This window comes from Aegilops tauschii, chromosome 7 (assembly GCF_002575655.3).
Source record: "Aegilops tauschii subsp. strangulata cultivar AL8/78 chromosome 7, Aet v6.0, whole genome shotgun sequence".
Lineage (NCBI taxonomy): Eukaryota > Viridiplantae > Streptophyta > Magnoliopsida > Poales > Poaceae > Aegilops > Aegilops tauschii.
In genome coordinates this window covers 598580839-598652234 of record NC_053041.3, presented here as the reverse complement: position 1 = coordinate 598652234, position 71396 = coordinate 598580839, and the positions used below count along the sequence as shown (strand labels likewise).

The following is a 71396-nucleotide window of genomic DNA, read 5'->3' as shown; positions in this document are numbered from 1 at the left end:
TTGAACTTCTTCAAAACTTTGTCAAGGTATGTGCTTTGTGAAAGTCCAATTAAGCGTCTTGATCTATCTCTATAGATCTTGATGCCCAATATATACGCAGCTTCACCGAGGTCTTTCATTGAAAAACTCTTATTCAAGTATCCCTTTATGCTATCCAGAAATTCTATATCATTTCCAATCAGCAATATGTCATCCACATATAATATCAGAAATGCTACAGAGCTCCCACTCACTTTCTTGTAAATACAGGCTTCTCCAAAAGTCTGTACAAAACCAAATGCTTTGATCACACTATCAAAGCGTTTATTCCAACTCCGAGAGGCTTGCACCAGTCCATAAATAGATCGCTGGAGCTTGCACACTTTGTTAGCTCCCTTTGGATCGACAAAACCTTCCGGTTGCATCATATACAATTCTTCTTCCAGAAATCCATTCAGGAATGCAGTTTTGACATCCATTTGCCAAATTTCATAATCATAAAATGCGGCAATTGCTAACATGATTCGGACAGACTTAAGCATCGCTACGGGTGAGAAGGTCTCATCGTAGTCAATCCCTTGAACTTGTCGAAAACCTTTCGCAACAAGTCGAGCTTTATAGACAGTAACATTACCGTCAGCGTCAGTCTTCTTCCTGAAGATCCATTTATTTTCAATGGCTTGCCGATCATCGGGCAAGTCAACCAAAGTCCATACTTTGTTCTCGTTCATGGATCCCATCTCGGATTTCATGGCCTCAAGCCATTTTGCGGAATCTGGGCTCACCGTCGCTTCTTCATAGTTTGTAAGTTCGTCATGGTCTAGTAACATAACCTCCAGAACAGGATTACCGTACCACTCTGGTGCGGATCTTACTCTGGTTGACCTACGAGGTTCAGTAATAACTTGATCTGAAGTTTCATGATCATCATCATTAACTTCCTCACTAATTGGTGTAGGCGTCGCAGAAACCGGTTTCTGTGATGAACTACTTTCCAATAAGGGAGCAGGTACAGTTACCTCATCAAGTTCTACTTTCCTTCCACTCACTTCTTTCGAGAGAAACTCCTTCTCCAGAAAAATTCCGAATTTAGCAACAAAAGTTTTTCCTTCGGATCTGTGATAGAAGGTGTACCCAACAGTTTCCTTTGGGTATCCTATGAAGACACATTTCTCCGATTTGGGTTCGAGCTTATCAGGTTGAAGTTTTTTCACATAAGCATCGCAGCCCCAAACTTTAAGAAACGACAACTTTGGTTTCTTGCCAAACCACAGTTCATAAGGCGTCGTCTCAACGGATTTTGATGGTGCCCTATTTAACGTGAATGCAGCCGTCTCTAAAGCATAACCCCAAAACGATAGCGGTAAATCAGTAAGAGACATCATAGATCGCACCATATCTAGTAAAGTACGATTACGACGTTCGAACACACCATTACGCTGTGGTGTTCCGGGTGGCGTGAGTTGCGAAACTATTCCGCATTGTTTCAAATGAAGACCAAACTCATAACTCAAATATTCTCCTCCACGATCAGATCGTAGAAATTTTATTTTCTTGTTACGATGATTTTCAACTTCACTCTGAAATTCTTTGAACTTTTCAAATGTTTCAGACTTATGTTTCATTAAGTAGATATACCCATATCTGCTCAAATCATCTGTGAAGGTGAGAAAATAACGATATCCGCCACGAGCCTCAATATTCATCGGACCACATACATCTGTATGTATGATTTCCAACAAATCTGTTGCTCTCTCCATAGTTCCGGAGAACGGTGTTTTAGTCATCTTGCCCATGAGGCACGGTTCGCAAGTACCAAGTGATTCATAATCAAGTGGTTCCAAAAGTCCATCAGTATGGAGATTCTTCATGCGCTTTACACCGATATGACCTAAATGGCAGTGCCACAAATAAGTTGCACTATCATTATCAACTCTGCATCTTTTGGCTTCAATATTATGAATATGTGTATCACTACTATCGAGATTCAACAAAAATAGACCACTCTTCAAGGGTGCATGACCATAAAAGATATTACTCATATAAATAGAACAACCATTATTCTCTGATTTAAATGAATAACCGTCTCGCATCAAACAAGATCCAGATATAATGTTCATGCTTAACGCTGGCACCAAATAACAATTATTTAGGTCTAAAAATAATCCCGAAGGTAGATGTAGAGCTAGCGTGCCGACCGCGATCACATCGACTTTGGAACCATTTCCCACTCACATCGTCACCTCGTCCTTAGCCAATCTTCGCTTAATCTGTAGCCCCTGTTTCGAGTTGCAAATATTAGCAACAGAACCAGTATCAAATACCCAGGTGCTACTGCGAGCATTAGTAAGGTGCACATCAATAACATGTATATCACATATACCTTTGTTCAGCTTGCCATCCTTCTTATCCGCCAAATATTTGGGGCAGTTCCACTTCCAGTGACCAGTCTGCTTGCAGTAAAAGCACTCAGTCTCAGGCTTAGGTCCAGACTTGGGTTTCTTCTCCTGAACAACAACTTGCTTGCTGTTTTTCTTGAAGTTCCCCTTCTTCTTCCCTTTGCCCTTTTTCTTGAAACTAGTGGTCTTATTGACCATCAACACTTGATGCTCCTTTTTGATTTCTACCTCCGCAGCCTTTAGCATTGCGAAGAGCTCGGGAATCGTCTTATCCATCCCTTGCATGTTATAGTTCATCACGAAGCTCTTGTAGCTTGGTGGCAGTGATTGAAGAATTATGTCAATGACGCTGTCATCCGGAAGATTAACTCCCAGTTGAATCAAGTGATTATTATACCCAGACATTTTGAGTATATGCTCACTGACAGAACTATTCTCTTCCATCTTGCAGCTATAGAACTTATTGGAGACTTCATATCTCTCAATCCGGGCATTTGCTTGAAATATTAACTTCAACTCCTGGAACATCTCATATGCTCCATGACGTTCAAAACATCGTTGAAGACCCGGTTCTAAGCCGTAAAGCATGGCACACTGAACAATCGAGTAGTCATCAGCTTTGCTCTGCCAGACGTTCATAACATCTGGTGTTACTCCTGCAGCAGGCCTGGCACCCAGCGGTGCTTCCAGGACGTAATTCTTCTATGCAGCAATGAGGATAATCCTCAAGTTACGGACCCAGTCCGTGTAATTGCTACCATCATCTTTCAACTTTGCTTTCTCAAGGAACGCATTAAAATTCAATGGAACAACAGCACGGGCCATCTATCTACAATTAACATAGACAAGCAAGATACTATCAGGTACTAAGTGCATGATAAATTCAAGTTCAATTAATCATATTACTTAAAAACTCCCACTTAGATAGACATCCCTCTAATCCTCTAAGTGATCACGTGATCCATATCAACTAAACCATGTCCGATCATCATGTGAGATGGAGTAGTTTCAACGGTGAACATCACTATGTTGATCATATCTACTATATGATTCACGCTCGACCTTTCGGTCTCCGTGTTCCGAGGCCATATCTGTTATATGCTAGGCTCGTCAAGTTTAACCTGAGTATTCCGCGTGTGCAACTGTTTTGCACCCGTTGTATTTGAACGTAGAGCCTATCACACCCGATCATCACGTGGTGTCTCAGCACGAAGAACTTTCGCAACGGTGCATACTCAGGGAGAACACTTATACTTTGATAATTTAGTGAGGGATCATCTTATAATGCTACCGTCAATCAAAGCAAGATAAGATGCATAAAAGATAAACATCACATGCAATCAATATAAGTGATATGATATGGCCATCATCATCTTGTGCTTGTGATCTCCATCTCCGAAGCACCGTCATGATCACCATCGTCACCGGCGCGACACCTTGATCTCCATCGTAGCATCATTGTCGTCTCGCCAATCTTATGCTTCTACGACTATCGCTACCGCTTAGTGATAAAGTAAAGCATTACAGGGCGATTGCATTGCATACAATAAAGCGACAACCATATGGCTCCTGCCAGTTGCCGATAACTCGGTTACAAAACATGATCATCTCATACAATAAATTTAGCATCATGCTTTGACCATATCACATCATAACATGCCCTGCAAAAACAAGTTAGGCGTCCTCTACTTTGTTGTTGCAAGTTTTACGTGGCTGCTACGGGCTTAGCAAGAACCGTTCTTACCTACGCATCAAAACCACAACGATAGTTTGTCAAGTTTGTGCTATTTTAACCTTCGCAAGGACCGGGCGTAGCCACACTCGGTTCAACTAAAGTTGGAGAAACTGACACCCGCCAGCCACCTCTATGCAAAGCACGTCGGAAGAACCAGTCTCGCGTAAGCGTACGCGTAATGTCTACGCATAAAACCAAAGTATGACATGCTGGTAAGCAGTATGACTTATATCGCCCACAACTCACTTGTGTTCTACTCGTGCATATGACATCTACGCATAAAACCAGGCTCGGATGCCACTGTTGGGGAACGTAGTAATTTCAAAAATTTCCTACGCACACGCAAGATCATGGTGATGCATAGCAACGAGAGGGGAGAGTGTTGTCCACGTACCCTCGTAGACCGAAAGCGGAAGCGTTAACACAACGCGGTTGATGTAGTCGTACGTCTTCACGATCCGACCGATCAAGTACCGAACGCACGGCACCTCCGAGTTCAGCACACGTTCAGCTCGATGACGTCCCTCGAACTCCGATCCAGCCGAGTGTTGAGGGAGAGTTTCGTCAGCACAACGGCGTGGTGACGATGATGATGTTCTACCGACGCAGGGCTTTGCCTAAGCACCGCTACGATATTATCGAGGTGTAATATGGTGGAGGGGGGCACCGCACACGGCTAAGAGATCAATAGATCAATTGTTGTGTCTATGGGGTGCCCCCCTACCCCCGTATATAAAGGAGCAAGGGGGAGGCGGCCGGCCTAGGAGGAGGGCGCGCCAAGGGGGGAGTCCTACTCCCACCGGGAGTAGGACTCCTCCTTTCCTTGTTGGAGTAGGAGAAGGGAAGGGAGAAGGAGAAGGAAGGAAGGGGGTGCCCCCCCTCCCTAGTCCAATTCGGACTAGTCCATGGGGAGGGGTGCGGCCACCCTTTGGGGCCTTTCTCTCCTTTCCCGTATGGCCCATAAAGGCCCAATACGAATTCCCGTAACTCTCCGGTACTCCGAAAAATACCCGAATCACTCGAAACCTTTCCGATGTCCGAATATAGTCGTCCAATATATCGATCTTTACGTCTCGACCATTTCGAGACTCCTCTTCATGTCCCCGATCTCATCCGGGACTCCGAACTCCTTCGGTACATCAAAACTCATAAACTCATAATAAAACTGTCATCGTAACGTTAAGCGTGCGGACCCTACGGGTTCGAGAACTATGTAGACATGATCGAGACACGTCTCCGGTCAATAACCAATAGTGGGACCTGGATGCCCATATTGGCTCCCACATATTCTACGAAGATCTTTATCGGTCAAACCGCATAACAACATATGTTGTTCCCTTTGTCATCGGTATGTTACTTGCCCGAGATTCGATCGTCGGTATCTTAATACCTAGTTCAATCTTGTTACCGGCAAGTCTCTTTACTCGTTCCGTAATACATCATCTCGCAACAAACTCATTAGTTGCAATGCTTGCAAGGCTTAAGTGATGTGCATTACCGAGAGGGCCCAGAGATACCTCTCCGACAATCGGAGTGACAAATCCTAATCTCGAAATACGCCAACCCAACAAGTACCTTCGGAGACACCTGTAGAGAACCTTTATAATCACCCAGTTACGTTGTGACGTTTGGTAGCACACAAAGTGTTCCTCCGGTAAACGGGAATTGCATAATCTCATAGTCATAGGAACATGTATAAGTCATGAAGAAAGCAATAGCAACATACTAAACGATCGAGTGCTAAGCTAACGGAATGGGTCAAGTCAATCACATCATTCTCCTAATGGTGTGATCCCGTTAATCAAATGACAACTCATGTCTATGGCTAGGAAATATAACCATCTTTGATCAACGAGCTAGTCAAGTAGAGGCATACTAGTGACACTCTGTTTGTCTATGTATTCACACATGTATCATGTTTCCGGTTAATATAATTCTAGCATGAATAATAAACATTTATCATGATATAAGGAAATAAATAATAACTTTATTATTGCCTCTAGGGCATATTTCCTTCAGATATGCAGTGTCAACTCCCTGATGATACACGAAGAGTGAAGCATCGGAGCGAGTGGACCGAAATCCGAGAGACTGCAGGAAGGCTGCGATACGCTGGTACCATGCCCGAGGCGCCTGCTTCAACCCGTAAAGAGAACGGGAGAGCAAGCACACGAAGTCAGGGTGCTCGGCGTCGATGAAACCAGTGGGCTGCTCACAGAACACCTGCTCGGTGAGATGGCCGTGCAAGAAGGCGTTGGAGACATCCAACTGGTGCACATGCCAGGCGCGCGAGACCGCCAGCTGAAGCACGGCATGAATCGTGCCCGGTTTCACAACCAGGGCAAAGGTGTCGGTGAAGTCCACGCCCGCGCGCTGCCGAAAACCACGAACCACCCACCGAGCCTTGTAGCGCTCGAGAGAACCGTCCGGGCGAGTCTTGTGGCGAAACACCCACTTGCCAGAGATGATGTTGGCACGAGGGGGTCGCGGAACAAGCTGCCACGTGCGGTTGCGCTGTAAGGCGTCAAACTCCTCCTGCATCGCAGCTAGCCAGTGGGCATCCCGAAGGGCAGCACGAGCGGAGGTGGGAACGGGTGATGGCGTCGACGTCGAGGCGGCGCACAGATACTCGTCGGTGGAGTAGCGCGTGCTGGGCCGAAGCACTCCTGCTCGGGCACGGGTAGTCACGCCAAGTGACGGGGCAGCAGGGCCGGCGGGTGCCGCGGCGGCAGGGGCCGGGGCGGCGGGGGCACCCGGTGCAGCAGCGGCAGCCGATCCGGTGGCGAAAGAGGCGACGGGCGAGGGTGACGTCGAGCCCGTCGCAGGGGTGGCGGGCGGGGTGCCGGGCTCAACCTCGTATGAGGGAGACGGGGACCCGGGGGCCCGCTCGGACTCGACCACGGGGGAGGGAGTCACGAAGCCAGGTGGTGACGGCAAAAGACGTCGTGCCGGGGGGGCGCCGGGGGCTGCCGCCGTGCATCGCTCCACGAAGGGGGCGCGGGGCCGGCGCCGAAGGGGCCGAAGCCGGAGGAACCTGAAAAAAAGGGAACACCATCTCGACAAAGTACACATGCCTCGAGGTGTACACATGATGAGTGACAGGATCATAGCACCGGTAACCTTTGGTGTTAGGAGGGTAGCCAAGGAAGACGCATGGGACGGATCGTGGTGCGAGCTTGTGTAGCGTGGTGGACGCGGTGCTAGGATAACAGAGACACCCGAAGATGCGGAGACCATCATAGGACGGTGGTGTGCCGAAGAGAAGGTGGTGAGGGGCGTAGTTCCACCGAGGGCGACACGGACGAATGTTAACTAAGAGAGTGACGGTAGCGAGGGCATCGGGCCAAAACCGAGCGGGCACGTTAGAGTGAAAGAGTAACATGCGAACGCAGACATTAAGAGTGCGGAGAATGCGCTCGGCGCGGCCGTTCTGCTGGGAAGTGTAGGGGCAAGTCAAACGGAAGGTGGTGCCGTGAGAGGCGAGAAGTGTGCGAAGAGCGACGTTGTCAAACTCTTTTCCGTTATCAGTTTGGAGTGCGAGTATGGGGCGACCGAACTGGGTGGTGACATAGGAGTAAAAGGCGATGAGTGTGGCTAAAGCATCGGATTTACGACGAAGGGGAAAAGTCCACACATAATGAGAGTAATCATCTAAAATCACCAAGTAGTCAAGATAGCCCGTGTTACTCGCAACAAGAGATGTCCAAACATCACTATGAAGTAATTGAAACGGAAAAGTGGAAACTGAAGAAGACGCACTAAAGGGAAGACGAACGTGCTTGCCTAAACGACAAGCCTCACAAGAGTGCTCATCGAGCTTATCACATGAGAAAGAGAAACTCCTAAGAATTTGACGTAAGACGGTGTGGTTGGGGTGACCCAAGCGAGCGTGCCAAAGGTCAACGTCGACGGCAAGGGCAACGGGTGTGGGGGTGGAGGCGCCGGCGTGCATTGGGTAGAGCTCATCGGGACTGTCACATCGGTGAAGGACCATCCGGGTACGGGCGTCTTTCACAGAAAAGCCAGCACCGTCAAATTCAACAGTAAGTGGGTTCTCACAAGTAAGACAACGAACGGAAACTAGGTTCGTGACTAAATCAGGTGAAACAAGAACATTAGACATAGTGATGGGTGTGGAAGTGGAGGGAAAGCTAGTGCTACCGATATGAGTAATAGGTAAGGAGTGCCGACAGTGATACGAGTGGGTGTGTGAACGGAAGTGGAGGAGGTTAGGTTACCGGGATGAGCTGCCATGTGCGCAGTAGCACCTGAATCCATGTACCAGTCGCCTCCATCGACAGAGCTACTCGGCAATGGCGCGGAGTGCTGGGCGGTGAGGAGGGTGGGGTCCCATGGCACAGGTATCGGCGGCGGCGGAAGGCCCCCATAGGGCGGTGCCGGGACGAGCGGGCCATAACCACCGAGGGGCGGCGGCGCAAGGAGGGCGCCGTAGCCGGCGCCAGTCGGCTGGAAGGGCGCGCCGATGAACACCTGGTGTCCAGCGGGGAGAGCCTGCTGATAGTGCGGCACCCCCACCGGTGTCCTGGGCCCGCTGCTTCTGCAGGCGACGGCGACCGCCGACACGCCGGTTGCGTCGGCCCACTCCCCCTTGCGGGTGCTGCGGGGGAGGCACTGGTGACGACAACGGGTAACACCCGGCGGGTGCGGGAGGACGCGACTGGATCGGCGCGGCCGGTGGAGCGGTTCCACCGCAGATGGTGAAGCAGCCCGGAGAGTCCATGGAAGGCATCAGAAGTGGCCGGAAGAGGAAGGGGGCGGTGGCGGCGGCACGCGGGAGCGCGCGGCGGTGGCGCGTCGCGTTAGGGTTGCGGCGCGACGGGGCGGCCGCGGCGCGGCAGGGAGCGCGTGGCGGCGGCAGCAAGTCGGCGCAACGGGTGGGAGCGGAAGCGGCGCGGCGGCACGGGGCGGCGGCGGCGTCAGAGGGGACGCGGCGGCGGCGGCACGCGCGGTGGGGAGAGGCGGCGGCGGCGGGCGCGAGGAGGCGCGGCGCGGCGGCGGCGGCGGCTTGCCCTAGGTCGGGACCTTCAAGATGATACCATGTAGACGGAAAAGTTTGCAATACAATAGACGTTGTATTGATGGGTGCTGGTGCACGTATATATAATACAAGGGAAGGCCTCTACCTTAATTATACAAGACTAGGAGGTGGGCCACAACTTCAATACACGTGCAATACAAAATACATACTCAACACTGGATACTCGGATGTGGCAATAGTCTCACTGATATCAGGTAATTAATCAACCGTATCCAATTACCTGCACCTCGACGTGCTGCTTTGATGTTTTGATCTGGAACAAATGATACACAAGGACGTACATGCATGCATACTTCAGGATTCAGGTTAGTTCCCATGAATGGATGCCGGCTGGAGCTGTCCACCGGGTGCAGATTGTCAAGAATGCTTCAGCCATACACCGCGTCAGCACATCGTCATTGACATGTCAACCGGGTGCAGATTGTCAAGAATATGCTTCAGCCATACCACCACTGCGTCGGCACATCGTCATTGACACATTCTGTAAGCTTGCCGCACCCGCATGGTCTTCAATTAGATATTAAAACACCCTGTGATGTTTTACACATGATTCCTTCATGATTAAGATGTTGCAGTGGAGACAGTGGAAGTGCGGAACATCTGAACATGTTTTCCCGGGACCAATTGTCTTGCCGCAGCACGACGGGCCATTATCCGTCGATCCAGGTATGACTACAGGAACATGAATTTTTGGTGCATTGAAAAGCTTCACCGGTGCTAGCACGTCCACTTCTATATGAAACAAAATATTTCAGCTTTAGCATGCTAGATATCACTTGGTCCAGATCGGTGTGCAACGACAGCGATCCATGTGAGTTTCGTCGAAATTTGTTAATGTACAGCAACCTCAGTTCTTATGTGAAGCTACATGTCCTTGCTAAATTTTTTTAAATAATACATTTTTTAATTAATTTGTATAAATATTACGCCTATATTTTTATTTTCAAAAATAATACACCATCGGCCAATTAGTCCCAGTCGGCTTGCTGCGGGCCGACCGGAAGCCAATCGGCCTGTGGTGGGCCGACTAGGTGCATGTGGCCATTTTTCCTTTTCTGTTTTTGGTTTTAGTTGTTGTTTTCTATTTATTCTAGCTATCAAATGAATCTGGTTTGTGTTGAAACATTTTGCATAAATTACTAGCAATATTAACATGCCACATATAAATTTTCAGAATTTTTGGAAAACCACATATTTACATTTGTATTTGATAGCTCCTGGTGAATATAGATAGGGTTTAAATTTATTTATCCAAATTGGATTTTTTTTATTTTTATAAATATCAAAATATTGAGTAGAATGGTTTAAACATTTTTGTGAAACAATTTGAGGAATTTTTTTGGCTTATGAAACAATATGAAACAATTTTTGTGAAACAATTTGAGGAACATAAGCCAAAAAAGTATTCTCAAATTGTTTCATAAGCCAAAAAATAATTTTCCTCAAATTGTTTCATAAGCCAAAAAAATATTCTAAAATTGTTTCTAAAAAATTTAAACTATTCTCCTCGATATTTTAACATCTATAAAATAAATAAAAATCAATTTGGATGGATAAATTTAAACCCTATCTATATTCAGCAGGAGCTATCTAATACAATTGTAAATATGTGGTTTTCCAAAAATTATGAAAATTTATATGTGGCTTGTTAATATTGCTAGAAATTAGTGCAAAAAGTTTCAACACAAACCAGATTCATTTGATAGATAGAATAAATAGAAAACAACAACTAAAACCAAAAACAGAAAAAGAAAAATGGCCACATGCACCTAGTCGGCCCGCAGCAAGCCGACTGGAACTAATTGGTTCGCAGCAAGCCAATTAGTCCCAGTCGGCTTGCTGCGGGCCGACTAGGCCCAGACAGCCTGCAGCAGGCCGATGGTGTATTATTTTTAAAAATAAAAATATCGGCGTAATATTTATGCAAATTAATTAAAAAATATTATTTAAAAAATTAGCCATGTCCTTGGCGAATATATAGATGATGTGAGACATGAAAAACCTACTAGCGTGGTATAAATATATGATTTATATGCATGACTGGGATATCATGTGGTCAATCTATGATGCTCTTATTAAACAAGGTAAGCATGTAATGAATTTGGACCATAAATTACTTCATCATTTTAATGCAATGTGCCATAGGCAGCAGAAAAAAAACTAGTGCTAGCTTCCAATTATAATTCTACAACTCCATGTTTCTAAACAAAAAGTACAACTGCACAAGTGTATTATTTAATATCCCCTTCCTAATTATTTTGTGGTTTGCTAATTGTTTCCTTTTCAACTCCAACCAATTATTTTGGGAGGCTTACTTTAAGTTATGTTTAATTTTCTTGCAAAAGAATTATCAAACTATCTTAATCATCGAGCACACATGAACAAATCCTGATTTATCTCCTTAGTTACCCTATTTGATTGTTAATTCTCAATCTTATGATATTCATATCTAGGCATTATCGCCATACAAAGGAACTAGGCCAGAATTATCTCTTCATTGCTACTTATAAGTACCGCACGTTCTTCACAAAATTCCAAATTAGATATGTATTTACATATGTCCTATAGTAGTTCAGTTGTTAATGGATAAATTAGATCATAACTCTGATCTTTTGTGTAATTTTCCCATGCCCAATGTCTACATTGTGGACATCAAAGCACAATCATTTGTGCAACTTTTATTTTAAAAGGTAGAGCCGATCAATTATATTGACACTCACTACCACCCGAGATGCTCCCAAAAATGCTAAAAAAATATACTCTCATATTGTACATACACTAGTGCAGAACAGGCCTTTATCACCGGTTCGTAAGGGCCTTTAGTGCCGGTTCTGCAACCGGCACTATGGGGTGGAGACTAAAGCCCCCCCCCCTTTAGTACCGGTTTGGCACGAACCGGCGCTAACGTGCCACCACGTGGCATGAGCCAGGCCCGGGTGCGTGTAGGACATTAGTACCGGTTGGTAACACCAACCGGTACTAAATGTTTGGGTGTGTTTTGGTTTTAATTTTTATTTTTCCTTTAGTTTTGTGTTTTCAATTTAATTTAGTGATTGTTTTACATTATAATGAGTTGTTAAATCATTAGGTGAAAGTACCGCAGATTAGTTTCGACTGGATGCATGTGGATCCTAGCTAAGTGATCAAGTATATGCCATATCCATATTACTTGATCACTTAGTGATCTAAGTAATATGGATATGGCATATACTTGATCACTTAGCTAGGATCCATCCAGTTGAAACTAATATGCGGTTTCTTTCATAAATGATATAATAACTCATCATCATCATCATATTAATATAAAAACTCTTGCATCATATCATCACCAACAACAGTATATACTAGCTAGCAAAGATATCATCGAGTTCAACATGGTCATGATATTATAAGCATTCATAACACCACAAAAGCAAATCACTCTTTGATATTAAGTTCAGGACGAAGAACACGGACACGCATGAGAGGACAACAAGTACTAAGAGCAAGATAACTAGCTAAATCACTCCTGCTGCTCTCTCTCAGGTAAAATAGCATAGAACATGTATAGCTCTCCTGATTCATCATATTGGAGCATGCAGATGAACCTGTCTCCTAATCGTGGGTTGTGCTTCTGATTGCTGCCCCCTAGTACTTCTCTGCGATCGTTAACAATTTTGCTCCAATCTTTCACTATTAAGCATTCATCGCTTTCAGAAATCCTGAATGCACTCATGTGCACTGTAGGATATCTTGGTCGTAAGCTAACAATTGACATGCGACCTTTAGTCTCGATCCACTGAGGCACAACTGTCATCGGGAGTCCCTGTTGAAGAACATCGTATAGTAATTAATATACTTAGCAATGAAAGTTTAGCTTGAAAAATAATGTATGCAAAAGATGCACTGAGGACTAATAGTAAAAATCTTACCATCTTTCCTAAATACATGTGACCGTAGTTCAATACGATCACTATTGGTCGCACGTTTTGAGTACTAAGATTTTCAAATTCAGGAAAATGATTTCTCTTAACAGCATCAAGATCCTCAAGCCATGAAACATAATGACTTATCTCCTCGCAGTTTATTTCAGCTCCGGGACAGTAGTAGGTCCTGTCTACTAAGCGCCGGACATGTTTGCTTGAATGGAAATAAGCTGTCAATAGAAATTAGTTGTCAACTATTTTTGAATAAACAATATCAAAGACATAAATATGGTTGAGAAACTCACATAATGGTAGAACTGGAGGCGTCTGCACATCGACCCAGATGTTCCTAGTACCTTCAATATCATCTTCCGGACGAATATCGAAGGTGATAACCATATCAGGCTCAAATGCAAAAGCCTTGCATAGTGCTTGCCAAGTTTTGCATTCAAAATAAGTGTACGTGTCTGCATTGTATAATTTGACGTTGAAAGTATAACCAGCATGCTCGGTCTTCAGGTAAACTCTCTTTACCTCCATAGTTTCTATAGCACTGAAACCTATCTTATTCAAGACAAAAATTCTTGCATGGCAGGGGATGCGCTAGTAGAATAGTGAAAATTTAAAATTATAAGTTGAAGCAAATGAAGCATATATAAGTCATGCTTAATTTTCTTACTAAAAATAAACTTGTTCTATTAATTTTCATACTAAAAATAAACTAGTTATATTAATTCAACTAGTTCAAATCTCATATATATACCTAATTAATATCTAGCTAATTCATCTAAAATTGACATTAATATTTAACATATTTTCCATATAATTCATCTAACATTAACATTCTAACATTCTTATCTACGTAATTTATCTAACATTAATCTAAACAACAGAAAACAGAAAATAAGTAAAAACAATGTGTGTGTCTGTGTGTCTGTGTGTGTGTGTACGTATGTGTGTGTGTGTGTACGAGCGGGGGGCGGCGGCATACGGGCGGCGGCGCGAGACGGCGATGCGACGGGGACGGCGCGACGACGAGCGGCAGGCCGGGGGCGACGGCGCGATGGAGACGGCGACGTGGTACGGGGCGGCGGCGACGGGCGGCGGGGGCGACGGCGGTGAGGGCGACGACGGGCGGTGAGGGCGACGGCGGTGACGGCGACGACAGGCGGTGAGGGCGACGGCGGTGACGGCGACGACGGGCGGCGGGGGTGACGGCGCGCGGCGGGGGCGGCGAGGGCTGCGGCGATGTCGCGCGAAGTAGTTGGAGAAGAAGTGGTGGTCGATGAAACTGAATTTTTCGTAAGTGCCATATATATAGGGGGGGCCTTTAGTACCGGTTGGAGCCACGAACCGGTACTAAAGATGTGCGCTGGCGCAGGAGCGGTGCGGGCAAGTTTAGTCCCACCTCGCTAGCCGAGGGGCGCCCGCACCAGTTCAAAAGCTCCGGCGCGGCTGCTGTCTCGAACTCCTCTCTATAGCAGGCTTCTGGGCCTAACTTTGGCGCGCTGCCCGTTGAGCCTCCTAGCCCTTCTGGGCCTGTATTTGCAAACCCTAGGGTTGGCAGGCCCAGCGGGCAGCACCCCAACAATTTTTTATATAATTTTCTTCTATTTATTTCTGAGTAATTTTTTTTGCTGTATTTAGTTTCTTTGTGAATATAAAAAAAATTATGTAGTTTTTTTTCTTTTCTGCATTATTTATTTTCTGCTATTCATTTTGTAGTAATTTTCAATTTCACCATCATTTAGCTCTCTAAACAAATCGGTAAATGACTGAAAAACAGCAAATGATGTCAGAACGTGTTGAAAATTGATGACATCGTTTGAATGATGCATACTGAACGCAAAAATAGGCTGGAGTTCAAATAAGTTTAAAAAACATTGAAGTGCCCGTGTAACAGATGAGTTCTCGTCCGAAACCCTGATACTCCGAAAGAGATTGTCCAGTTTGTACACGAGGTGCGTCCAGTTTTCGCCGTGACCCACTCTACTCTTTTGCACATGCTATGCGGGAGAAATGATGATACCATGCCAAGTTCCAACATTTTCAGAGTTCATTTTGTAGTGATTTTCAATTTCACCGTCATTTAGCTCTCTAAACAAATCGGTAAATGACTGAAAAACAGCAAATGATGTCAGAACGTGTTGGAAATTGATGACGTCGCTTTGAATGATGCATACTGAACGCAAAAATAGGCTGGAGTTCAAATAAGTTTAAAAAACATTGAAGTGCCCGTGTAACAGATGAGTTCTCGTCCGAAACCCTGATACTCCGAAAGAGATTGTCCAGTTTGTACACGAGATGCGTCCAGTTTTCGCCGTAACACAAGAAGTCCGGAGTTGTAATAAGTTATTAAAGATAAAAAAGAGGCACAATGCTCGTTAATTAGCTTCAAGCCTTTCGGAAAAGAGGCACGTCGCTTTGAATGATGCATACTGAATACAAAAATAGGCTGGAGTTCAAATGACTGAAAAACAGCAAATGATGTCAGAACGTGTTGAAAATTGATGACGTCGCTTTGAATGGTGTGTACGGAACGCAAAAAAGTCTGGAGTTGTAATAAGTTGAAAAAAATGAAGTGCCCATGTAACAGATGAGTTCTCGTCAGAAACCCTTGAAAGATCGTGGATGTCGCCTAGAGGGGGGGTGAATAGGCGCTTTAAAATAATTACGGTTTTGGCTTGAACAAATGCGGAATAAACCTAGCGGTTAATTTGACAAGCACAAAACCTACAACAACTAGGCTCACCTATGTGCACCAACAACTTATGCTAAGCAAGATAAACAACTAAGTGATAGCAAGATATATGACAAGAAACAATAAGGCTATCACAAAGTAAAGTGCATAAGTAAAGGATTCGGGTAAGAGATAACCGAGGCACGCGGAGACGACGATGTATCCCGAAGTTCACACCCTTGCGGATGCTAATCTCCATTTGGAGCGGTGTGGAGGCACAATGCTCCCCAAGAAGCCACTAGGGCCACCGTAATCTCCTCACGCCCTTGCACAATGCAAGATGCCGTGATTCCACTAAGGGACCCTTGAGGGTGGTCACCGAACCCGTACACTTTGGCAACCCTTGGGGCGGTCACCGGAACCGGTCAAATTGCTCGGGGCGATCTCCACAACCTAATTGAAGACCCCGACGCTTGCCCGGAGCTTTACACCACAATGATTGAGCTCCGAACACCACCAACCGTCTAGGGCGCCCAAGCACCCAAGAGGAACAAGCTCAAGGGTACCAAGCACCCAAGAGTAATAAGCTTCTCAACTTGTAACTTCCACGTATCACCGTGGAGAACTCAAACCGATGCACCAAATGCAATGGCAAGGGCACACGGAGTGCCCAAGTCCTTCTCTCTCAAATCCCACCGAAGCAACTAATGCTAGGGAGGAAAATGAGAGAAAGAACAAGAAGAAGAACACCAAGAACTCCAAGATCTAGATCCAAGGGGTTCCCCTCACATAGAGGAGAAAGTGATTGGTGGAAATGTGGATCTAGATCTCCTCTCTCTTTTCCCTCAAAAACTAGCAAGAATCCATGAAGGGATTGAGAGTTAGCAAGCTCGAAGAAGGTCAACAATGGGGGAAGAACACGAGCTCAAGAGATAAGGTTCATTGGGGAAGAAGACCCCCTTTTATAAAGGGGAAAAATCCAACCGTTATGTGCTCAGCCCGCACACGAGCGGTACTACCGCTCCACGAGCGGTACTACCGCTCTGGCGGAAGAAGCAGGGAAAAGGAGCAACCAAACATGAACCTTGGGGTGGTAGTACCGCTTATAAGCGGTACTACCGCGCACCCCAGCGGTACTACCGTTGGAGGAGCAGAACACGGGACCAAAAATGCAGTAGCGGTACTACCGCCCGACCGGAGCGGTACTACCGCTTATAGGCGGTACTACCGCCCATCGGGGCGGTACTACCGCTTATAGGCGGAACTGCCGTGCCTTACTGCCGTGCAACTACTGCAAAACTCGACACGAAAAATGCAAGACCCAAAATCGAGGCGGTACCAGCGCGGAACCGTAGCCGTACTACCGCTTATGGCCATAGGCGGTACTACCGCTTTGGACAGCGGTACTACCGCTTGGGGCGATAAGCGGTACTGCCGCTCTGGCCGCGGTACTACCGCAGGGAGAAAACCAGAACTGCCATAACTTCTTCATATGAGCTCCGAATTGAGCAAACTCAAGCTTGTTGGATACAAGACGATGAGTAGCATCAAAACAGCCAACAAATAGTAAGAAGAGGCAGGGGAGGTATGCCAACAAATAGAGGAGTGAAACCTCCAACCGAGAAGAACCGGCATAACCTCCAACATCGAAAACATCATAGAAGATGCGAGTGAACTCCGTTTTCGATGAACTCGAGCTTGTCATCAAGATGACCATAAGCTCCAAAACTCACAAAGAGAAGAACCAAACAAGAACCAACAAAGATGATGCAAGGATGCACTGGTTTGAGCTCTCTATGAACGATACGATCAAGCTACTCATCGAGAGCCCCCCTTGATAGTACGGCAATCGATCCTATAACCCGGTCTCCCAACTACCATCATGAGACCGGTAAAATAGAAAACCTATCAAGAGCAAACCTTTGCCTTGCACATGGTCCACTTGAGCTAGAGGATGACGATCTTGACTCCCTCAAGTTGGACCACCTTTCTTGGTTGTGTTGGCTTGATGAAGACTAGTTGATTGCTCCCCCATATTTCACTATGGGTGAGCCACTCTTCCGCACATCTTCACAAGTCCATTGTCACCACAATGGACGGCAAGCTTCAAGCATTTGATCTCTTCATGATGCTTCACTTGAACTTGCACACCGCAACATCTTCACAAGTCCATTGTCGCCACAATGGACGGCAAGCTTCAAGCATTTGATCTCTTCATGATGCTTCAATTGAACTTGCACACCGCAACCTAACCCCACAAAGAACTCTCACGAAGATCATGGGTTAGTACACAAAGCGTAATTGACCATGCTTACCACACCATGGGATCGCTTGATCCCTCTCGGTACATCTTGTGCGCTTTGTGTGTTGATCAACTTGATTCACTCTTGACTTAGTCTTGATCAACCTTGACTCTTTCCAACTCTCTTCATTTGGATGATGTCTTGAAGGTAAACATGAATGATCACACAATCTTCTTCTTCAAGACATGCTTGCAATAAGCTCTACTCTCACATGACCAATCTTTGGATAATTCCTTAATAACACCTTGGTCACCACATAAACTCCTTGAAACCAACACATGGACTTCAAGAAAAGCCTATGGACAAATCCTTCAAATATAACTCAAGGCAACCATTAGTCCATAGAGATTGTCATCAATTACCAAAACCAAACATGGGGGCACCGCATGTTCTTTCAACCCTGATACTTCGAAAGAGATTGTTTAGTTTGTACACGAAGTGCGTCCAGTTTTTGCCGTAACACAAGAAGTCCGGAGTTGTAATAAGTTATTAAAGATAAAAAAGAGGCACAATGCTCGTTAATTAGCTTCAAGCCTTTCGGAATAGTGCAAACTGCACTGCACATAGCTCCGTGCAGTCTACACTATTCCTCAAGGCTTAAAGCTAAGCAACATGCAGATGAGCATTGCGCCTCTCCTTCATCGTCTCTGCACTCAGAGCTTATAAACCGCTCCTAGTGCCTCTCTCTTCGCGAGGTGGGACTAAAAAACAACTTACTAAGAAACTATAGTACCGGTTCATGGCACGAACCGGTACTAAAGGTGCCCGTGGGGCCACAGCCTGACGCAGCATCATTAGTACCGGTTCGTGACACGAACCGGTACAAAAGGTTGCTCACGAACCGGTACTAATGATCTCCGCCCGCCTAGCCGTTGGAACCGACACTAATGAACACATTAGTGCCGGCTCAAAATCAAACCGGCACTAATGTGCTTCACATTTGACCCTTTTTCTACTAGTGATATTTGTAAGGGATTATTGCTTGATTGCTTATACTCCTACTCTAAATGCTTCAAAGGTCTTTCTTAGTCCCTCAGCTTATTCACAAAAGATAAGCCAACATTAATCCCCTCTAATACGTATTAACGGCATAACTTGAATAGAAAACATGACTTTCGTGTTTATAGAAGCATTATTCAGTATGAAAATATAACTATTAGGCATATAGGGCATGTTAAAATGCTAGCCCGTGCAGGCGCACGGGTTAACGACTAGTATATGAAACTATGGTTCTAAGCAATTATATAGACAAAGTGGCTTAGCCTTACATCCAGATGCCTTTATTATACAAAAAAAAAAGTGGCTTACCATTAGAAAATAGTACTATTTTTGTCCGGGTGCAATTTCCCTGATTCTAGGCCTATTTGATTGACTAGCACATAGCACATAGAGAAAATTATTCGGTTATATGCAAGCACAACTTCTTGTAGCGAATTCGACACGATAAAAATGCTAGTTGTCCCGTCCACCAAAGCAACAAATAGTGAAACATCCTGATGAGTGTGCATGCCAAAGTCTGGAAAAAAACGCATATGCACCTGACATTGTTCACATATGCTCGTGCATTGCACGAAAGAGAAAATTGTCGGTTATGTGAAAGTACAACGCCCAGTAGTGAATTTGTTGCGAAAAATTTGCATGTTGTCCGATCCGCTTTGATTGCAGGGTAAGCAACTCGAGCACGAATATCATCAAGTTCTGGCGATACACTTTTTTTCCAGCCCACAAATTTTCCCTATATCTTCCCTTTTACACCAGCCCACACAATAATTCCTTTAATTATGCACTTTTTCTCTAGACCACAAATATTTATTAAATTAATTTACTCCAACCCATAATCCTTCCTCTTTAATTATGCTCTTTTTTTCTAGCCCCGCTATCTTCTCTTCTACTCCAGCCACACAATACTTTCTTTAATTATGCACCTTTTCTCTAGCCCACAAATATTTATTAAATTAATTTATTCCAGCCCATAATCATTCCTCGTTAATTATGCACTTTTCTTCCACCCCACATAAATCCTCTCCCACCTTTTATAGCGGTGTCATGGGCTGCAAAGCCTCTCCCACCATTTTATTTGAGAGATCCAGCCTCTCCTACCTTTTTCTTTGAGGGATCCGTTTAGTTAGCTCACAGCAGACAACGATGTTGAACGTATAGAAATTGGTGAGAATCGGTTTTCTGTAGCAAGGTGGGACTATTCAACATAAAATATGCAACGTTTTTGTCCGTTGACGATGTTTGTGTGTTGTGATTCAGCTTTTTTTTTAGGCAATCACACAAAGCTTTATTCATCCGTCATAATGTTTACAGGGACGAAGTTAAGATCACCGGGCTGACCTAACCAAGCATGGCGGCCAGCCCCAAGAGAAAGTGCGTGCTTTGCTAGATTGTGTGCTTCGGTATTCGAAGTTCTATTTTCGTGCTTAAAGGTAGCATGTAAAAAGGCCGAAGAGCGTTCCTTCATCTCATGTAGAATGGCGCTGTAGACTGAAGACGATCCCTTGTTGATGGCTTCCACTACTTCCAAACAATCAGAAGCAACTGAAATCTTTTGAAGGTAGAGATCCTCCGCCAAGGCAAGGGCTTCTCTGGTAGCAAGCGCCTCGAGGGTGGCAGGATCTCTAATATTGTTGAAATGTACTGCCGAAGCTCCTTGAAAAGGGCCATCTCCACTCCTGCAGATAGCTGCAACTGCTCCATACCTGCCATGCCGCGACACTGCTGCATCAACATTGATTTTGAACATCCCATCCGGTGGAGAGATCCAGTGTCGTGGACTTGGAGCCGATCTTGGGGGCTTGATTGCACTAGTAGGTTGAAGTACCTTAATCTCCGAGAGATAGGAGGAAACAAACCCATGGATGGAGTATGGACTTTGGAATATGGATTCGTGTATCGCCTTCCTCCGAGCACTATGCGGTTCAAGGCCCATTACAGCCGTGTGCCCTATGCGGTTCCTTGAACACATATAAACATAATGCAATTTTTCAATTCATAAGCGTACCATTGGCTAGTTGGTTAGGACAGATAGAACGGTGTGTGAGATTTGGAGATCGATTCCCACGTGTGGGTATATTTTTTCATTGAATTATTCCTATATACTCCATGGGCCGGCCAGGCCCAAGTTAGCGATGCACAAATGCATTGCACTGAAACCGTTTTTGCATGTATGAATCGTTCGCTCGCAATCTATCTATATCTATATCTATACCTACTATTAAAGGGAATAGGTATTCTTGATTTGGTTTCGTCCTGTTTTAAATAATTTTACATACACTATGTCTCTACTCCTAATGGAGCAGTTGGTAGTCTCCGTTCCGGGTTTATTTTCGTCCCATCATTTTCGTCCGGTTTTTTTTCGTCCTCACTCCCACCTCTGACTTATCCACCAGACCGAAAAAACCTCCTCCTGAGGCCCCAACCCGCACCCATCCACGTACCCAAAAAATAGACCTACGAAGGTTAACCAACGAAAAAAGACCTACCAAGATTAACCAGCGAAAAAAAACCTAATGGAGGAGTTGGTAGTCCGGTACGGTTTATTTTCAACACTTTCCTAATGATAAAAGATCACGGTTCTAACTTTCCTAGCTTAGCCAAATCAACGAATCTCTTTCATAAATGCAATTTGCTTTAGGAAACAAATAATAGATTCTTTCCTACCTTAGCCAAATCAACGGATCTCTTCCATTAATGCAATTTGCTTTAGGAAACAAATAATAGATTCTTTCCTACCTTAACCAAATCAGTGAATTTCTCTCATTAATGCAATTTGCTTTAGGAAATAAATAATAGATTTTCAGGAAACAAATAATGGATTTAATACGGTTTATTTTCAACACTTTCCTAATGACAAAAGATCACGGATCTAACTTTCCTAGCTTAGCCAAATCAACGAATCTCTTTCATAAATGCAATTTGCTTTAGGAAACAAATGATAGATTCTTTCCTACCTTAGCCAAATCAACGGATCTCTTCTATTAATGCAATTTGCTTTAGGAAACAAATAATAGATTCTTTTCTACCTTAACCAAATCAACGGATCTCTTCCATTAATGCAATTTGCTTTAGGAAACAAATAATAGATTCTTTCCTACCTTAACCAAATCAATGAATTTCTCTCATTAATGCAATTTGCTTTAGGAAATAAATAATAGATTTTCAGGAAACAAATAATGGATTTAATACGGTTTATTTTCAACACTTTCGTAATGACAAAAGATCACGGATCTAACTTTCCTAGCTTAGCCAAATCAACGAATCTCTTCCATTAATGCAATTTGCTTTAGGAAACAAATAATAGATTCTTTCCTACCTTAACCAAATCAGTGAATTTCTCTCATTAATGCAATTTGCTTTAGGAAATAAATAATAGATTTTCAGGAAACAAATAATGGATTTAATACGGTTTATTTTCAACACTTTCCTAATGACAAAAGATCACGGATCTAACTTTCCTAGCTTAGCCAAATCAACGAATCTCTTTCATAAATGCAATTTGCTTTAGGAAACAAATGATAGATTCTTTCCTACCTTAGCCAAATCAACGGATCTCTTCTATTAATGCAATTTGCTTTAGGAAACAAATAATAGATTCTTTTCTACCTTAACCAAATCAACGGATCTCTTCCATTAATGCAATTTGCTTTAGGAAACAAATAATAGATTCTTTCCTACCTTAACCAAATCAATGAATTTCTCTCATTAATGCAATTTGCTTTAGGAAATAAATAATAGATTTTCAGGAAACAAATAATGGATTTAATACGGTTTATTTTCAACACTTTCGTAATGACAAAAGATCACGGATCTAACTTTCCTAGCTTAGCCAAATCAACGAATCTCTTTCATAAATGCAATTTGCTTTAGGAAACAAATGATAGATTCTTTCCTACCTTAGCCAAATCAACGGATCTCTTCCATTAATGCAATTTGCTTTAGGAAACAAATAATAGATTCTTTCCTACCTTAACCAAATCAGTGAATTTCTCTCATTAATGCAATTTGCTTTAGGAAATAAATAATAGATTTTGAGGAAACAAATAATGGATTTAAAGAAATTCATAGGTAAACCATCTCTACTACTTATTAAAGAAGAAAACATGTACATCGCTAAGTGTACCCAGCCTAACGTACACATAACAACATAGCTCAATTATAACCACACGATCAGAATCACTTAATTTAATCTAATCCAGAGCCAAAAACGCGCTTAGCAATTTACCTGGGCGGACGAAAACTCTGCCGTACCAAACGTTCCGCGCGCCCCGCGTCGACCCCGGTACATCGTTTCCTAATCCAAGGAAAGGAAAACACAATCCGATATCGAAAGATCCCTGAATGCAGGTGAGCGACACGGTCAACGCGGGGAGGCGGCGGCATCTCGAGGGAACGGTGATGGCCAAGTTGTGGGCTCCGGCGGGGCTGCTGTGGATCTGGCGGATGGCAGCAGGATCGGGTCGACGACGGACGGCTCCGGCAAGAGTCGGAGGGACGACGGTGGCGGCTGAGCTCCTCCATGGCCTGCTGCGGTTCCAGGGAGAACAGAAGGAAGGGAGGGGAGGAAGGGCACGGCCAGCAGGCTCTCACCTCTCTTACCTCCATGCTGCCGTCGACACGACCCCCGAGCCTAGACCACGACCCATGCGACGGGACCCCGCTGATGCCGGCGGCGGTGCCGGGTTCCATGATCTATTCGACTTCATGTGTCGAATCATCAAGTCCGCACCAGCACTCCGTCGGGCCCCTCAGTGGGATCGGCGTCCGTATCAGCTCCTGCCTCTGCAAGTCAAGGGGTAGGCTGCTCGATCGCATCTCCAAGAGTCCCTCGCCGTCACAACGCCTGCAGTCGCGGATGGCCGTACCTGTCGACGGGAGCGGCTGAGCAGGGGACATCCCGCCGATCCGCTGGCGGAAGGGCGAGATAATGGGCAAGTCTACCTCGGGTTGAATCTGGACACCAGCGAGCTCCTTGCAGTAAATCAGGTGCTGGACTTTTGCGTTTTGTTTATCAGGTTTGCACTGTGTGAATCACGCCGGTCCGGCTCTCACCCCTCTCTGACCTCCATGCCGCAGTTGGGCGCTCCTCCGAAACAAGATTATCGCGTCCAGGTATACAGTCCGCCACAAAACTCTCCCGTGCAGTGGGCGTACAGAAGGTACCTTCCTCTCCTGATTTTGTATATGGCAGTGTAGTACTATGTGGTTAACTGAAAACGAAGAGTAAGCAAATTAGTTCCTGTCAGAACAACTGTAGCCGGCATCGCCGCCGTCGCTTATGGAGCTCCACACCATTCCCCAATTGTACGAGAGCATGTTCAATCTTCGCCATTCTATACTATGTGCAAATGGTCAACTCTTTTCCAAACAAGAAGATATGAGGATTAGGCATATATGCCCCATAAGGTAGCTATATTCATGTGTTGTAGTGTGGATTATGGTCACGCTCTGTCTTGGACTGCAGATAGCTAGGTTAACAAAAATGGATACTCTGCATATTTTCTGAATTTTTAGTAAGGTCTACATGAATAAGGTTAGCAGTAGTTCTGACTTGGGGCACTGGTTAATTCTTCACATGCAGGAACGTGGAGAGATGGTGGGCTCCAAGCCCATGGTGATTTTATTGTGCTTGCAGCTTGAGATGTACTTGGTCCAAATGAAAATCATCATTTTGAAGGGTTAGTAGATGATGCTCAATGCCATAAACCTGCACCGATCGTCACTCATGTCATCTCATAGAAGTCTATTGAATTTTAATTAACTTTTGCTGTATGCTATCCATGATGTAAGTGGAGATAGGAAGTTCCAAAAAAATCCTGCACAATGGGGATGTGCACCAATGATTTGACAGGATAAGATGTTTGTGAAGTATGAAAAATTATGACCTAAGCAAAACTTTTATTTACATATATTCATACATACTTTGAATTTTAGAAACATGTATTGCACGTATATAGTTAGATCTTAATTTTGTTTATTATTCAAAATGCTTGTACCCACTAGATTTCATTTTTTACCTTGAAGGAGTATTATATTACTATTATTTGGAATCCACCTTGATCCTCCACTTCTATTTTTCCTAGGCAACTTCGCATGAAATTAGGATCACTTAATAAGGTTCTGGTTTCTTTTTCAAATTCACTTGCTTTATGCATGAACCTATTATAGATTTGTTGGTGTTGATTTGCAGTAAGAGCAAATGTAATATTGTTCTCATCAATTTCTTTCATAGCATGTGTAATGTGTTATAACATCAGTTTCATTGGATTGGAAAAGGTGATAAACATGCAACCATTCTTACTCGATGATATGAATACTTCAGGAGCAATGGTGGCATTTGTTTGCACATTAGTATTCCATTATGTAGTAAAGGATATGGTCTGGTAGTCATTCTTTATCGTTATAGTTATTGTCAAATGGTGGAATATTGCTACCTAGCAGCTCTGGTTCATGTGTGTGTGAAAAACAATGTAAAATCATTTTTGTTGTTGTAGAATCTCATGAGTCGTATGAAAAAGAAGGCTAGGATATTTATATTTTTTAATTGTTCAGCTGCTTGTGTTACAGATCTGGGCATACCTTTTGTTTGAGATAAATTTGGGCATAAATTGTCACAAATAAATGGGTGGCGTTGGGTCAAGGTTCAGGAACCCAGGGGCATCATGCTTCTTTTGAGCCACATGGGGAGAATTACATCCATGTATTAGAAAAACTAGGTGCCCGCTTAAACAGAAAAAATACAACTCTTGCTGACCGGGAGCTTCATGGTAGTGGCTAGAATTTAATCAGAGATCCATGTACACGTTGATTGTTATGAAACCATGCGATGGAATCTTGATGTTGACAATGTCCAGAAATCTGATTCGTCAGAGACAAAATCCAACCTTAATTCCCCCATTCAGATCATGAAATATTGGGGTTAACTTTTGCGATGTAAGATGGGTTGAGATCTGCTATACGTTAACTTTCGTTTGTTCAAATGTTTTCTTTTGTTTTGAAACCTTAATGTTTTCTGTTGTGGGGTGACAATGTCTGGGTTTATGCTAACAAGCAAAAAAAAAGTTACATGCAATGAGTTCCCAATCTTGAAATATTGAAATATTGAAGCATATCTTGGAATGACGGAGTTCCCAATCTTCATGGTAGATGATGGGACACTGGATGCTGAAGTTGCTTATTGTCTCGCGTAGAACAATAGCATGTCCTTATTTTTTGCTATGTTTTGCCCATGTTGATTACGATGGTATTGTTTTGAACATTCTATCTGTGTTGACAAAAAGGAGATGCCGTTAATTTTTCTTTTTGGCAATTTACATTGCAAAAATGTACTTTAATTATTAAATAATTGTGTCTGTGTTATATTGTCCATACGTGTGAAATTTAACATGCATTATCTTTATATAACTCTTGCAAACTATTTCAAGAGCCCGTGGCAACGCACGGGCATTGTACTAGTATTAGTTGGAAACCGAGACGTACATGTAAAAGAAACGAAAAACTAACAAAACGGACGACCCATATCTCTTTTTTTTTATATGTCCCAGCGGTGCTGGGCCGAGTCTGGCCCGCGTCGGCTGGCTGAACTGCTGCTCGCTCACGCTCGCTGGAGCGAGCCAAAAAGAACGGGTGCTCACGCTGGAGCCGAACTCGCAACCACGCACAAACACAAAAACCTTCGTAACCAACTTATCCAGTTGTCTTCTGGGCAAGCTTCGCAAGAGCAAAAATATGATAGATGGGTTCGCTGGCCGGTTAAATAGTACCAGCTCGCCTTTTATACTAAATTTTACAGATTTATATATGTGCCTCAAGAATAAGAAAAAAAAGGATGATGTGTGTGTCTCATTCATCCAGTGGGCATAAAAGGAAAGAGAAATTAATACCTAGAAATTAAATATCCAAAGAGGTGAGGGGTCACAGCATATATTCCTGCAGAACAAATACAAATGACACAAGCGTGTGGACTAATAACGCAATGGAATCATACGAGGTAGGAGGGCACGACACGATAGTGGATTTGGGAGGTGAGATGGGCTAAAACACATTTAGCAAGATTTCTTTACGACTCCGTGCGAATTCCAAAAACGTGCTCCAGCTTCCAAATAATGCCTTGGTATGTAGGATTTGAAAATTAGGCCTTTTAAATATCAGAGCAGTTGTACAAACATCGTACCAAAAATATCATACGTGATGGTTTTTAATGTACGACTTATAGGCATTTCTGTCCCGGTTGGGTGGCACCATTCAGCTATTGTTATCCTGCGTTGTTGTGGAGGACACGTTAATTATTTCTTCCGTTGCAACGCACGGGCATATGTGCTAGTAAATTAAAATACATATATGGGACGCTATATTTTTAACTGCGGATTGATTCTCGTAAAGGCCTGCAAAATAGCATGATGGACAAAGAATATCTATTCTCTTTTTTTTGAACATAAATAACTGTATTCCTCATATAATAGCCATGTCATTTACAATAAAGTCAGGGGGATTGGAGTCCCAAAATTGAGATAAACCAACACTAAAGCAGTGCTTTGCTAAACAATCAACAACAAGATTGGTTTCCCTTCTGCAATGAACAAAGCTGACATTTGAAAAGTCCATCACTAACAAACTAGTCTCGGTGATGATTGGTAATAAAGAGAATATATATTCTCTTTATTAGTAGGTACTGATGTATGGTTCTAAAACCATGGGAACAAGAGAAACAAAGAGTTGGACGTCGTGCATACTAGAATTCTCCATTATTTAAGTAAGTTTAGTTGGATCATAGAGAAAACACAAGATTATTTTTTAGATATTTGAGTAGATTTAAATCTTCTTGTGAAGCACATTGTAGAAAAATACTTTAAATAATTTATATTTTTGTTGCGAATTAAAATAATTCATATAGACAGCTATGTTTATTCTGGTATATTTTTCTACAAAATTGACAAAAGTTCCTATGGTTAGTTTTTGTAAGCTATATGGAAATGACAAAATGTCTAATTTACCTCCATACACAGCTATGTTTATTCTGGTACCACCGTTTTACTGGTCATGAAAAACACCACGATGCTAGGTCAAGACGAGACATATCATTCATTAGCTAGCTCATGCAGAGTCCATCAATGCAGTTTCCTCAGCCAAAAAATATTTTGTTACGATGCCTTAAATAGGAAATCAAGTCATGATGAGACCATCACATTTTCTATATTTGAAATGACTTTTTAGAAGTCCCTATCTCATCGTGACATGAGTCAGATGTAGTTTATGAAATGACACTTTAAAAGTCCTTATCTCATACTGGCATATGTTGTAGGCTTCTTTTTATGTCTACCACATTTGTATAATCTGATTGTTTTTCCCCGTTGCAATGCACAGGCATATTTGCTAGTAAAAAATACATAAGGTCTTGACAAAAACATCAAGAATATATTTTTTTATTACCAAAAAAGGTCTTGACTCGGCATGAAAATGTGATTATGTGCTACTCCCTCTGTAAACTAATATAAGAGCGTTTAGATCACTATTTTAGTAATTTTAAACGCTCTTATATTAGTTTATGAAGGGAGTATAAACAATGACTATACTACAAACAAACAAAAAAGCGAGTTAGGCCACTAATAAATCAAAAAGGAGGGAGTACAACATATTAAGATATTATTAGTCAAAACAAAGACCTAATCTGAGGGAGTAGTAAGAATTCCAGTGGAATAGTACGTTGTGATTAAATCTAGAAGGTTGAGCATGTTTCGCTACGCCGTTGGTCTTGTCGGGATTTCATAATTTTTGTTTGTTGTTTGGTTTCACGTGTGGGGCAGATGGTCTATGTGTGTGTCATTTATAATGCGGTGTTATGGTGGGCTTTCTTGACGGTGTGATTTCTATGTTATCTGCTAACCAACTCATACTTATATGTGGATGTTTCTTGCGCTGATGGTCGCGGGTATCATGTTGGTTCTACGGTGTCATATATTGGTGTTCCTTTTTTCTCTAGGTAGCGAGAGGACGTGCGGGACTGTTGAGTTTTTAGGTTTGGTCTTTGACCCAGCCCAAATTATGAATCAAACTCAACATTAAAGGCCTTAAAATTGATTCTTGAAAACCGTTGACCCGGTTTGAATCAAAAAGCAAATCCAAAATTAAACACCTCAATTAAATTAAACACAAGAGCTTCGAAATTAAAGGCGTATTTAGATGATATATCCTTCTTCCTTGCACGTATAATATCACCATATTAGTACCACACACAAAGGGAAAAAAAGGGAAAGTTGGACGCACGTGGCGCTCGGTGCGGAGCTCCGCACCCCGTCACGGCTCCCTCGAGGCGCGTGCACCGGCCGCCTCCCTCGGGGCGCGTGCGCGCCACATGACCCCAACAACCGTCACATGATGCAACGCAACCGTGGCTCTCCTCCCCGCAAAAAAAATCCCCCGCCCTCGCATCCCAGCCGTCCATCCGCCCCGTGCGCCTCGGCCAGATAAATACCTCGGCTCGAGCCAACCAACCCCAGTCCCACCCGAACCCAAGCCCTCTCCTCTCCGGCGGCCGTCGCTTTCCCCTCGGACCCCTCCCCTCCGCCCGCTCCCGCCAGACGCTCCCGGTTCTCCACGTCTCGCCCCCCTCCCTCCGGACCCCGCCTACGCGCTCCAGGTGAGTTCTTGGTCCTTATCCTCCTCGCGCCTCCTTCTCCATCTTGCTTCGGCCTCTGGTTAGTGGCTTCTTTGGAGGAAGCAAGATTGCGCCCAATCCAGTAGCACGACGCCGCTTCCGTTCCCTTCCCCGCCGTCGTGGCCGTGCTTGCCGCGCCGCCGTCGTGAGATTGAGCCGCTCCGCCCTAGGGGTTTAAATCTGTCTGTGCGGGGGAAAGTTCGCTGCGAGAGTTCTTGCGGCGGTGGTCGACAGTTAGATGGATGGGATCTCCGAGCGAGGGTTTCATGGTTTCTGAAGGTGTTTGCTAAGATGCGTGTCAGTCGATGCAAATTTTCAGTCTTTCTGGGAAAAAGACGGTTGAATTTTACGATTCTGTAGCAGCATGTTGACATGGATAGTGGCAAGACCAGATATTATTATCACGAAGAAAAAAATCTGAAGCGGAACTAAGTGTAGTTATGCAGAATACCTCAGGCAGAACTAGTTGTAGTTATGCAGAATAATTTACTAAGCAGAATAACTGAGGCAGGATTAATTATTATGCTGTGCAGAATAATTGAAGCATAATTGCTGAAGCAGAACTAATTCTTAAATGCAGAATAACTGGATCAGAACTTGATTGTGTACAACATGCTCAAAGAATTTTAATTTATTACTTGTTTTTTCCAGTGGCGTGTACAATGAGTGGGGAGATCTCTGATGGGCTCTCGCCATTCAATGCAAGCATGAAACTGTGCAAAGATACTTTATCTTTATTTAAGATTGATGTAGTACTCATGAATGGGGAATACTTCAATCAATGTGCAGGTCCTTGTTGAGTGAAGCATCTTCCTTCCTTTTTCTGACAATGGGTATGGAGCATTTGATGAGTGTCGTGAATCCTTCATCAGGTTAGCCTAAGGCTTCCCCTTTGTTAATACAGTTTCTGTGTTTGGTGAACTGTGACTGACTATTTGTACATAGGTTACATCTTACAAAGAGGTCTTGAACGCCGTGGTGATGGAACGATGGAGGAAAAGAAAGACCTACAGAAGCAGAGGACAGAAAGAAGAATGATGGAAGACTACCAAAACACAGAAAGCAGAGATGGGGCGATCAGATGTCCAATTCCATGCAAAAGCAGCAGGTATTTTTTTCAATTCCCTGGTCAACTAGAATTTACTATGGTTCACACTCTGTATCTTGTATATGTATTGATCAGAAGTTATTATAAACCCACCATGGTCTTGAAATACATGTTTCTAAGAAATTACCAAATTTAACTATTTTGAATGCATATTGTTGCCTGAAATCATTTGGATCATCTAGAGTTGTCCCAATCAGGATTTTTCTCATTTGTATTTTAAATGGATAAACACTATGCAATGATTTTACAGCTAGTACACTCTGCTCTGATATGAATTTTTCATAATTAATTGGGCTTTAAAACATCTACAAAGTTGATTTTCTTTTGAGTTTTGATATTTTCATCTTTATTAAGACTCGTGATTTTTTTTCTTCTTTATTCAGACCGTACAGGGACTATGATTTTAAAAGTGCACAAGATATCTCTGATTTTATGGTGAGCAAGGTTAGTCTCTATCTCTCTCTCTCTCTGATGTTTGTGAAATGTGCTTGCACTTTCCAGTCATAGGCTATTTCATTTTCGATTGAACTTTCTTTTCATTTTTTTTTCTTTTGAGCTGTGGAGTAAATTGTTAGCACAGCTAAACAAACAGTCTGACGTTTACTTGTCATTTAACCAAGTCCCTCTTAATAACAGTTGGTTTGACAATCTGCAGGCTTCTCCTCCATACTTCATGGGATCTCCGCCAGTTCGTGCAAGCAATCCCCTTGTCAATGACAGACAGTTCTGTGCTTGGAAAGTACAAAGCGTTGATGAGTCACTCGGCATTCCTATACCAACCAGGGGCTACCGCGTTGGCTACAACAAAAGGGGAGGGTCTGCTACAGAGGATTGAAGCTACATTTATCAGTTTCATGACCTCGCTGTGAAGTTGTAGTTGTAACAAGGGAAAATTGTACATAGGAAGTCATCACCTTCGGAAGCTTCTGTTTTCGAGGTTTTTTGTGGCATGTCATCGGTAGTTATGTGTATATATCTTTTCGTTCAGTTTTGCGGGCAGCGAGGCTAGTTTTGGCAAATAAATTTGTCAAACTCTGTTGTTGAGAATTGAGGTTTTTGTTCAGGTTTAATGGAAATGACAGCATTTCTTTAGTTTCTATAATTGCCATGTTAATCTGTGCTGGATATGTTATTGGCTGTTATGAGCTGTTTTTCGTCACGATAATTTCTGGAACCCATTGGCTGTTGATAAGTAGAGCAAGATCAGGCTCCTTAGTTTTGAAAGATAACAGGAGATCTTCATGGTTGACCTGAAATTTGCCATATACTCCGTACTTCTGAGCTCACCTTGTCACTGATACATACATTTTACCAAAGCTTTGTGAAACTTCACCTCTCATTTGCTTTTGAACCAACTATTGTAACATTTGCCCCATCTCCTACTGACTCTTCATCCATGGTATACATTATCAACACATACACTGTGTTACTTTTGTCTTCTGTAAATATTCTTTGGCCTTGTCTGCCTGTTGAATTGCTGATCTTTTCTTTGATGCCCACCATCAAATTTCAGTGGGACGACCTGCTTGATGTATGAGGCCCCTGGGAAGTTCCTCCTTTCCTTTGCGAGTGATCGAAGCTCTGGTAACCAGTACGCGACATATTCGCCATCAGGATCATATGTCTTGGCCTACAGAGGAATGTTCACTCATGGTCAGGTTGTTGAAGATATGAGTGGTACAGATCACCATGCTCTGACATCATCATCTTAAGCTTATGAGGCGATAAGCTGATGCTCATAAAACCTAGTATAATTTTGCGGTGGTCTTATGTCGCGATGCTCACTTGCTTATTAATATATGCTGATGGTTTATGGTAGCATGATTAACTGAAGTTCATCTGGTAAAAACAAGTATGCAGATGTTGGTGGTATTTAGTCTTGATGCTTACTTGCTTGGGGATGCTGAAGTATCGATCTTCTCGTGGATCATTGCCAACTCCTGTCAATATTTCAGCAAAATTCAGTTGAATGTGTACATGAGCTCCCAATTATATGCTATCTAGTACTGTGAACTACCAAAGATAGTAATGAGACACAAGGAAACACTGACCTGCTCCATATGTCCAATTGCCATAATTCGAAGCGGGGTCATAATCCAGAAGGCATGTTTCAAACCATTCAGCTCCCATTCGCCAATCGATACCCATGTCCCGGACCAAAAAAGAGCAGACAATCTGCATAGAAGATCATTGAACGATTGACATGTGCAAAAAGATGGCCTGCATTAAACGCTAATGCGCGGTCATGCTGGTGATCAGTATGTCGGAAATTACCTGCCGGCCACGGTTGGACATGAAACCAGTAGCCAAGAGCTCCTTCATGTTGGCATCGATAAGAGGGTACCTGAAATTCACCATGACCAGATTCAGAACTCAGAAGGTATGGCAAGCAGCAGAAAGACGGAGCAACTTGGAGTATGCCGTACCCGGTCCGACCATCTTTCCAAGATTCGAACAACGCCTGATCTTGGCTCCACTTGGACACAACTTTTCTCGGACCCCCTACAACATTCACAAAAGGATTATGCTCTGTTGTAGCCTGTGATATTTTTTGAAGGAAAAACAGTTGTGCATTCTTTTCACAGTAAACAAGAAAGGTAGGAGTATGATTTAAAATGATGCTTGTTTCACAATGTGGTTCGTAAGGGCATGAGAGACAATCATATCTTTACCTAAGTGGAAAATGGAGTTCCCATATTTTGCTGAAAGGAATCTGAAGTAGTCCCTCCATATCAGCTCAAATAAAACCCTGAAACCATCGCCATGTCAGGAATGGCAGTCCAGACTATGAATTTGAGCAGTCCTTACAAACAACTTCAGAATGAAACCTGGCAAGAAAGGCACACTAACCAGTATGTGGAATCATTTGCTACTCTCTGCTTCTCATATCTCCTTATCTGCATAATCACCGAACATTTAGCACAAGGGGGGGGGGGGGGGGGGGGGGGGGGGGGGGGGGGAGCTGACAATGTGTGCAGAAAACACTAAATATCCACCTCTTCGCAAACATAGCGCGGCGAAAGACTGCCGGAAGCAAGCCAAGGGGAGAACTTGGTGGAGTAGTCCGGGCCAAGCATGCCGTTCCGGGTCTCTTTGTAGACTTTCAGCTGATCATTCTTCCAGAAGTACTCATGAACTCTCCCGAGAGCGGCGCTCTCTCCTCCAACGAAACGCATTCCCTTCTCTGACTACACAGAGAGGCAAACAGTACTAACTGTAAGTGAAATTCTAGAACCATATCCACAGATAAGTACTCCCTCTGTAAACTAATATAAGAGCGTTTAGATAACTAAAGTAGTGATCTAAACGCTCTTATATTAGTTTACGGAGGGAGTAGAATACAGTTGACTGAACCTGCCTTTGTCACACTTAGACCCAGTGACTCCAGAGTCGGTATCGACCCCCACCCTCCGATCTCATCGAGGCCGGAACCCGGGGCCGGCCCGAGCGAAGGCGGCAGCTTGCCGCAGCTCCGGACCGAGGACTTCGACTCGACCGCCTGGCGGAAGCATCACATTTCATGAACGACAGCCACCACCAGCATTACTATTCCAAGCCTCAATATGAATGGAGAGCTCCTACCTTTCTGAACTGCGTGTACACGTCCGGCAGGTTGCTCACCGGGAACGGGAGATCGTCGACATGGTACATCGTCGCTCCCCAGACGAGCTGAAGCTTCGGGCTGAGAGGCTTATTACTCCGGCCAGAAGCTCCTCCTTGTCCTCGAGGGACGGCCACCTGCTCCAAGCCTCTGCGCACGAGGCGCTCTACGAGGAGCTCCTCGCTGCAGGTCTCCTTGTGGGCATAGACCTGAAGATCGACCGGGAAATCCAGTATCAAGCTGAAGCAATTGACCGGGTCGGTGGATGTGATTTTGTGCAGATGGGCTAGCTTACTGTGTGTGCGCTGACGGCCTTGGCGATCGCAGGGAGGATGTCTTCGGGCTTGCCGTGCCGGACGAGCAGGTCGAGCCCGCGTTTCTGGAGATTCTGCTTCAGGTCTCCCAGGCACTCTATCAGGAACTGCGCCCTCAATGCTGCAACAGTCAATCAAGCTTCAGTGTCCAATCTCAGATGCCATGGAAATTTGCTGTGTTGTGGTGTGTCTCACCTCCGGTCTTGGGGAAGCCGAAGCGGTGGGTGGCGCCGGCGAGGGCGCGGGGGTCGACGCAGTAGACGGGGAGGACGGCGCCGGAGGCCGCCCACGCGCGCGCCAGCGCCTCGTTGTCCAGCACCCGGAGGTCGCTCCTGAACCACACGACGGCCACGCCGCCACCTCCCCTCCGAAGGCCCGTCGAGGTGTGCCTCCGGAATGCCTCGTAGGCCGCCGCGGCGGTCTCATCGGGTCCCAGAGAAGGCACCGCCGCCGCCAGCACGGCGCGCGGGGGGCGGAACGGGATCGAGGTCGAGCTCGAGGTAGAGGTCGAGGCGGCTTCGGCCATGGCGAGGAGGGCGCGGAGCCTGGCGGCCGGCTGTCTCGGGAGGAGGAGGAGGGATTGCGCGGCGGCCGGAGGGAAGGAGGAGGCGGAGGAGGAGAGGAGGTGGTGGTGGAGCATTTTTTTTCTGGACTGGGAGGTGAGGCTTTTGAGAATTGAGGGGTGTGTGTGGAAGATGGAGGCGGGAGGAAGGTGGAGGGAAGAGCGGGGATGGGTGCCACGTGGGGGCATTTGAGTGGTGCTACGTGGCTGGATGTGAGCCTGGGGATATGGGTGATGGATAATGTGGGCCGGATCACAGAGGCTTTATGGGGGTGGACCCAGATGGCAGCTGTTGTTGTCGGATGGAAACTTCTACTAAATGAGTTCTATTGCTTTTTTTTTTTTGAACTGAGTTCTATTGCTTTGGTAGCCTGTATTACGCCTTCTTTTTGCGGGTAGTTGTATTAACAGGACATGTGTCTCTATCTCTATTGCTTGGTATGCTAGCTAACCGTGATCGGGAGCATCGTCGGACCATTCCCTATATCGGAAAAAATGAATAAATCAACACCAATTGTGCTTACCATGTTATGGAAAATGATTAACCATCAATTAGTTTAGTTGGTCTTAGATTCATATGTTACATGTTCTTTGTGTGGAATTATTCTGTCTGCCATTTAGACACACTTTTTCCAACTCCTTGGGATTCATTTGGTAACCTATGTTTTAGGAATAGAATCAACGGGCCCGTAATTAATAAAAAAAATTGCCAACTGCCCTCTTCAAACAAAAATATTTTAAGTTCTAGGTCTGCCTTGAGCCAAACTTCTTTAAGTTTGACCAAGTTTGCAGAAAAATATACCAACATCTACAACACCAAATTAGATTCGTTATAACATATATAGATTTTCATCCATGTTAGTAATTTTTTCTACAGAGTTAGTCAAATGTACAAATGTTTGACTTAGTACAAACCTACAACTTTAAATATTTTGTAACGGAGGGAGTAGTTGACACGCACACCCCCAATGAAACTCATGGCCATGTCCGATAAAACCGCCCAACAACAAACGGTCAATTGCATCGTCTCAGGAACCGCAAAGTGAATAAATATACTATAAATATTTGACAAGCCAGCTGTTTGGTGCAACAGCATGTTGTTCTAGTGGTGGGAGACAATAGAGACGAAGTCTGGAGGAAACATGAAACAAGTGCTCTTCAGAACCAAGGAGAAAGCTGATCCTTTACTCACTTCTTTGAGGTGAGTATACACATTTGATCATCCAAATTTTGAATGATTTCAAACAAACATACAACAAACCTCTGTAAACCCATTATGTTGTACTGTGGCATCACTAAGTTTTCTCCAATTAGCCCCACCTCTCTACTGTACTATTTGTAACCAAGCAAAACCAAAACCCTATCACTAAATCAGCAGTCACCTGGGTCCCCCGGCCTTCCCATACGAGTCGCGCAGCGTGACGGTCCTGTTGAACACGAGCTTCTCGGGCGTCGAGTCCGTGTCCACGGCAAAGTAGCCTGGGATTCACATCACATTCATTCCAGCACGGTCAGTCGCATGAATCAACAGATACGGCAGTGGCAATCACAGAGAGATAGGTTCAGAAGATTTCTTACCGAGCCGCTCAAACTGGAACTTGTTGCCCACAACCGCGGCTGCGAGCGATGGTACTGCATACGCGCCCTTCACGACCTCCTTCGAGTGCGGGTTGAGATCGCGCAGCCAGGCTGTGCCCTCCGGCTCTTTATCCTCCAGCCCGGCAGGATTCTACGAGGGCAAGAAATGCATTCACAAGGAAGTGAATTTGAAGTCCTACACGCGTCTGTTGTAATGACAGACAGCAAGAGCAGCGAGCAAAACTATACCTCTGATAAGAACAGCTTCTCAAACAGTCTTATTTCCACCTTTAGCGGTTCGACTCCAGGCGCTGGCTCGGCAACCCAGTGCAGAACACCCTGAACGAATTGCAAACCAAGTCAGCATATCTTCATTGTGTCCCAACTCCCTAACTAGAATTTTCAGATTTGAATGTAAGGATTTAAGTGACCAGTTACCTTGGGTTTAGAGGTCTTTGAGGGGTCATACTCAGCTCGAATCTCACCAATGTCATCTGGATTATCGCCATGAATAACCTCTGTGCATTTTATCGGGAACGCATACCTAGCAATTAAATTGACAAGTACCATACTGTAAATTTGTGCCGATACGGAGTAGGTGAACTATGAATAGTCAAGTAAATCCAGATCAACTTTCTCCACAAAAGAACAGTAGTTCTGAATCACTTACCTTAGCAGGGCGGATTTACCAGGAGCTAGCCCATAATAGTCTTTCGGGTCCTCGAGGCGAAAATCAGTTTTTTCAATGTAGACAGTTCTTGAGAAAGGAACCTGTCAAAAGGTATTTATGTTATAAATTATGAAGCATGCATAAGGTAAAACGTATAATATTTTCATTACTGCATTCCTCAAACAGAATTTTAAACCACTTGTGCCATAGCAACACCACCTATTCTTCCCATCATATACTGAGCAAGAGAGGCACCTTGTAGTACGACGAAGCTTCATCAGCAGGAGCATCAGGCCACTTCTTTCCATCAAGGTCTATGACTTTTCCATCTTCCAAGTTAGTTATTACAACCTAATTTAGCAGAAGGAGGCACCATGAATGTGTTAGGGACTTCTAAGGGCTGAAGACATGGAGTGACTTGCAGCAGGAACCAGATGCCATACCTTTAGAGGATGCAGAACAACCATGGCTCGAGAAGCTGTTTTGTTAAGTTCTTCTCTGATGTGATATTCAAGACGTTCGAAAGGAATTAAGCTATTGTCACTGGACATAAAGAATACCAAGGGCAGTCAGTAGCAGAAACGGAGATTTTGCGATTGTGCGCCTGGCACAAAGCACAGTTCATGCAAAGCCGTTTGTTAACTATCATCCATGCATTTACCTTCTTGTTATCCCCATTCCACGGATAAATGAATTAATTGTAGCTGCTGACACCCCCCGTCGCCGCAGTCCTGCCAGTGTTAACAAACGAGGATCATCCCACCCATCTACCCACTTCTCTGTCACAAGCCGATTCAACTGCAACAGAACAAGGACAATGAATATCCATAAATATAGATCAAACGGGGTAATACTGATTTCTCGATTATTAGCATACCTTTCTTTTAGACATAATATTATGTGATATGTTCAGCCTTGAATACTCCCAAACATATGGCTGGTACAAGCCCAAGGCAACAAGTACCCAGTAGTATGACGGACGACGTACGTCAAACTCAAGCGTGCACAGCTAATGAATAACCACACTCAGTTAGTCGTGTTATAGTTTAAACAAGCCAGAGCTATTTTGAAGAAGGGAAAATTACCGAGTGAGTAATGTTTTCAAATGAATCCACCATGCAATGAGCATAATCATAGCTTGGATAGATACACCACTTGTCACCAGCATGCGGATGAGGGGTGAACTATGTGGCATCAAATGATTAGTTATGTACTGATAAGATATGGCCATTCAATTCACAAGACGAGTTTTGCAACTTACTTTTACTCTGTATGCAATCAAGTCGTACATGTTTCTGGTATCATTCTGCATGTCCTGCTTCATTCGCAGAGTTGCTGCGCCCTCAGCAATTAGCCCACGCCGCATGTCTTCAAATAACTTTAGTGACTCTTCAATAGGTCTATCCCTCCATGGACTATCCAAGTTATTTTCCCTGCCTTCCTTGATCTATTCTGCAGTCTGGAAATCATATACCAGTCAGCATTTGCACATTTTATTTCTCAAGGATTCGATATGCATGCTCATTTCCTCCTTTCAAATTTTTGTACCATGATAAAGAAAGGAGGAGAGAAAGAACCTGGTGATCTACATAGGCCAGCCCTTTCTGTATTAACTCAACTGCATGCTCATACAAAGCTTGAAAATAATCACTTGTATATGTAACTTTGTAGGGCTCCCAACCCAGCCAATGGACTATCTCCTGAATGTGGTCTATATATTCCTTCTTTTCAGCTTCAGGGTTTGTGTCATCAAACCTGTTTTTCAGATAGACAGCAGTTCATTTTGTCGTGAATGAGAATGCGGAAGAACTAAAGCAGCAAGAATTCTATGTAAGCACTTTCAGACCAAGCAAAAATAATCGAGTCAATTGCACAAAACCACCACATTTGCGACTAGGTTTGCAGAAAACCACCAAGTCGCTAATCTGTTGCAAAAATCACTGCTTTTTCACTAAACCTTTTGCAAAAAGCACTTCCACTTTGGCTCGTCTAAGCGTGTTTATGACAGATGGGACCACTTTGACACACACGCCCCTGGAATCTGAAAACAAACGCAGTCTGCTCCTCCTGATGTTGGCCTCGTCCATCCGCTCAGATCTGTCGCTGTTGAGCTCAGTTGCGACGGGATCCGTCGAGGGGAGGTGCTGCAGCCTGCAGCCATGGCTCCTCCTCTGGCGAGGATGACGCCATGGTGGCCCAGCTCCGGCCGCCGTTGATTTGTGGAGCTCTTCCTCTGGCACCGTCCACTAGTCGGCTCTACTCGCAGGGAGGGTGTCCCCTAGGGTGGGCGGCGTCTCGCCCAGCACGGGCACGGACGGGAAGGTCCCGTCGCCGGCCGGCCTGGCCCTGGCGCGGTGGCAGGCGGCGGTGTTGGAGAAGGGAGAGAGAGAACGAAGTTGGAGAGGGAGAGGGGGCGGCGGTGGTGCCCGGTGCACCGGTGAACTGGCGGCAGCTAGCTGCGGGGAAGCCCGAGTGGAGTGGCGCGAGGCTAGATGGCGCGTGCGCACAGGGCGGCGGGGCTCTCCTGCGGGCCTGGAAGAGGCACCGGAGACGGGCGGAGCCGCCGGCGCCAGGAGCCGAAGCGCATGGAGGTTAGGCCCCATCCACGGCGCCGAGCGGCCACAACATCCCGACGGACGACAGGCAAAGGGCGCCATCGTGGCTTCAAGGACGAGCTCCCGGCGGCCGCCTCCGGCTCCCCGTGCATTCCATCCAGAGAGAGGGAGAGACGGCGGGATTTGATTGCGTTTTTCTTTTTTCATAGAGGGGTCTCTATGTAAAGAGATTGGGGAAGAATCTTTTCTTTTGCCAAGCCAGCACTGACGATCTGGTCCCATCTGTCATAAACTCGCTTAGATGAGCCAAAGTGGATGATCAGTGTTTTTTGCAAGAGGTTTAGTGAAAAAGCAGTGATTTTTGCAACGGATTAGCGACTTGGTGGTTTTCTGCAAACCTAGCCGCAAATGTGGTAGTTTTGTGCAATTGACTCAAAATAATCAGAACTCCAGATCGAATATGGAAATATATAATTAAATAGATGCAGTATATAATGTAAGAGAAGAAACATAAATTCAAGCAGTATTCGGTCAGGACAGACCCGGCTAAAATAAGTAGTCGGTTCAAAATCAGTAAACATAGCCAGGAAAGGATAGCATGGCAAGCAGGAAAAGATTGTCAAATGAAAAAAGAATGTTATTACCGAAGGTAACAATAGCCATTCCGCTCTTTAGCCAGTCCAAAATCAATAAACATAGCCTGCATCAGATGAAGAATGTAAGCATACTATCCATTTTTCATGGAAGTGGTATATATGGAAATGCTTTTCATGAAGATTATGAAAACCTTGGCATGACCGATATGAAGATATCCATTAGGTTCTGGAGGAAAACGGGTCGTCACTTTTCCACCAGTTGCCATAAGATGTTTCTCTAAAATCTCCTTTGTGTTATGTGCCCTCCATATGTTCCCATCGCTGAAGAATATTTCTGTATGAACCTAGCTCGTGCAAAGAAATCAAAACCACTTAAGTTCATGCATTCTTTACAAGTGACAACCAACAGAACAGCCAATGATAGCGCTTAGAAGAACAATACTAACGTATGGGGATATCAGAGAACAGTACTGTGCAGATTTTATATGCATAACAATAACAGACATTTAATCGATTTAACTCAACAGTTCACGATACCTTGTTGTTTTCTGCCGGCTCAGGAAAATGTGAGTATGGATTCAGGTCCTCAGATGGTGGGGCAACAGTAGCTACTGCAACCTTTTTCTCCTGGATTTCAAAGAAAGCACAGGTAGCTAATTAATAATCAAATCGCCCTACTTTATTAAACCCAAAGGCTCTACTTCAGCGCACCAACCTCAGATTTTGCTGGTTTTCCTTTCTTTGTTTTTACTGGTTTTACATTGTCAGCTTCCGTCTTTGGACCCAATATCTCTGCAAGCCTTTTCTCGATCTCCTCCTGTATGAGCAAAATGTGAAGAGGGTTAAACTGAAGTTAATACAACCAAAATAAGCAAGTGCTTTATCTATAGCACTGTTTTGCACCTTTGTCGCCTTAGCATCACCCCAGGGGTGTCTCTTCCTAACCTGTCCGCATAGGTTACCAACTGGAAGAAGGATAACACAGGATAAAGGATCAGTTCCCTCAAGTAACAAATCAAGAAATGTGTAATACAAAGGTGAATTGGAAGACAACCATTTATATGATAACGCTGCTCCAATATAGCTTCCATATTTTCATGTAGAACCTTGGTGACAGTTGAATGAATCTCTTCAATTGAAACAACCACGCCTGCAGTTACACATTGCACTCCAATCAATAAGGCAGCCAATTGAAAGAATTGACTGAATATGCTGCTTCAGAGAAAGGTGCTCCTTTCATTATCTGATCATCAAAATGCAAACTTGTCCTATATTATTGTAGCATCCACACAACCACATTATCGAGTCACCATCATAGACTTTCTTAGGGCATGTAGACTGAAAGGTGCTTATGTGCGAGTTCGTACAGAGAATGTTGCCACATCATTAAGAAAATATGTGAATTACATCTACTCCAGAGATTTATTATATAATATTAACAGTGCTAGTTAAACTCATAAGCATCTCCTAAACATTGGTGCCTAATCAAGCACTCATCCATAAATATAAGCACGAAGACTATCCTACGTGGCAAGTAAAAAAAATGGTTTATCTTTCTGGACATTTCTTTAAGCACTTGCACTGTACATGCTCTTAGTGTCCTGTCCGTGAATGTGACATGCATTAGTTAAAATTGTTAGAAGCGTATATATTGTTGTTGCAAAAAACATACCTACACCACAGGCTTCTTCAAACTTCCCAGTATCCAAAGGATCAGGACCAACATTAGTAAGAAATGACAGAGCAGCGTCCAGCTGTGCAGGGTTCTTTATCTGAAAAATAGTGACATAATGAAATACTTCAGATTAACAAAACTAAGACAAATGAGCTCTGAAACAAAGTGTCCATTCTTCATGCGCACTCCCGAAAATGCAAAATGAAGAATGAAAAAGGTGGCAGATATTACTTTCATGGACACGATATAGTCGATGAGAGCAGGACGATGGACAAGTGCATTGTTTGGGTATTTGGTGGCAACCTATTTCATCCACGAGCAAGTGCATCCTCATAAGTCACACAAAAAAAACCTCAAATGTATAGACCAGAGAAAAAATTGATAAAGATACTTACGGCATAAAGAAGATTCCCTACTGACTTGTCACACCAACTGATACCAGCCTGTTCATAGGCAAATTCAGTTAAAAGGGGGAAACAATGTATGCTTTGAAGAGATAAATGACACTGATTTAACTTGCACCACAAAATGGCAGAAACAAAATAGTAAGGCGACATGCTATAAGCAATGATGAAAAACAAACACAATAGTTTTACCTCGGCTATGACGGCGGCTAGGTTGGCCGTGACCTTGCTGTTGACAAGCGCGTTCTCCGCCGTTCGCTGGTCGAGGCCGAGCGCCAGCAGCTTCTCCAGCTGCAGGGCAGGGGGCTTATATCCCTTGCCTCCGGTGCCCATGATCCAGAGATTTCGGGAGGGGCGGGGCGGAGCTAGGACCCGGGGCGCTTAATGTCATAACATTAAAGTACTAGTCAGCTTGTTTCAGCAGATGGCATAAGCATATATATATATATAGTATATAGCTCCGATGAGCAATAGAAATACTAGGATAACAATCGGCTTCGCTGACACTCGAAAACAAGTTTCAAAGCTATTTGATTCATATGCAACCAATGAGACGATTCATAATTCATGTGATTGATCTATTCATCTCTATGTATTTCCATAAGTGTATCCATGATAAATTTCCAGGTGGGGAGGCATAGATCAGATATTCTACCCAATAGCAGACAGAGCAATCTAAGAACAGCATTCTGCAATCAGGCTAATAATGAGAATGCATGACACTAGATGGAAGTTGGAACACCTCCTACAGTCTACATGTAAACACCTAGCAATCCAAGCACGAAACCTAGGGAACATCAGGCTTTCAAACCGAACAGGAGGGGGAAGCAGGGGGGAGCGGAGGCTGGACCCAACCTGGGCGGCGGCGGCGGCGGCGGAGTCGGCCGGGTCGACGACGCAGCCTCGGGGACAGAGCCTCCGTGGGTTCCGGAAGGTGGGAGACGGTAGCTCACCGCCGGTGCCGCCGTGCCTGAACCTCTGCTGGCAGGGTACGGGATCGGGAGGCGAGGGTTTGGTTGGCGACGGAGGCGAGGGTTCGGCCTTTGGGCCAGGGCGCCACGCCCAACAACGTTGTTAAATAGGGGCCAATCCGACTCCGCGACGAATCCCCCCGTGCGGGAGCCCGCTGGGCAAGGCCCATGTCCGGGGGGTTTCTACCAGTTTTTTTGGTTTTTTTTTTTGCCTCAAAACGCAAAAGTTATTTTCTTTTCCGGGGAGCTCCTCACGGCGCCTTGTGCGCCAGGGAGCACAACTCGTTGACCAGTGGCCGATTGACCGGTTGATTGTTGAATTAAAAAACTTAATTTTTTTGAAAAGTTCATGGATTTTGAACAGTTTTATGCGAGCTACACAAAAATAACAAAATCATGTATTTCTAGCACATGTACTATTCACAATAAAAATACATTATTAATTTTCATACAACTCACATAAAAATGTATTTCATAATTAAATTTTACAACACATCTAATATAAATCTAACATAAGTACTTGTGTCTTTTTTTCTGAATTTTTTAAACTAAAAAGGTCAATTTCTTACGGGCTCCATAGAGCTCGAGAGCCGAAAAGCCTCACTCGGCGAACTCTATTTTTCTTAAGTATATACTCCGCATAGGATAAGTAGGAGCAGATTGATAGGCAATGTGAGTTAGGCTTAGGCCCATCCTCGTCAGTTTGCACACTGGGGAAAATTCACATGCTTCCACGGGGTTTAATTGACTTATGAATGGGGCCGCAAGGGAAATTTATCTGCTTACACATTCAGCCATGGGTATTCCCACATGATGATATAATGTTAAGGCATTTTGGAGGACAAGCTTCATGGAGCCTGATATTTTTAAAATTTCAAGATTTGAATTTTTTTTATTTCCAAAAAATCTTTACAAAATACACACATACAAGGATGTAATGTATGTGTGCAAAATCTCGCAATGAAATAACTCGAATTGCAAGCTGCATAAAAAGAACAAAATCATGAACTTTGATATCAAACAGTGCATGTGCTAAACAGCCACAATTTTTTTTGTAGCTCTCATTTTAACTTATTTCATCATAGAAATTTAGATACATGTACATTACATCTCTGCATATGTATAATTTTTTCAGTTTTTTTAAACATAAAAACATGATTTTTGAATTGTTCAAAATTCAAGCTCCATGGAGCCGGAGCTCCTTTCCGAGTAACTTTGCCTAATAAAGTTCACCTTCCTCAGAATATATGTACAATAAAACTGAAAACATGCCAAAACCCACAAGAATAGATGCACAGTAAGTAACCAAAAAACACCAAGAGACTATAAAAGATATGTGGTACTTTTCACTCATTTCTTTGTGTCTACAAAAGAATGGATCATATGATAACAGCATATTGACAAAAATATGATCTCCAACTCGAAGAGCCAGGAACTAATGAGGCTAGGACAGAAATTAAAGAGGGAGAGAGAGAGAGAGAGGCGAAGGACTTAAAGGAAACATACAGAAAGCACAATAGATTACAACGAGGGCAGTATCATCGCTATCAATATCGCCGCATCCCTACCACCCATGGACTGAACCGCAGGTTTGCGGTGGTCGCTGCAGCAGCAACCCGTCGCTCGAGGCCCAGATCTAAGTATCGATTGACTTCACAAATTTTTTTACATGAAGAGAGGAGACATGCTCATGTACTTGAACCATGTGTTGAGGTGCAAAGAATCAGGTTGAAGTCAAACAGACGTGTAGCTGGTGAATATCTTCAGTAAGCTGTCGAGAGTTTCGGGGTAAAATTTCCTAGCAAAAAGATAGCATGGACTCTTTGATCCGTTCCACAAACATGGCTTCTGTGTCACAAGTTTCTGCAAAGGGGATAGAAACCAGAAATCAGTATCCCATACAGTTGTAGCAGATCACTGGGACAGTATTGCAATACAGATCATTTTTAATATGCACTAGCAGATAATCGAAGGAAAAGTAATCGGACAAGATCTAGAAGAAAATTTATTTATTTATTGTTCTTTGAAGGTCAAAATACTGATGACGAAATTATTGCCCATACCCTGTCATCACTTGTTACATGGATGGTCTCATCAACGGCCTGTGCGACGGTAATGTACATTAGAATGCATCAACGTAAGGGTTATGCACTAAATAGAAAAACATGTAAAGATCATCTCAGGAAAGAAGTCAAGCAAGGCAAAAACATACTGTTATATTCTTTAGTAGATCATAGCTGACATCAGCAACTGCGTATGACTTTGGATGCCATTTCCCCTCAGACCAATCCACATGTGTAACTGACCAATTAGCTATTCCACCTGGATCTACCATCTGATGTTTCGTAGAAGGATTTGTTAGTTAGCAAGTAACTCAAGGAAAAAAATGTAAATGCAACTTCTGTAGATTGTAGATACTGACATTGAATAGGGTTGGCAAGTAATGCTCGTCAGCAATACAGTTGCGCCCATCTGCTGGCTGCAAATCACATGACAGATAAATTACTTTCCAAAAATCAACTTACGAGAAAAATGTCGGAGAAAACTAGAAAAGTGGAAGACTCAAGTATTGGTTGAGACTTCAGGAATGATGACTACCGAGCAAGCACATCACTCAAATGCATCCCAGAAGACAATTTATTCAACACGAGAAACATATGAAGTTCCCATGCTGATTAAGCTTGTTAGAATATTTTACCTGTTACCAAGGAAAGAAAAAAGGACTACTTTGCAACAGAGTCTGCACATTAATTTTCTGCTGTTTATGGAAGTGTATCTATTCTTCAGTTCATTATGGCCTATTTGCCAATTAGAGGTAATTACTGAATTTCTGTACTACAGTTTTACTATAACAACTCCAGCTTCATATTAGAACATTATATACAGCGTCAAATACATTTAACACTCTATGTGTATTACCTATTACAATACCCGGTATATCTCCAATCCATTAACCAAAGATAGCAATCTAGAAAAGAAACACACCTTGCAATATAGCTTGAACTTCTTGTAGTAAAGGTTGTCCGCCAGAATCAATAAAGCATGTCTTCGCGTGATTGCGAACCACTATAAAAAGAGCAAGAATTACAGAAGAGAGCATGTGAGATTAGATTCTGATACTCAATAACCGATTTTTGAACAAGTCCGCTTTATACCATAAAAAAACAGAAAACAAATAATATACAACTAAAATAACAAACAGTGGACCCACAAGTAATATACTACCCCCATTTCAAAATACAAGGCGTGGTTATGAAATCACAATCATATGAAAGTGCTTCTGGATACTGATCTGATGGTGTCTATCTTGTGTACCATAAACTACATATTATCAAGTAAATTGTTGGTCAAAGCATGAATTTGGAACAGATGGAATATAATCTAGCAAACTTATACACATTGCAAGGACAACACCAATAATAAGGAAACAACTTCACAAAAATATTTACCTGGGCACCCTTTCTGAAGTCTCTCTCCTCTATTTCAGGAAGCATCTCAAGAGAATACCTTCCATTTCCATGTGGACCAGGATCTTGGAAACTACAAAATGGCAATAAAAGCGGACAAAAATCAACATGCATGGACATGGACACCTATAAGTGGTAAAACAATGGATAAACTAATAAATGATGTCCTTGTGGTATTGGCCAGTGCCACTTGTTTCACTAATTCCCCTTTGCTTCCCTTATTTTTCAAAATGGTAATGAAATCAATGTCCAGTACTCTTACCAATCAATGAAACTAATATTTGTTCCCATCAGGTAATTGAAGACGTAGTCAAATGAATGAAGTGGAACACAGCTGCGAGAGAGAGTAAATACTGATTTCAGTATGGTGGCAGAATCTCTCAAGAAGGAAATCATTCATAATCAGGAATCCAAACCTATCAGAAAGCAAGACAAAAAATTGATTATCCGCGTCTTCCAGCGCATTTGCTAATAGCCTCTTCTCTGCATCTATCATTGAAATCTTTCCCCATACAACCTGCATAGCAAGTACAAACATGCAACATCAAACCTATGTTATAATTGTTAGAAATAAACCTAAACAATATGTAAAGGCAAAGCTCCTCAACTTGCAATTAGTAGGCTAAGATTTTTCGGCATCTCAATCCAAACTGCTAATAGTGGTCTTTAGAAGTCAGAAGATCCAAACGTCATGATACTAAGACTGGCCTTGAGGATACAAGTAATGCCATGGGGAATTGGGAATGATACTAATACTCTTAAAGGCAAGCGATCTTGGTCAACTTATGTTCTCAACTATATCAATATGAGCTCACTGTTTAGCCATTGCTCATTGCTCCTTCCTTGGAGTGAACATATTAATGAAAACATAAGTTTCAAATGGCATCAATATCAATCAGTTGAGCCATTAACACATCCTTCATTCATTGAGAGGGAGAATTTTCTTCGAAACGTAAGCTTTCAAGATATAAGAGAAATTGTACTTGACAAATCTCCTCAGCGAAATCACATCGTTTATGTAAAACACCCATGCAAACTTACGAAGAACTGAAGGACAGATGAGAATTATTACCGCATCACTATGAATATCTCGGCCAACAAAGAGAGAACTAGTATGCACAGGCTTCTGACGCGACGCGTGCACATAGATGGAGTATCTTCCCTCGTGACCCTGTGTATCAAAGTTATTTTGTTTTAAGTTCACATGAATTATATAAACAATAGACAACATTACTTCATGTAGACATGCAGAGATGGTTAGTAGCATGGAGGTACAAGATTATAGTCAAAAGTGCATGCTAGCAAGATAGTATTATTGACTTGGTCAAGAGGATCAGTTAATTCACTTATGCAGATAAGGTATATCTTGATGTTCCACTGTTCAAAAATGAATGTTTGCATGAAGCTAACATATCTCAATAGTATGCATTTATTATTGAAAATAATGGTAAAGTGTCGACCACTAAATTCTTTCTCAGCAACCCAAATAGTTGTCTTTGTATAATAACTAGAAAGCATTTGATGATACCTAGGCACCATCAGTTCACAGAAACACAAAAAAACCTTAAATGGACTATACTCCTTCAAATTGCACAAGGACAAGAGGTGAAATCAGGCAAACCTGCAGAAACTTCTCCCACAATTTCTCGAAGGGCAATGAGCCAGGTGTCAAGAACATAAAGGCAATCTTTGGATTCTTCGACGTGGACATGGGCATTCCAAGAATATCCCTGATAACAGCGGCTGAGATGATCTCGTCATCGGTTTTCTCCCGGCGGCCGATGGACGGGAGCCAATCCTTGAACGGCGTACAGACGCTAGAAGCAGAGAGGTAGCACTGCGAGTAGTGCCGCGGCGGGTACACGTACGCCCCGATCAGCACGACGCAGACGAGGCACAGGAGCACGATTATCCACATGGGCCTCTTGGCCGCGGGCCGATGGCGCGCAGGCGGCATGACAGTCATGTCCTTGCTGCCCCACAGCCCCCACTGTCGAACTCTAGGTGCTCTCAGCTCCTCACCATCTTTGGATCATCTAAAAGCTCTGGTTGTTTGGGTGCGAAGGCCGCTGCTACACCACACCAGGGCCTGATGAAATGGCAGGCAGCTGACTCCTCACCCCTTCCCCTGCATTCACAAGACACGAGGTAAGCACGGCGCTGATGCAAGAGATCATGACAAAGTTGGGTCATCTATTTTGGAACGGAGGGAGTAAAAATCAAGCAAGCTGAATGGCGATCTGGAAGAATCGGGGTCCTAGAGGCCAGCACCAGCACCAGCCCGGTCACCTGACGGCCGCTCTAGCACTGCAGCCCGAATTCCAATCAATGCGCGCGCGCGCGCGCACGCGTGATTCAGATATGGCAAGCGGTGGGTGAAACGACGCGAGGAAAGCAAAACGAGCGCGCCGCCGATCCAGCAGAGGCTACGCGAGCTCTCGGAAGGCGCTGCCTTCCAGAGCTGGCCGGCCGCGCGATTGGGCCGGGGTAGGTGATCCATCCACCAGTCTAAATCAGGCGGACTCCACACGCGCGAGAAAAAAAGTAGGCAGCGCGGCTCGAGTCCACGGCGGCGGCGGCTGGGGAGGGAAAAAGTCAAAGTCTGACCAAATCGCCGCCCGATCCCCGCCCGCCGCGCCGGCGCCGCATTTCCAGCTCGATCCGAACCAACCAAACCGACTCCCCCGGCGCCCAACAGAAACGCGCGCGCGCGGGACCGCCGGAATTCGCTCCCCGCAGCTCGCGAGCAGAATTCGAACTCGAAACAGACGCGCCGAGCCGCGCGGCGGGCCCCCACCAGCCCGGCAGCCGAGCCCAATGCGCGGGGCAGCACAGCAGCAGGGGCGGCGAACTTGGCTCGAACGGAACGGAACTGGAAGAGGGGGGAGGGGAGGCGGGCGGGCGGGCAGGGAGAGTCGAGCTTACCGCGTGTGGAGCTCGGCGGCGGGCGCGGGGGCGGATCTGGAGCTGGCGGCGCGGCGATGGGATCGGATGGGATGGGCCGCGGAGCCAGCAGAGGTGGAGGGAGGTGGAGATGAGGAGGCGATGGAGGGAGGGAGGGGAGAGAGATGGATATATAAACCAAGGGGATTAACTAAGCTGGAAGCGGCACTAATTGTAACATGTGGTGACTTAATGCTGCCCGCCCGGAGCTTCCCACCGGCTTTCCTTCCTTGCTTCCAAATGGACGCAACGCGAGGAGGAAATACGAGATGGTGATAGTCTTTTGGGGCGCCGGCGTGTGGTTTTGCACCCCACCCCCACCCCTCAGCTCTCGTTTTCTTGCCTCCTAGCGCGTCCATTGGGAATTTTACTAGTGTTTATTTATTGTTACACTCTGTTATTTTATTTTGATTTTTTTATAACAAGAAAGCTATGTACTAGGAGAGATGGCCGGCATAATATCGTCTCGGCCGGCATGTGCGTTTTGCACGCCCACCCGTCGCCTTCCGTCTCATCGCTTCACGGTCCAGGAGGCACCGGGGCTACATGCGCGTCCATTTGGAAAAAAAAATTGGTTTTTTGTTTTTTGCTATCCGCTTCGTTTATTTTCCATAATAAGGTTATGTAGGAGAGATGGTTGAGATATAGCATCGGAACTTCATCTTTCATAACAGAAACTAGTATCATGATATTGTACACGTCGTTATCATGGGGGGTTAGCCAAGCGCTCAGGATTCTAAATTTAGGTTTCTTCGGTCCTTTTGTACCGTCTTTTGTGATTAACGGAATTCGGCAGCTCTCCTATTGACAATCCAAGCTCTTTATAATTGATAGAATTTGGCAGCTCCTCCGTTGGCATTTAGAGAGAGAGAGAAAGACAGATATATTTTTAAAGTAATCTGATCCTACCGATATCCCCTAGATAAATACCAAGAGCAAGATTATTAATTAGCTCATCTGATATAAGTTTCGAACAAATGTGATACCATGGTTGGGATACTAACATGTTCACATGCCATGGGGCGCAACGAATTTGTTATCAGTATTCCAAAAGAACTTGTAGGTCAACACAACATGTGCTTACGGTAGCACAATAATCCAAGTTCCAATTTTGAAATGTGGGTTGGGAAAACAAAAGAAAAAGAGAAATTCGGTGGCGAGTAGTGGACAAATATTTGTTCATGCCGGATGCTGCTATTTATATTATGCAGGGGAGATGGCCTAGCGGTTCAAGGCTTAGCATGGAACTCGACTTCCCATAACAGAGCCGATATCATGACATTGCACATGTCCTTTTCACAGAGATTGCCCTTGCGCTCAAGCTTCTAGATTTGGGTTTCTTCGGTCCCGTGTACCGCCCCTTCCGGTTAATGGAATTTGGCAGCTAACCTTGTAGCATTCAGAATAAATAGTTAGGTTCCTTGAAGTACTTGGTCGTACCAATAGTCCATGCCTAAATACAAAGACTAAGAACAATAGTTTCTCGCAAGAAAAAAAGACCAAGAACAATAGTTCTCACCAAATACGCCTTTAGAACATGTCATAGTTAAGTTGGAAATCTATTGTTGATCACGAGCTCATCTGCTCATGGATGAACAACACAGTTGAAAAAAATTAGAACTTGTTTTACATGCATAAAGGTGAACAGAGATTCTCCATGTGCCCACAAAGTTTCATGACCATGGGACATCGGGGGAGCTCAGGACAAGTAAAATAAAATTAGTGCTCCAAAATCGAAATTATTGAACCTTTCTCAAAGCTTCGATTTTTAGTTTGTCCAGGGCTCTCCTAGTGCCATACCGTCATGAAATTTTGCAGGAACATAAAGAATTTGTTCATCCTTATGTAAAAAAAAATTGCTTGTTATATTTGTCGAATCTACGGTTCATCAAGAGGAGGTGATATTCACTGCAAGAAAGGTTGTGATAACAACCATTTGGCCTTTTTCCCCCTTTATGGCGTCTATAGAAGAACTCATTGTCCTCAGATTTATAACCCTAATAGCCTTGTGTGCAATCAAAAGGTTTAGCACTCGCCATCTTTTATCCTACGTGCTGTCCCCTTCTTAGAATATACCAATACCACTGCTTATCTTTAGCATTATTTGTGTTATCTAAAACTAAAAGAATGTTGTCCTCGGATTAGTACCCTAATAAAAACTTTGCCCGCAATCAAAAGACGGGGAAACTTTGCTTTGGCGCTCATCTTTGCTCGCTGGGTACTCCCTTTTGGTACAAAGGTACTGCACGTACATGGTGCATATACTGCTGCAAAAGTACAAAAGCGACGGAGTGGCTAGATGCAGGGGCATATTCGCACGGCCGGCCGGACGGACACGCGGCCCGGCTACGCCTTCGATTTCAATTCACATGCCCCCACAATGCCTATTATTGAGATACCGAAAGGTCACGTCGGCCAGGAAAATAATCCGAAAATCATGCACGTACTCCCCTGCAAAGAAATATAAGAGCAACTTCAACGCCGGTGACCCATTTCGTCCGCACACATCCGTTTTGGTCGGCATGGATAGAAAAATCGGCCCAACGCGCCGACCCAAACGGACGCGCGTCCGCTTTTCGTCCGCCTGCCGATCCATTCCTGGTCCAATTTTGAGGCTCATTCGTGTCGGCGCGAACGGACGCGCGCGGCGCCCGCCTACTCCTCCCCCTGGCCCGCTAGTTGGTGGCACATTGGCCATCCTCTCCCATCCCAACAGCAAACCCTCAGCTGCCTCCTTTGTCGCCGCCGCCATCGCCCATTTTCCGGTGCCTCTGCCAGCTGTCGGTGCCGCAACACCCCCCCCCCCCCTACAACGCCGCCGGGGATCCGAAAGCTTCCCACCCCACTCCCTGACACAGTCGCGACCAAGAAGCCGCCTCGCCACCCCGCCAGGGCAGCCAGCTGGTCCGAGAGTGGCGCGACTCCCTTCGCCGGCCGGCCCCTTCATCGACGCCCGCAAATTGTTCAACAATTTGCCAAGGTACAAAATGGACTCCGCCGACGAGTTCTTTTTCCACAATTTCCTTTGCGACTCCGAGGATTCCTCGTCCGATGATGAGGAGGAGATCTTGGCTACCGTGTTGGTCCATCACCACCTCAATAGCCAGCGGCCATTGTTCCGTGGCTCCATTTCGGGGCACCTTCCGGCGTTGAATCGCAACCGAGAGAGCGGACATTTCCTTCTTTGGAAGGACTACTTTGACACAACGAACTCGTTGTTCAAACATCAGAAATTCAGCCGCCGTTTCCGTATGAGTAGGCATCTTTTCAACCGTATTAGAGAGGGGGTGGTTGGCTACGATGACTATTTCGAGTGCAAAGAGGATGCCCCTGGAAAGATTGGCTTCTCTTATCAGAAATGCACTGCATCCGTCCGGATGCTTGCATACAGAGTGCCCGGTGATCTCATTGACGAGTACGTTCGTATGAGCGAGTCTACATGCCTAGACTCCATGTACAAGTTCTGCAAGGCTGTGATTGCTGTGTTTGGCCCTGAGTACTTGAGAGAGCCGACTCCTCAAGATACAGCCCTCTTGTTGGCGATGATTGTCAGCAGGGGCTTCCCAAGGGCAGTATAAGGGTCATGTCAGGGCTTGCACTGTCATACTTGAGCCCGTGGCATCTCAAGATCTCTGGATCTGGCACTCTTTCTTCGGCATGGCCGGATCACACAATGATATCAACGTGCTTTCACGCTCGCCGGTGTTTGCAAGGCTTGCCGAAGGCAACATCCTACTGGTGAATGTTACCATTGTTGGAAATATGCCCTAGAGGCAATAATAAATGGTTATTATTATATTTCTTTGTTCATGGTAATTGTCTATTATTCATGCTATAATTGTATTGTCCGGAAATCGTAATACATGTGTGAATACATAGACCACAATGTGTCCCTAGTAAGCCTCTAGTTGACTAGCTCGTTGATCAACAGATAGTCATGGTTTCCTGACTATGGACATTGGATGTCATTGATAACGGGATCACATCATTAGGAGAATGATGTGATGGACAAGACCCAACTTAAGCATAGCATAAAAGATCGTGTAGTTTCGTTTGCTAGAGCTTTTCCAATGTCAAGTATCTTTTCCTTAGACCATGAGATCGTGCAACTCCCGGATACCGTAGGAGTGCTTTGGGTGTGCCAAACGTCACAACGTAACTGGGTGACTATAAAGGTGCATTACGGGTATCTCCGAAAGTGTCTGTTGGGTTGGCACGGATCGAGACTGGGATTTGTCACTCCGTGTGACGGAGAGGTATCTCTGGGCCCACTCGGTAATGCATCATCATAATGAGCTCAATGTGACTAAGGCGTTAGTCACGGGATCATGCATTGCGGTACGAGTAAAGAGACTTGCCGGTAACGAGATTGAACTAGGTATTGGGATACCGACGATCGAATCTCGGGCAAGTAACATACCGATTGACAAAGGGAATTGCATACGGATTGATTGAATCCTCGACACCGTGGTTCACCCGATGATATCATCGTGGAACATGTGGGAGCCAACATGGGTATCCAGATCCCGCTGTTGGTTATTGACCGGAGAGGCGTCTCGGTCATGTCTGCATGTCTCCCGAACCCGTAGGGTCTACACACTTAAGGTCCGGTGACGCTAGGGTTGTAGAGATATATGTATGCGGAAACCCGAAAGTTGTTCCGAGTCCCGGATGAGATCCCGGACGTCACGAGAGGTTCCGGAATGGTCCGGAGGTGAAGAATTATATATAGGAAGTCCAGTTTCGGCCACCAGGAAAGTTTCGGGGGTTATCGGTATTGTACCGGGACCACCGGAAGGGTCCCGGGGGTCCACCGGGTGGGGCCACCTGTCCCGGAGGGCCCCGTGGGCTGAAAGTGAAGGGGAACCAGCCCCTAGTGGGCTGGGGCGCCCCCTTGGGCCTCCCCCCCATGCGCCTAGGGTTGGGAACCCTAGGGGGGAGTTCCCCCTTGCCTTGGGGGGCAAGGCAACCCCTTCCCCCCTTGGCCGCCGCCCCCCCCCCCCCCTTGGAGATCCCATCTCCTAGGGCTGCGCACCCCCCCAGGGGGCCTATATAAAGGGGGGGAAGGAGGGCAGGACACTACAGCCTTTGGCGCCTCCCTCCTCCCCTGCAACACCTCTCTCTCTCGCAAAAGCTCGGCGAAGCCTTGCCGGAGAGCCGCTACATCCACCACCACGCCGTCGTGCTGTTGGATCTCCATCAACCTCTCCTCCCCCCTTGCTGGATCAAGAAAGGAGGAGACGTCGCTGCACCGTACGTGTGTTGAACGCGGAGGTGCTGTACGTTCGGCACTCGGTCATCGGTGATTTGGATCACGGCGAGTACGACTCCGTCATCCACGTTCATTGGAACGCTTCCGCTCGCGATCTACAACGGTATGTAGATGCACTCCCTTCCCCTCGTTGCTAGTAGACTCCATAGATGCATCTTGGTGAGCGTAGGAAAATTTTAAAATTATGCTACGATTCCCAATAGTGGCATCATGAGCCAGGTCTATGCGTAGTTACTATGCACGAGTAGAACACAAAGTAGTTGTGGGCGTTGAGTTTGCCAATTCTTCTTGCCGCTACAAGTCTTTTCTTGTTTCGGCGGCATTGTAGGATGAAGCGGCCCGGACCGACCTTACACGTACTCTTACGTGAGACAGGTTCCACCGACTAACATGCACAAGATGCATAAGGTGGCTAGCGGGTGTCTGTCTCTCCTACTTTAGTCGGAACAGATTCGATGAAAAGGGTCCTTATGAAGGGTAAATAGAAATTGGCAAATCACGTTGTGGTCATACGTAGGTAAGAAAACGTTCTTGCTAGAAACCTACAAACCACGTAAAAACTTGCAACAACAATTAGAGGACGTCTAACTTGTTTTTGCAGCAAGTGATATATGTGATATGATATGGCCAGAAGATGTGATAAATGATATATGTGATGTATGAGATTGATCATATTCTTGTAATAGGAATCACGACTTGCATGTCGATGAGTATGACAACCGGCAGGAGCCATAGGAGTTGTCTTTATTATTTTGCATGACCTGCGTGTCATTGAATAACGCCATGTAATTTACTTTACTTTGTTGCTAAACGCGTTAGCCATACAAGTAGAAGTAATCGTTGGCGTGACGACTTCATGAAGACACAATGATGGAGATCATGATGATGGAGATCATGGTGTCATGCCGGTGACGAAGATGATCATGGTGCCCCGAAGATGGAGATCAAAGGAGCATGATGATATTGGCCATATCATGTCACTGCTTGATTGCATGTGATGTTTATCATGTTTTTGCATCTTATTTGCTTAGAACGACGGTAGCAAGTAGGATGATCCCTTATAATAATTTCAAGAAAGTGTTCACCCTAACTGTGCACCGTTGCGAAGGTTCGTCGTTTCGAAGCACCACGTGATGATCGGGTGTGATAGATTCTTACGTTCGAATACAACGGGTGTTGACGAGCCTAGCATGTACAGACATGGCCTCGGAACACACGCAATACACTTAGGTTGACTTGACGAGCCTAGCATGTACAGACATGGCCTCGGAACACGGAAGACCGAAAGGTCGAGCATGAGTCGTATAGAAGATACGATCAACATGGAGATGTTCACCGAGCTTGACTAGTCCGTCTCACGTGATGATCGGACACGGCCTAGTTGAACTCGGATCATGTTTCACTTAGATGACTAGAGGGATGTCTATCTGAGTGGGAGTTCATTAAATAATTTGATTAGATGAACTCAATTATCATGAACTTAGTCTAAAATCTTTACACTATGTATTGTAGATCAAATGGCCCACGTTGTCCTCAATTTCAACGCGTTCCTAGAGAAAACCAAGCTGAAAGATGATGGCAGCAACTATACGGACTGGGTCCGGAACCTGAGGATCATCCTCATAGCAGCCAAGAAAGATTATGTCTTAGAAGCACCGCTAGGTGAAGCACCAATCCCTGAGAACCAAGACGTTATGAACGCTTGGCAGCAGCGTGCTGATGATTACTCCCTCGTTCAGTGCGGCATGCTTTACAGCTTAGAACCGGGTCTCCAAAAGCGTTTTGAGAAACATGGAGCATATGAGATGTTCGAGGAGCTGAAACTGGTTTTTCAAGCTCATGCCCGGGTCGAGAGATATGATGTCTCCGACAAGTTCTTCAGCTGTAAAATGGAGGAGAACAGTTCTGTTAGTGAGCACATACTCAGAATGTCTGGGTTGCACAACCGCTTGTCTCAGCTGGGAGTTAATCTCCCGGATGACGCGGTCATTGACAGAATCCTCCAGTCGCTTCCACCAAGCTACAAGAGCTTTGTGATGAACTACAATATGCAGGGGATGGAAAAGACCATTCCCGAGGTATATTCAATGCTGAAATCAGCTGAGGTAGAGATCAGAAAAGAACATCAAGTGTTGATGGTGAATAAAACCACTAAGTTCAAAAAGGGCAAGGGTAAGAAGAACTTCAAGAAGGACGGCAAGGGAGTTGCCGCGCCCGGTAAGCCAGTTACCGGGGAGAAGTCAAAGAATGGACCCAAGCCCGAGACTGAGTGCTTTTATTGCAAGGGAAGTGGTCACTGGAAGCGGAACTGCCCCAAATATTTAGCGGACAAGAAGAAGGCCGGCAACACCCAAGGTATATGTGATATACAAGTAATTGATGTGTACCTTACCAGTACTCGTAGTAGCTCCTGGGTATTTGATACCGGTGCGATTGCTCATATTTGTAACTCAAATCAGGAACTGCGGAATAAATGGAGACTGGCAAAAGACGAGGTGACGATGCGCGTCGGGAATGGTTCCAAGGTCGATGTGATCGCCGTCGGCACGCTACCTCTGCATCTACCCACGGGATTAGTTATAAACCTCAATAATTGTTATGTAGTGCCAGCTTTGAGCATGAACATTGTATCTGGATCTCGTTTAATTCGAGATGGCTACTCATTTAAATCTGAGAATAATGGTTGTTCTATTTATTTGAGAGATATGTTTTATGGTCATGCCCCGCTGGTCAATGGTTTATTTTTGATGAATCTCGAACGTGATGTTACACATGTTCATAGTGTGAATACCAAAAGATGTAAAGTTGATAACGATAGTCCCACATACTTGTGGCACTGCCGCCTTGGTCACATTGGTGTCAAGCGCATGAAGAAGCTCCATGCAGATGGACTTTTGGAGTCTCTTGATTACGAATCATTTGACACGTGCGAACCATGCCTCATGGGTAAGATGACCAAGACTCCGTTCTCCGGAACAATGGAGCGAGCAACCAACTTGTTGGAAATCATACATACCGATGTGTGTGGTCCAATGAGTGTTGAGGCTCGCGGAGGATATCGTTATGTTCTCACTCTCACTGATGACTTAAGTAGATATGGGTATGTCTACCTAATGAAACACAAGTCTGAAACCTTTGAAAAGTTCAAGGAATTTTAGAGTGAAGTCGAGAATCAACGTGACAGGAAAATAAAATTCTTACGATCAGATCGTGGTGGAGAATATTTAAGTCACGAATTTGGTACACACTTAAGGAAATGTGGAATAGTTTCACAACTCACGCCGCCTGGAACACCTCAGAGAAATGGTGTGTCCGAACGTCGCAATCGCACTCTATTGGATATGGTGCGATCTATGATGTCTCTTACCGATTTACCGCTCTAATTTTGGGGTTATGCTTTAGAGACTACCGCATTCACTTTAAATAGGGCACCGTCTAAATCCGTTGAGACGACACCGTATGAATTATGGTTTGGGAAGAAACCTAAGCTGTCGTTTCTAAAAGTTTGGGGATGCGATGCTTATGTCAAGAAACTTCAACCTGAAAAGCTCAAACCCAAATCGGAAAAATGCGTCTTCATAGGATACCTAAGGAAACTATTGGGTATACCTTCTACCTCAGATCCGAAGGCAAGATCTTCGTTGCCAAGAACGGGTCCTTTCTAGAGAAGGAGTTTCTCTCGAAAGAATTGAGTGGGAGGAAAGTGGAACTTGATGAGGTGATAGTCACCCCTTCCGAACCGGAAAGTAGCGCAGCGCGGGAAAATGTTCCTGTGGTGCCTACACCGACTGGGGAGGAAGTTAATGATGATGATCATGAAACTTCAGATCAAGTTACTGAACTTCGTAGGTCCACAAGGACACGTTCCGCACCAGAGTGGTACGGCAACCCTGTCTTGGAAATCATGTTGTTAGACAACGGTGAACCTTCGAACTATGAAGAAGCGATGGCGGGCCCGGATTCCGACAAATGGCTAGAAGCCATGAAATCCGAGATAGAATCCATGTATGAAAACAAAGTATGGACTTTGACTGACTTGCCCGATGAGCGGCGAGCCATAGAAAACAAATGGATCTTTAAAAAGAAGACGGACGCGGATGGTAATGTGACCATCTACAAAGCTCGACTTGTCGCTAAGGGTTATCGACAAGTTCAAGGGGTTGACTACGATGAGACTTTCTCACCCGTAGCGAAGCTGAAGTCCGTCCGAATAATGTTAGCAATTGCCGCATACTATGATTATGAGATATGGCAGATGGACGTCAAAACGGCATTCCTTAACGGCTTCCTTAAGGAAGAGTTGTATATGATGCAGCCGGAAGGTTTTGTCGATCCTAAGAATGCTAACAAAGTATGCAAGCTCCAGCGCTCAATCTATGGGCTGGTGCAAGCATCTCGGAGTTGGAACATTCGCTTTGATGAAATGATCAAAGCGTTTGGGTTTACACAGACTTATGGAGAAGCCTGTGTTTACAAGAAAGTGAGTGGGAGCTCTGTAGCATTTCTCATATTATATGTGGATGACATATTATTGATGGGAAATGATATAGAATTCTTGGAAAGTATAAAGGCCTATTTGAATAAGTGTTTTTCAATGAAGGACCTTGGAGAAGCTGCTTATATATTAGGCATAAAGATCTATAGAGATAGATCAAGACGCCTCATTGGTCTTTCACAGAGTACATACCTTGACAAGATACTGAAGAAGTTCAGTATGGATCAGTCCAAGAAGGGGTTCTTGCCTGTATTGCAAGGTGTGCAATTGAGCACGGCTCAATGCCCGACCACGGCAGAAGATATAGAAGAGATGAGTGTCATCCCCTATGCCTCGGCCATAGGGTCTATTATGTATGCCATGCTATGTACCAGACCTGATGTAAACCTTGCCGTAAGTTTGGTAGGAAGGTACCAAAGTAATCCCGGCAAGGAACACTGGACAGCGGTCAAGAATATCCTGAAGTACCTGAAGAGGACTAAGGATATGTTTCTCGTTTATGGAGGTGACGAAGAGCTCGTCGTAAAGGGTTACGTCGACGCTAGCTTCGACACAGATCCGGATGACTCGAAGTCACAGACCGGATACGTGTATATTTTGAATAGAGGAGCAATAAGCTGGTGCAGTTGCAAGCAAAGCGTCGTGGCGGGATCTACATGTGAAGCGGAATACATGGCAGCCTCGGAGGCAGCACAGGAAGCAGTCTGGATGAAGGAGTTCATTACCGACCTAGGGGTGATTCCCAATGCGTCGGGCCCGATGACTCTCTTCTGTGACAACACTGGAGCTATTGCCCTTGCGAAGGAGCCCGGGTTTCACAGGAAGACCAGACATATCAAGCGTCGCTTCAACTCCATTCGTGAAAGTGTTCAAAATGGAGACATAGATATTTGTAAAGTACATACGGACCTGAATGTAGCAGATCCGTTGACTAAACCTCTCCCTAGGGCAAAACATGATCAACACCAGGACGCAATGGGTGTTCGATTCATCACAATGTAACTAGATTATTGACTCTAGTGCAAGTGGGAGACTGTTGGAAATATGCCCTAGAGGCAATAATAAATGGTTATTATTATATTTCTTTGTTCATGGTAATTGTCTATTATTCATGCTATAATTGTATTGTCCGGAAATCGTAATACATGTGTGAATACATAGACCACAATGTGTCCCTAGTAAGCCTCTAGTTGACTAGCTCGTTGATCAACAGATAGTCATGGTTTCCTGACTATGGACATTGGATGTCATTGATAACGGGATCACATCATTAGGAGAATGATGTGATGGACAAGACCCAACTTAAGCATAGCATAAAAGATCGTGTAGTTTCGTTTGCTAGAGCTTTTCCAATGTCAAGTATCTTTTCCTTAGACCATGAGATCGTGCAACTCCCGGATACCATAGGAGTGCTTTGGGTGTGCCAAACGTCACAACGTAATTGGGTGACTATAAAGGTGCATTACGGGTATCTCCGAAAGTGTCTGTTGGGTTGGCACGGATCGAGACTGGGATTTGTCACTCCGTGTGACGGAGAGGTATCTCTGGGCCCACTCGGTAATGCATCATCATAATGAGCTCAATGTGACTAAGGCGTTAGTCACGGGATCATGCATTGCGGTACGAGTAAAGAGACTTGCCGGTAACAAGATTGAACTAGGTATTGGGATACCGACGATCGAATCTCGGGCAAGTAACATACCGATTGACAAAGGGAATTGCATACGGATTGATTGAATCCTCGACACCGTGGTTCACCCGATGATATCATCGTGGAACATGTGGGAGCCAACATGGGTATCCAGATCCCGCTGTTGGTTATTGACCGGAGAGGCGTCTCGGTCATGTCTGCATGTCTCCCGAACCCGTAGGGTCTACACACTTAAGGTCCGGTGACGCTAGGGTTGTAGAGATATATGTATGCGGAAACCCGAAAGTTGTTCGGAGTCCCGGATGAGATCCCGGACGTCACGAGAGGTTCCGGAATGGTCCGGAGGTGAAGAATTATATATAGGAAGTCCAGTTTCGGCCACCGGGAAAGTTTCGGGGGTTATCGGTATTGTACCGGGACCACCGGAAGGGTCCCGGGGGTCCACCGGGTGGGGCCACCTGTCCCGGAGGGCCCCGTGGGCTGAAAGTCGAGGGGAACCAGCCCCTAGTGGGCTGGGGCGCCCCCTTGGGCCTCCCCCCCATGCGCCTAGGGTTGGGAACCCTAGGGGGGGAGTTCCCCCTTGCCTTGGGGGGCAAGGCAACCCCTTCCCCCCTTGGCCGCCGCCCCCCCTGGAGATCCCATCTCCTAGGGCTGCGCACCCCCCTAGGGGGCCTATATAAAGGGGGGGAGGAGGGCAGGACACTACAGCCTTTGGCGCCTCCCTCCTCCCCTGCAACACCTCTCTCTCTCTCTCGCAGATACTCGGCGAAGCCCTGCCGGAGAGCCGCTACATCCACCACCACGCCGTCGTGCTGTTGGATCTCCATCAACCTCTCCTCCCCCCTTGCTGGATCAAGAAAGGAGGATACGTCGCTGCACCGTACGTGTGTTGAACGCGGAGGTGCTGTACGTTCGGCACTCGGTCATCGGTGATTTGGATCACGGCGAGTACGACTCCGTCATCCACGTTCATTGGAACGCTTCCGCTCGCGATCTACAACGGTATGTAGATGCACTCCCTTCCCCTCGTTGCTAGTAGACTCCATAGATGCATCTTGGTGAGCGTAGGAAAATTTTAAAATTATGCTACGATTCCCAACAACCATCAACGGCCACAACTACGACAAAGGATACTACCTAGGTGACAGTATCTATCCTCAGTGGAACACTATTGTGAAGACAATCCCCAACCCCGTCGGAGAGAAGAGGAAAAGATTCGCCCTAGAGCAAGAGAGTGCTAGGAAGGACGTCGAGGGTGCCTTTGGTGTTTTGCAATCTCGATGGGGCATCGTTCGGTACCCTGCTAGGACTTGGAGCACGAAGAAGTTGTGGGAGGTCATGACTGCTTGTATGATCATGCACAATATGATCGTAGAAGATGAGCGTACGGAACGTATCTACGATCAAGGGTTTCAGTTTTAGGGCGAGAATGTTGTGCCTGAGCATGGAGGAGCGGCAACATTTGAACAGTTCACCCAATTTCATCATGGAATGCGTGATTGGGAAACTCACATGCAACTGCAAAATGATTTGGTTGACCATATGTGGGCTCATGTTGGCAAGCAATACATGTATCCTTTTTATTTGGCTTGTAAAACTATGTGAGAACAATTTAATTTATCCGGGCTTGTAAAACTATGCTTTATATTTGGTTGTGAAAACTATGTTTCCGTGTGAAACTATATATTTGCTTGTGAAATATGCAAATTGTTCATTGAAAATGGAGGCCAACCGGCCACGCCGGTAAATATGGGTCGGCGCATTGGGCGCACTGTCGACCCATATAAAAAAGAGGGCGGACACCGAGCGGATGGCCGACCTAAACGGATAAATGCGCCGTCCGTTTGGGTCGGCGCGTTGGAGTTGCTCTAAGAGCATTATGTTTAGATCATTAAAGTAGTGATCTAAACGCTTTTATATTTCTTTACGGAAGGTGTTGAGGATATAACTACTGGTGTCACCCGCCCAGGAGGGGCCGGATTACATTGAGACGATCATCGCATGAAGCCCAGAGTCAAGCTCGAGGATGGCGGGTCAGTAATGGGCTCAAGGCCCAGAGGCGGCTCAAAGGCCCGTAGTGGTAAACCGCCGTAAGGCGTGACTTGTAGTGTAAGGCGAGAATAGTTAAGAGTTCGAGCCGGACGCTGTTTATAAGCCGGCCGGGACTCTGAGAGCCGCTGGGCGTTAACCTCTCTATATAAAGGGACGACCCGGTGGCGGTTCAGGACAAGTAAGATCAGATCGATAGCCAGATAGAGCGGTTTTAGCTCCTAGTCATCGAAACCCTAAGCAATACCACCTCAACTGGAAGTAGGCTTTTACCTTCAACGTAAGGGGCCGAACCAGTATAATCTTCGTGTCCTTTGTCCCGTTTAACCCCTTTAAGCTTCCTAGCGGCGATGGCTCCACGACTAAGTCCTTGCTCGAGGACATCTGCCGTGACAATTCCACGACAGTTGGCGCCCACCGTGGGGCCAGCGCACGGTGGATTTGAGTTCTTGAAGGGCAGCTTCGAAGGGCTCAAGGGATACGTTGTGGGCCGGATGACCAAGAGTCGTCGCGGCAAGCTCTACATCGACGATGCAAGCTGGGGCCCCGACGCTGGCTCAATCGAGTACGGGTACCGGGCCCCCTTCGGCGGAATCCACGTTTTCATTGGCAAGATTGGCGAGCCGGGCCCTGAGCCGGACCTCTGCGCCGACTTCATCGAGACGGCTCAGCGTGCAAGACCCGCCCGGACTCTGCCTGCCTTGAAGCGTGCTTTCGTGGGATGCGTCCATGGAGGACTCTCTGAAGGATCTGGATCTGGCGATGAGACGGCCGCTCGCTCTGACGGCGAGTCGTCCGCAGACGAGACCAACTCGTTATATCAACTTCAAGATGGCAGGCTCGGGGGTTGTTCCGATGGTGACAGTATTCCGGACCCCTTTGAGCCGCCCAGCCGGGTTGGAATCTTCATGGCCGGCGCACAACCTGTTCAAAATCCCGCCGCGGGGGCAGGGGGCCTTGCGCACTCGCCGGCTCAGGTGCTAATGGATCTCACAGATAAGATGACGGCCATGTTAACCGCTACGGTCGTCCCAGCGGATCAAGCTCAGCATGAGGCGGAGGTGGCACAGTTAAAGCTGGATATAGCAAAAGCCAAGGAAGATCTGGCAGCGGAAGGGATCAGGATGGCTGTAGAGCGGGCGGCTCTCGATGCCCAGACTCAGCTGATTCAGGCGCAGTCTTTCCGGCTCACGATGGATCAGAACGCATCCAATGAGATCATGAGAAGGAGGCATCAGAAGGCTCAATCTCGACTCCCTCCGGTTTACGATCCTCGAAACCTTTTCAACACGCCTAGTGCAGGGCCCAGTAACCCGCTAGAGATCACGGCACCCGGGGCTGGAACGCCGATTCAGCCGCAAGTGATGGGGCCTCCCCGTGTGAACACTACCCCGCCTCAGTACGTGCCAATACTACCGGGTCATTATGCCAACCCGCTGGAAAACATGGTCGCCGCAGCGGCGCGACTGGCGGCTCTCCCAATCGAGGGCGACTCTCCAACGGCGGTCGAAACCTACCGGGTCAGAGAACTTCTTCAGACGGCTCTGGCGCAACAGGAGGCATATTCATATAGCCGGGACAGGATCCATTCAACCCCACGTCTAGGCCGGAGCCCAAGTTATAGCAGACACATGGTTTCAGCGACCGGCTCAAGCAACGTCCGGCGCCGTGACTTGCCAGCTGGCCACGGCCCGACTCATAATGGAGCCTTTAACGTGGTAGACCAAGACAGAGCACGGCAAGAGGCGGAGCAGGTGCCTCAGTTGACGGCTTACCAGCCCCTCCCGGTTTATCCGACGGCTTCTATCGAGGCGAGTATACCTACGAGGACCGGAGGTGTCCCTTGTCTGGTGCCGGCTCTCCGTAATGAACGTTTGCCCAAGGATTTTAAAGGACCTAGGAAGGTACCTAATTATATGGCTGATTTACAACCCGGAGCATGGATCGAGAGCTACGAGATGGCTATGGAGTTGCTAGAGGTCAGCGAAGCGGCAATGGCCAAATACTTCACCATGATGTTGGATGGAACTGCCCGCACTTGGTTGAAAGGACTGCCGCCTAATTCTATCGGGTCATGGGCAGAGCTAAAAGCCCGGTTCATCCAAAACTTCAAAGATACATGTAGGCAATCTATGTCAATTGTGGATTTGACTAACTGCAAGCAGTAGGAGGGCGAGTCTACAACCCATTGGATTTGCCGGGTCAAAGAGATAATACATTCGTCTGATAAGATGGATGCCGGCTCTGCAGTTTTAATGTTGGAGCAAAATTGTCGTTTTGCGCCCCTGAAGATGAAGCTCGGGCGGCTCAAGCGCGATTGCAATGATATGGGTACGCTGATGGCGGCTCTGGTCATGTACGCCGACTCTGATAGTACCAAGGATCCCGCGTCGGATGATGAAAGGACAGGGAAGGGAAAGAAGAATGGCAATGGCAAGGGCCCTCAGCATAATCCGGCGAACCAGGGAGGTAGCAAACGTAAGGCTGATGGCAGTATGGAGTTTGTAGCCAACGCCAATGCGCAGGGTAACAACCACCGTCGCAAGGGAAGACCGCCTCCCCGAGCCGGCGGGTCAGGCCCGACGCTTGAGCAGTTGTTGAATGAACCTTGTCCAAGGCATGGCTCTAGGGAGAAGCCGGCCACTCATCTATGGAAAGGCTGCGCAATCATGAAAGCCTTCAAAAATTCCAACGCTTTTAATGGCAACAATGGGCCGGGCGGCGGCTCAGGCGCCGGCGGCTTTCATGGCCCGGGCGGCGGCTCAAATTCCAATTCTCAGAATTTTCAAGGGGGTTTTAATCAGCAATCTGGCCAGGGTAATCAGCAGCAGCAGCAGGGGGGATACCAGACCAATCCAAAGCAACTCAATGGTGGACAGTATCATGTGTTCACTACCAGTCTGTGCAAGCGAGATCAGAAGCTTCATAAGAGGGCTATAAATGTTGTTGAGCCGGCGGTTCCCCGCTATTTAAGATGGTATGAGCAGCCTATTGTATGGAGTAGGGAAGATCATCCTCCCCGGGTTGATAACCCTGGTCACCTGGCCTTGGTGGTGGCTCCTCAGGTTGGGGGGTATAAATTCACTAAAGTGCTCATGGACGGAGGCAGCAGTATCAACATCCTCTATTATGAGACCTTCCGTCGTATGGGGTTAACTGATAAAAACCTCAGCCAGTCCAACACTGTTTTCCATGGGGTGGTGCCCGGTAAGTCGGCGTATCCGGTCGGTAAGATCGAGCTGGAAGTAGCCTTTGGAGATGAGTACAATTACAGGGCGGAAAGACTGACTTTTGAAGTGGTTAAGATAAGAAGCCCGTACCATGCTTTATTTGGGCGGTCGGCTTATGCCAAGTTCATGGCACGGCCGTGTTACGTGTATTTGCAGCTCAAGATGCCGGGTCACAATGGGACCATTACGGTTCATGGCAGCCGAAAGATAGCCTTGGAGTGTGAGGAAGGTGACGCTGCTTACGCTAAATCTGTTTGTGCAACAGAGGAGTTGAAGTTTTACAAGGATAATGTTGACCCGACAGATATGACGTCTTTGAAAAAGCCAACCACGGAGCATGAGCCGGTAATGAAATTTAAGTCAGCTGATGAGACTAAACTTGTTGACTTTGTTCCAGGTGACTCATCTAAGCAGTTCAACATCAGTGCCAATCTGGATCCGAAATAGGAAGGCGCGCTCATCGAGTTCATCCGTGAGAACAGGGACATCTTTGCATGGAAACCTGCTGACATGCCGGTGTACCTAGAGAACTCGCTGAGCACACTCTCAATATTGATCCGAAATTTAAGCCAGTCAGGCAATTCCTCCGGCGGTTTAATGAGGAGAGGCGGAAAGCCATTGGTGAGGAAGTAGCCCGGCTCTTGGCGGCCGGGTTCATCGTTGAAGTCTTTCATCCAGAATGGTTAGCTAACCCGGTGCTCGTGCTCAAGAAGAACGGCACCTGGCGTATGTGTGTGGATTATACGGATTTAAATAAGGCTTGTCCGGCTGATCCTTTTGCTCTCCCTCGTATTGATCAAATTATTGACGCTACGACGGGTTGTGAGCGTTTGAGTTTTTTGGATGCTTATTCTGGTTACCATCAGATCAAAATGGCTGTTAAGGACCAAGAGAAGACGGCGTTCATTACTCCTTTTGGAGCCTTCTGTTATGTGTCTATGCCTTTTGGGCTCAAGAGTGCACAGGCGACTTACCAGCGTTGCGTGCAGAATTGTCTTCATAATCAGATTCGGCGCAACGTTCATGCCTATGTGGATGATATCGTGGTCAAATCCAGAAAGAAGGAGACCTTGATAGATGATCTGAGAGAGACCTTTGATAATCTCCGGGTCTATAAGATGATGCTTAACCCGGCCAAGTGTGTCTTTGGTGTTCCTGCAGGCAAGCTCTTGGGTTTTCTGGTTTCTCAGAGAGGCATTGAGGCTAACCCGGAGAAGATCAAGGCAATCACCTCTCTGGCTAAGCCGGCGTGCATAAATGACGTCCAGCGTCTGGCGGGTCGCATCGCTGCTTTGAGTCGGTTTATAAGCCGGTTGGGTGAAAAGGCCATGCCACTGTATCAGATGATGAAGAAAATAGAAGACTTTGTCTGGAATGATGCTGCTAATACTGCTTTTGAGAATTTGAAAAGACAACTAGCTGAGCCGCCAGTCCTTGCTGCTCCTGTCGACAAGGAGCCTTTGTTGTTGTATGTAGCCGCTAACACACGAGCCGTCAGTGTGGCTGTGGTGGTGGAGCGTAAGGAAGCGGGTAAGGAACATCCGGTTCAGCGGCCGGTTTACTACGTCAGCGAAGTACTCATTGAGTCCAAGCAACGGTATCCACATTGGCAGAAGCTTGTTTATGGGGTGTTCATGGCAAGACGGAAGCTTAAGCATTATTTCCAGGGCCACCCTATCACTGTGGTCAGTTCTGCTCCCCTAGGAGATATCATCCAAAATAGAGAAGCCACAGGAAGAGTTGCTAAGTGGGCTATAGAACTTGGGCCTCATGGTCTAAAATACGTGCCACGCACTGCTATCAAATCTCAAGCATTGGTGGATTTCATCAACGATTGGACAGAGCTGCAGGTGCCGGAAGAGAAACCGGATAATACATACTGGACTATTCACTTTGACGGGTCCAGGCAATTGGAGGGCTCGGGGGCTGGAGTTGTGTTAGCTTCCCCTCGAGGTGACAAATTTCGTTATGTACTACGGTTGATGTTTCCCTGTACTAACAATGCAGCTGAGTACGAGGCCTTGCTCCATGGTCTTCGGATGGCTAAGGAGATGAGCTTAAGCCGGGTACGGTGCTTTGGCGACTCAGATTTAGTGGCCCAACAAGTATCAGGCAAGTTGGATTCCAAGGATCCCCTCATGGCGGCTTACCGCCGCGAAGTTGATGCCATTGCTGGACACTTTCAGGGTTACCAAGTAGAGCACATCGATCGCAGAAAGAACGAGGCGGCTGATGCATTAAGCCGGCTGGGCTCTCAGCGAAAGCCGGTGCCGCCTAATACTTTCTTGGATACTCTACATAACCCTTCTGTCAAGTTGCCTACAGAGGAAGACTTGGTTGTTCCTGACCCGGAAGCACAGTTGGTGGCGGCTCTCCATGTTATCCCAGATTGGACAATGCCATACTTAGCTTACATGACCCGGGGAGAATTGCCTGAGGATGAAACTTTGGCCAGACAAATAACCCGGCGGTCTAAGTCAATGATAATTATCAATGGCGAGTTGCATCATCGCAGTGTCACTGGAACTTTTCAGCGCTGTGTTTCCTCTGAGGAAGGTCAAGCAATTTTACGTGAGATTCACGAGGGGGATTGTGGCCATCATGCCGGATCAAAATCCCTTGTGGCCAAGGCTTTTCGTCATGGTTTTTATTGGCTGACGGCTCATGCTGATGCAGAGGACTTGGTCAGTAAATGTGACGGTTGTCAGAAGTTCTCAAGACGGGCTCACGTGCCGGCTCAAGAGTTGAGGATGATTCCAATCACTTGGCCGTTTGCAGTCTGGGGGCTTGATATGGTTGGGCCTTTCAAAAGGTCCAAAGATAAGAAGACCCACCTCTTGGTGGCGGTTGACAAGTTCACAAAGTGGGTTGAGGCAGAGCCCGTTAGTAAGTGTGACGCAGCCACGGCGGTTCAGTTCATGAAAAAGGTGATATTTCGCTTTGGTTTTCCACACAACATTATAACTGACAATGGTACCAATCTGTCTAAAGGCGCCATGGAGGAGTTTTGTCAACGAGAGCACATTAGGCTTGATGTTTCATCAGTGGCTCACCCTCAATCCAATGGTCAAGCTGAGAGAGCCAATCAGGAAATCTTGAAGGGCATCAAGCCCCGGCTTTTGGTCCCTTTGCAACGGACGCCGGGTTGTTGGGTGGAGGAGTTACCCTCCGTGTTATGGAGCATCAATACTACTCCTAACAGGTCTACGGGTTACATGCCTTTCTTCATGGTTTATGGAGCGGAGGCGGTCCTCCCTAGCGACATCCGTCATGACTCGCCTCGAGTGGCGGCTTATGTCGAGGCGGATAATGAGCAGGCGCGTCAAGATGCTCTTGACTTGTTGGACGAACAACGTGACGTAGCAGCAGCTCGCTCGGCGATTTACCAACAAGACCTGCGCCGCTATCACAGCCACCGGGTTAAGTCCAGGGTCTTTCAGGAAGGTGATCTGGTGCTCCGGCTCATCCAGGATCAAACAGACGCACACAAGTTATCCCCGCCTTGGGAAGGGCCCTTTGTGGTCAGCAAGAACTTGCAAAACGGGTCATACTACCTTATCGATGTTCGGGAGCACAAAGATTCACGTAAGTCGGAGGAGGAGACCCGCCGGCCGTGGAACATAGCTCAGCTTCAGCCTTATTACACTTGAGCCACCGGCTCTCATAATGTACATATTTCTATAGCCATGTATATATTGTGATAAATAATAAAGCATGACCTCTGTCCTTTTTTCCTCCAAAGGTAAATGTATCATTGTTATTTTCATTATAATATTACATGGTCACTTGGAGGTTGATCCGGCTTATGATCGTATTCGAATCTAGCCATTAAAAATATGATCATTTGGGGGCTTCCTATTCAAACATAGGTCGTATTCGAATCAAAGAGAACATAGCTGTCGGTACCCACTTGATTGGCATATTGCCGAGCTCATTGGGGAGTTTTTCTTGATCATATTTGAATCATAGCTTAACCCCCTTTGGGAACCGACGTGGATCGTATTCGAATCAGCGTCGTTAAACAACTCTCAAGGTCATTTGGGGGCTTCCTGTTCAAACATAGGTCGTATTCGAACCAAAGAGAACATAGCTGTCGGTACCCTCTTGATCGGCAACGCCAAAGCCACTGGGAACTATATGATCGTATTCGAATCTTAGCTTAACCCCTTTGGGACGGTTCTCTGGTCGTATTCGAATTAGAAGCCTCCAAATTTTTGACATCTTTTTGTTGCAAACAAGTTCTTTTGATCATATCAAAAGTATTAAGGGTGGTTCTAATTCCACTGGTTTAACCTTGATTAATAATGTTGATGGCACATAATAAGCATTATAAGTGCTGGTGAGCCGGAGTTCTCCACCTCATTATTCGGGTTATATAAACCGGAAGTATATTTGAAGGCTCGCAGGTATGCTATTATGGTATCTCGAAGATATAATTGAGAGCCGGTTTATTATGACTTTGATTCATATTCCGGGTTATATGACTCTCCGTGCGGTAAGCCGCCTAGAGACTTGTGACTTGTTTTCTATGCAGGACAA

General features: G+C 45.6%; 3 protein-coding genes and 1 pseudogene across 4 annotated transcripts; 1 reads left to right on the top strand and 3 right to left on the bottom strand.

The window, feature by feature from the left end:
- The first annotated feature begins 29539 nt into the window (after window positions 1-29539).
- Window positions 29540-31926, top strand: LOC109744956 (uncharacterized). Its single transcript, XM_020304098.4, has 5 exons — window positions 29540-29698; window positions 30506-30588; window positions 30662-30824; window positions 31208-31268; window positions 31480-31926. The coding sequence occupies exons 2-5, from the start codon at window positions 30546-30548 to the stop codon at window positions 31657-31659; spliced, it is 447 nt and encodes a 148-aa protein (XP_020159687.1). The 5' UTR covers window positions 29540-29698; window positions 30506-30545; the 3' UTR covers window positions 31660-31926.
- Window positions 31927-32069: 143 nt separating this feature from the next.
- LOC109744955 (cryptochrome DASH, chloroplastic/mitochondrial) lies at window positions 32070-35448 on the bottom strand. Of its 2 annotated transcripts, none has more exons than XM_045231027.2 (12): window positions 34935-35448; window positions 34721-34860; window positions 34407-34634; window positions 34183-34323; window positions 33821-34012; window positions 33675-33721; window positions 33497-33573; window positions 33251-33326; window positions 33099-33168; window positions 32876-32999; window positions 32715-32764; window positions 32070-32454 (listed from the first exon to the last, which is right to left on the bottom strand). In XM_045231027.2, exons 1-12 carry the CDS (start codon window positions 35377-35379, stop codon window positions 32251-32253), a joined length of 1794 nt encoding a protein of 597 aa, XP_045086962.1. In that variant the 5' UTR covers window positions 35380-35448; the 3' UTR covers window positions 32070-32250. The 2 variants fall into 2 exon arrangements, with proteins under 2 accessions (XP_045086962.1, XP_073361461.1); XM_073505360.1 differs by having other exon boundaries at window positions 33821-34008; window positions 34179-34323; window positions 34935-35430.
- Window positions 35449-36433: 985 nt separating this feature from the next.
- LOC109744953 (glutamine--tRNA ligase-like) lies at window positions 36434-43814 on the bottom strand (annotated as a pseudogene).
- A 1260-nt stretch (window positions 43815-45074) lies between these two features.
- On the bottom strand, window positions 45075-50419 carry LOC109744954 (glycosyltransferase BC10). Its single transcript, XM_020304096.4, has 11 exons — window positions 50143-50419; window positions 48839-49345; window positions 48290-48388; window positions 47634-47734; window positions 47480-47551; window positions 47200-47290; window positions 46736-46816; window positions 46173-46229; window positions 45963-46085; window positions 45814-45852; window positions 45075-45613 (listed from the first exon to the last, which is right to left on the bottom strand). Exons 2-11 carry the CDS (start codon window positions 49181-49183, stop codon window positions 45485-45487), a joined length of 1137 nt encoding a protein of 378 aa, XP_020159685.1. The 5' UTR covers window positions 49184-49345; window positions 50143-50419; the 3' UTR covers window positions 45075-45484.
- Between the last annotated feature and the right edge of the window lie 20977 nt (window positions 50420-71396).

What these genes read in the sequence shown, in the direction of transcription:
- LOC109744956 (XM_020304098.4), top strand. Translation starts at nt 30,546, where the DNA reads ATGGGTATGGAGCATTTGATGAGTGTCGTGAATCCTTCATCAG. An exon ending in TGTCGTGAATCCTTCATCAG is followed by an intron (nt 30,589 to 30,661) that starts GTTAGCCTAAGG and finishes ATTTGTACATAG; the next exon opens with GTTACATCTTACAAAGAGGT. An exon ending in CTGATTTTATGGTGAGCAAG is followed by an intron (nt 31,269 to 31,479) that starts GTTAGTCTCTAT and finishes GACAATCTGCAG; the next exon opens with GCTTCTCCTCCATACTTCAT.
- LOC109744955 (XM_045231027.2), bottom strand. Translation starts at nt 35,379, where the DNA reads ATGCTCCACCACCACCTCCTCTCCTCCTCCGCCTCCTCCTTCCCTCCG. An exon ending in AGGCCGTCAGCGCACACACA is followed by an intron (nt 34,635 to 34,720) that starts GTAAGCTAGCCC and finishes GTCGATCTTCAG; the next exon opens with GTCTATGCCCACAAGGAGAC. An exon ending in TGGAAAGATGGTCGGACCGG is followed by an intron (nt 33,169 to 33,250) that starts GTACGGCATACT and finishes GGTGAATTTCAG; the next exon opens with GTACCCTCTTATCGATGCCA.
- LOC109744954 (XM_020304096.4), bottom strand. Translation starts at nt 49,183, where the DNA reads ATGACTGTCATGCCGCCTGCGCGCCATCGGCCCGCGGCCAAGAGGCCC. An exon ending in TTTGTCTTGCTTTCTGATAG is followed by an intron (nt 47,552 to 47,633) that starts GTTTGGATTCCT and finishes TCTCTCTCGCAG; the next exon opens with CTGTGTTCCACTTCATTCAT. An exon ending in AGTTCAAGCTATATTGCAAG is followed by an intron (nt 46,230 to 46,735) that starts GTGTGTTTCTTT and finishes TGTGATTTGCAG; the next exon opens with CCAGCAGATGGGCGCAACTG.